Raw genomic sequence first — 71,137 nt, 5'->3', positions numbered from 1 at the left:
TATAAGTACTAATAATAATTTGTAAAGGCCTTTACGCTTGATTGGCGTTGGCTTTGTTCAGCGCTGCCTTGCTGTCGGTTAAATATTTGGCTTTTTGGCAGAAAATTCGAGGCTCTAAGTAGCCCTATTACAAGTAAAATTGCTTACTTGTGAACAGCTGTATTTTGTGGAAATTGAAACCAGAAAAAAACTTAGATGGAAAAAAATAAATAAAATCAATACATATGTTAAGAGCAAAACCGAAAATAAATTTAAGGAAAAGGCATTTACAGACTGCACTTCGTTACACAATTCAGAATATACGTACATACATGCATACAAATTACTTTTTCAAATTTAACTTGATGTGAAATTGGCATGAGAAGATCTCATGAACTATTTAAAATTTTTTTTTTTTAATATTTTCACAAACATTAACACAGGCAGGGGTAATATTTAAAAAACTGCATGGTAGATAAATGCGCGTTCGCAAGTGCTTCAAGTGAGAGTTTTTTCACCGAAAATAACTATTTAATATCAAGATTTTTATTTTAAGATCATTGCAAAATCGATATTTTTTTATTTTTGCGATCAAGATTAATTATGAAATTTGGATTTTAACTTTTTCGGTCAAATTTAATGGTTATTGTGTTATCCTTATTCTGGATTTTTATTTTTTCGATCATTTTTAACGGTTATGAGACCGCGATTTCATGGCCGATTTAAAGCTTTTAGAATCAAAAAATTAAATCTGAAAATAACGGCACAAAATGTATGAAAAAATAATAAAAATCGAAAAATAGCCATTATTCTTGATCGAAAAATGTTTTGAAAAATCTCTGGAAAAAAATTAAGAGAAACAAAATTACTTAGGGATTTTTTTTCACATGTATGACTAATTCAGTTTTTTTTTAAGTACTCGGGCATCATATGCGTCCGACTCGTGCTCGATCCTTATCTCCAGCTTCTGGGACCCGAAAGACCTTGACATGATAAATTTTTAAGCGCCTTAAGTTTTCGGTGAATACACTTTTCGTGGGCGCATTAATTACTCAGTCATTCGAAATGGGTTAAGAAACGCTTTCCAGCAGAAATTAGTGATAATTTGTGATAATATCTGTGTAAGAAACAAAGCTTATAGCATGAAATTCTTTCATCTTGCTTCTTCTTATTTGGTGCTGTAACCGACTAAGCGATTTTGGCCGGAGTCAACAAAGCACGCCAGTCGTATGAAATTATTTACTATATATATTCTTTTTAAAGGGCGACATTCAAACCTCAGCATTTATAAAAAAAAGGTCTTAAAGCACCACCGATTCATTATTTCCAGATTTTCTTCTCTACTTCTCAATGCCTACCACGCCCCCTCTTCACCCACAAATGTTGCACTCATAATGCTTTGCATATCAAGTGTGAACTTTATTTGTGACCTAAAAGACAATTTTGATTTCTCGTGTGAGCTTCGAAGACATCAACGATAGCACTTCAAGGCATTTAACTGTCATAAAAATGAGAAACGTGAGGATATAATCAAAGCTCGACGCCGAAGAAAAGAATGTCAGTAGTCAGATGAACCTATGCATGTAAATGCAAATAAAATATATATATATATATGTAAATGTATTTGCATATATACAAGTACAAAAGGCTAGACATGAACTAGCGCATTTTAAAGCGCTCGACGAATAAAATTGTAGCCAAATTGTCGCTCAACACAGGGTAATAAAATTCAAAGAAAAGGCTGCGCAACTCACAAATTTCCGCAAATTTGTATGTCATATCATATGTATGTATGTATGTATTTAAGTTTTCCTATGTTCAGAAGCGAGTGTTTAACTCTTCGCTCGACTTTTTTATTAACATTTTTTTTTTTATTTATACTGCAATAAGTTAAATCGCTTGATTTGGTTTTGGAGCGAATTTTTTTTTTTTGTTCTTGTTGAATTCATTGTTGCTTCTATTTGGAGAAGGAGTATTCTGTTTTTCCCGTATTTGTACTTATTTATGTTTGTTTATGGTTTCATGGTTACATATTTTGCAAAACTTTCACCATTGCTTTTACTTCCTCATTCTTCTGATGTTTTACTTTTATTTTTGGCTGGTTTGGTACATTCGCTTGACTTGTTTTGCCAAATGTAGCATTTCTTTCAGCTAGTTTTTTCTTCTTGGCAATTGGAACTGTCAAGAGCAGGCAGTAATTTGTCGACTTCTATTGTTTGGATGCTCGCCCTTATTTTGCTTCTACGAGCTTATAGATGCATTGACTTATTAGGAATCAAGGCTGATGTTTTATTAATACGAATTATTGCTGTAGTTGTAACGGCATATAAATTCCCCATAGAGTTTTCTCACAAGAAGGAGCCTATTCTCTTATTAAATGTCTGGTACTTTACTTAATTTAATTTGTTGCATAGTGATTTTATTAGAAATTTCTGTAAGCGCATAGCTCATAGATAAATAAGTAGCCCTTAACTGAAATGAAAGCAATACATTTATCATAACTTGAACACACTTTTGAATTCACAACTTAAAATAATTTGCCTAGTTAATGAAGATTTTACGCCAGTGCACTTGTAATGCGCGCAGAAATTCAAATTATATTCATATTATTTAAATAGGCAGCTAGTTGAACCATTTATTTCATAAAATTCAATTGATTGAGCTTAATATTTAGCAGGAAAAGCATCCATTGCGTGATTATAAATAGATGAATGTAGATTAAATAAATACATATTTATAGATTTATTTATAGGCATGCATTAAGAGGACTCTTCACTGGCACTCAGCACATCAGCCGTTTAGAAAAACATTCAATACCATGAATTATTTACCACCCAACGAATAAAACATTAGCGCCCTTTGCTTATGCAACGTTTTTTTTTTGGGAATTGACAACACTTGTATGTGATCATTTGTACGCGTGTAAGTGCAACGAAATTTCATGCTCAGTAAACATTAAAGCGATTTAAAAGCAATTTTTGTTAAGCAGCGTGGATACAGTCTCGTGCAACTGGATAAGTACAGTGGATAAAACGAATGAATTTGTAAATTAAAAGGTGGACTTGAACAACTGAATATACGTAAAAAAACAGCCATACTAGAATTTAGATTTATTAATATTTTATATTTAAAAAAAAAATTTAACACATCAAAAATAAAATTTAACAGAATACCGCCTAATTTTATTTGTTTTTATGAGAAATAGTATTGCCTATTTTTATAGATTTTTTAAAGGTCATCTAGAGGTCGCGATCTGTCGATTTAGCTCAGAAAATACGATTTTGTAGATTTATGAGTTTTTAAATGACTACTGTAAATGGTATATAATAATCTATTTTCGCACTTGGCTTGCTGGCATTTTTTATCGGGTAAAATAAAAAACCCATATTTCTCTTAATTTTTTAACTTTTGATCATCGACAATTTCCACAATTTCAAAGTATGTAGTACTATCTAAAATTAAATCAATTTTTAAATAAACTGATAGCTCATTTAATGAAATCGCATCAAAATTTTTCTTAAATATGGTCTTGAATTTATATTGTCTGTATGTACCAGNTTAATAATTTCAAATTAAATCAATTTTTAAATAAACTGATAGCTCATTTAATGAAATCGCATAAAAATTTTTCTTAAATATGGTCTTGAATTTATATTGTCTGTATGTACCAGACTTATAGATTTTTTGAGCAGTGTAGCTAAGGTATTCATCATTATTTATTCAAAATTGATATTTTCAATCGCTCTTTAGCAAAGAAGTGGTTTTCAAGAAATTTTAGGAAAATAGGGGTGGCACCGCCCATTTATATAATATATGCGTATCTCAAAATGCGACCTCTAAATGACCTTTAAANAGGGGTGGCACCACCCACTTATATAATATATGCGTATCTCAAAATGCGACCTCTAAATGACCTTTAAAAAATCTATCAAAATAGGCAATAATATTTCCCATAAAAACGAATAAAATTATGGGGCAAGGTCTTGAAATTTCCAAAAAACACTTTTGATGGGCACCCTAATGTACATAGACATAAAAGAACAACTGGTGACATGCTCCGACCAGATACGTAGGTAATGAGAGCTACATATGTGGGAACGCTATCGGGAGTTGAAAAGGAAAGCGGTACGTATTTTTTGCGCGTAGCATAAGAGGCTGAGAGAGAGAAAACGATGGAGAACTCTATTCCAAAATAAGTTGACTTACGTATGGTTTAAAGAATGCAGTAAATTCTTGTAAAATCAAGGGAGCCTGCCAAGTGAACGATGTTCACAATAATTTATGGTAGCAGCACTTATCGACTACTATGAAGGGAACTTTCTATTGGATAGACCAAGTGAATAAGTACATATTTCTAATTAACTTTTTGGACTCAACCAAAAATCGGCTGAACGGTTATATCGTCAATTGAGAAGTAGATAGTATACAGGCAGGTTCTACAATTTGCTTTCGGGTGAACTTCAACCCTTGCCAATTTAAATTCAAAGCGAATTTGATTGAAATTCATTCGGAAGTGAATTGCAGAACCTGCGTGATTGTCTTACGAATTCCTAGCTAGAGATCAGAGTCGAAGCCTTGAAACCAATAATTTATTATACGTATATATTCTTTGCATACTATTTTGCTGTGAACGAATAACTAAAGTTCTTATGAATTAGANCCAAAGCGATTTTGATTGAAATTCATTTGGAAGTGAATTGCAGAACCTGCCTGATTGTCTTACGAATTCCTAGCTAGAGATCAGAGTCGAAGCCTTGAAACCAATAATTTATTATACGTACATATATTCATTGCATACTATTTTGCTGTGAACGAATAACTAAAGTTCTTATGAATTAGAGCCGAGTGTTCGAGAAATTAACAGAACATAATAAATTTTTCTTATCCACAGGATCTAGCAGATTGAGCATAGTGTATATCCTAAGTTGCAGGAAACTGTGTATTTACTATTTATATAAATAAATATTTGCGTTGAAATGTGTGCAATGCAATCTGCGCTGCGGTAACAAATATTTATCTAGATTCACCATACACATCCATATGAAGACAAGTTCCCCACATAAGTACTTACATACATACATATGTATGTACATACTTCGATCAAAACATGTACTCAATCAAAGCAACACTTTAAAGCAACCAGGCGGCATATGACCACATAAAGTTGGTCTGGGGTGAGCATCAGTGAGCCGACATACTACCTACATATATACATACTACATACTTACATATATGTATGCATGGCATGTATTGCCTNGTAAAGTTGGTCTGGGTTGAGCATCAGTGAGCCGACATACTACCTATATACATACTACATACTTACATATATGTATGCATGGCATGTATTGCCTTTACACCCAGCACAAATTTTTGCAGCGCATCTAAAGGCATTTAGAGCTAAAACGCGTTGCCTTGAAATGAAGAGGTATTCTTTGGCTCCTTTAGTTCATTGTTCGAAAGGCAGAGAGAAATATCTATGCGCGTTTTCTTCTCAACAGAAAAATGGCAAGACATTACCGTCAATGAAATGTCTATGTTAAATCAATACATACTACATAGAAATAATAGCGGAGCGATTGATATCCTTTTTCACGATTCCATTTGCCCTTCTGCGATTACGCAGTTTTTTTCCTGGGGATATGTGTATGTACATACATATATGACAGCAGCTATAATTTATGTGTAAGTATTTGAGATTTTACATGATTGGCTCAATGTCAGTAGCAAACTCGCACCACACGCCCACCTACGCCAGCCATATGTCTTTGGCGGTTGTGTGCGACCGCCAGTGTTTGTCATGTCAATCATAATACAAATACTTATGTGCATATGTATGTATGTATATTCTACGCCTACGCACTATGTGTGCTTGAGGCCTTTGTTTAATATAATATAATCAGTCAATAAAATGCAAAGTGTTATAATAAATATTCGCAACACTGCGTCGGATAATCACGCTGCATATTGGTGTTACAAAATTAGAGCGCAGATGAAAATTAAATAAGTAATGAGACAATTTGGCGTATTTTGTTCAATGCTTTGATGGTTATAAACCATGATCTTTTAATAACACTGGATCACAATTTTTTTTTGTTTTTTTTCTTTTTGTTCATCGGATGCCACTATCCAATTCCTACGTAGAATTCCTCGGTGATTCTGAAAATCAAGTTAATTTTTTTTCCTATGAGCAAGTTTTCGATATACATACATATTTGCAATTTACCGTTATTCAGTTAAAAGAAAAGTAAGACGTATATCTTACGAACCAATTTAAGAATTTAAATATGAAATACGGCAAATAGAAGCTAACAAAATTCTCCATAAACCGTATACACATAGATACATCACCTTTCGATAGACCTGATAGTTTCTGGGAAATTATTTAATAATTCCAGATTTTTTGTTTTTTATTTTTATAAAAAAAAATCCAAACTAATAGAGAAATAAAAACTTAACGATTTTTTCTTATTTTGTATGAAAGCCTGCAGAAAGTCGATGGATAAATAAGAAAGGAGAAATGGTTAAATGACGATGCGTAAGGATTTTTTTTATGAAATATGAGTAGTAGTGTTACTCAGGTGTACATGGCGTATGGGGTACATTCTTCCCTGCATATTTTCCATACAAACCCAGTGGGAAAATGTAATGTATAGTAATCGAAAAAATAATCAGTAAAACAACCCTTTTCACATTTGCAAATGCATTTTTTTCCCCAGTGGGGCATTCAATTTTGCATTACCTAGTATCGAGAAATGGATGTATTTTAATATGAAATTTTTGGAACTTTTTGCATACATTAAAATGCTGATTACATAGTTAGCAGTAATATTATGAGAACTCATAAGAAATACATTATATTATTTATCACGAATGTAATGTATTACTACTTTTCCGACTGGGAACAATCTTTGCGCATTTTCATTTGACCACTAATTTCTTCTTTATTTGTTCATCGATTTCCTTTATTACCTTGATTTTTTTGTAACCAAACAGGCTTTTACATAAATGCAAACTTTTTTAAGCTGTATAACGGAAAATCGAAAATGTCTCGAAAGCTTATCAAAAGAAAAAATAAATTAACTCGATTTTCGGATTCGCCAAGCAATTCTAAATAGAACTTGGATAGTGGCATCCATAAAACATTTTTACTGTAAACCAGTGTAGATAATAATTTAAACTCAGTTTTCAAGGCTGCCCAGTTATGCGGAATTTTTGATGGTCAGAAGGAATGGCTTGGTGTTGTTGAAAGTTAAACCTCTTTAGTTTTTTTTTTCGAATTTTGAAAATAGTTAACACAGAGCTTTGAGCTTTAAAATAGTTAAGAAAAAAATATCCAAACTTTAGTCATGCTTTTTTAAGCCATAAGTAAAGCCGAACTTTCTAAAAAATCTTTAAAAAAAAAACACAAAAAATTTTGAAAAAACAAAAAAAAACAGTTTTTAAAAATCTTTGAAAATAAAAAATTCGAAATTTAAAGACATACCAAAAATATTCATAGTTACTTCAGTACCATGGCCAAAAACGGTGAAGTAATAAAACAGATTTCTCGCTTTAAGTTCTGTCATTCGGTTATCTTATACAAAATTTTAAAGGCTAATTCTCAAATACGATAGTATCAAAATCACTGGTACTGGTGACCGCGATGAAGAAGTCTGATGAGCAGATGTGGTTATCTCCGAAATAGCAGCTAAACTATTGTTGTTTTTTCCGCAATAATTTTTCAACTAAACGGCCTCAAGCTCAAAAAAATTATAATCTTTTAAGAAAATACATTAAAGAAAACAATGTTCAAAATCTTTACCATCAAGTAAAATATTTCAGTGAAAAAATTGCAAATAAAAAAAAAATACGATTTAAAATTTTTTCGCTAAAATGTGTACTGTTTTATTTCTGAACTGCAAACTGCCTCTGTACTACGAAGTTCCTAAGTTTCACTGTCACATTCAAATTGGGTACACTTGCACTTAAATTGTCAAGGTTTTTTATGTAGTAGTAATATAGACCTGTTTTGTTGCCTTGGCGCAAAACCAGATAAAAGGTCGCCCACGAAATTGCTCGCATTCCAGGGACAAAACGATTTAGCACTCAAATTAGCAACAAGAAGACAATAAAACAAAGGTCTGCCCAGGTAAAGAATGCTTAAAGGCATGATGATAATTGCAGTAATATGGTAATATAAATGATAAAAATACACGCATACATACGTATAAAATATGTTTATAAATGCGAGCACATGCAACATACGTAAATATGTATATCTACCTATGTTGCCCTACAATAACTAACCGATGCAACTAGCGTGCCAAATCTGCAACATAGCCGCGTGCAACATTTACCAGCAACATGTTGTGGAGATTGTGATGTTAAGCGCAATGAGTCGCATGAAGTTTTAGTTAAAAACATTTGTGATTTGGCTTTAAAAATTAATAAAAAAAAAAATAAAATAGAAAAAAGGACACAAGAAAGTATCTACATATATATTTAAAAATATAAACGTTTTCCTTGCAAATTTTGAAAGGAATCAGAAGCAATTGATGGTATATATATATATGTAAATAAATACACCCAGTTGTGCCGCATATTAGTTAAGTAGTACGCCTTTCCTCGACAGATTAAAGCAATGCCCCAGTAAAAAACAAAGTCAAATCAAAACAAAGATTTTGCAAAGAAATCTATGAATGTAAAGCTCTTCCGTTTGAATTATAATACAACGTAAGTATGCAAAGCACAATATGTGTGTACTTATGCATGTACATTAGACTGCATCACCAAAAAAAGTTTTTCCGCTAGGATTACAAAATGTATAATTTTTTAAGACGTCCGCCAAAATATTTCGGAAAAATATTAAGATTTAAGTGAGCTGGACCGATTTGAAAATACCTCCAAAAATAGAGTTTTTTATGAATAAAAATAGTTTCTTAAAGAACTTTTTGAAAAAAAGTCCTCTCAGATGACAAAACAGATTAAGCTTAAAAAATCTGCGTAAAAATATTTAAAAATCTTTTCAACGGAATCGCAAGAATGAGATTTTTGATGCTGTTTTTTTAACTTTTTTCAAAGATTGATTTACAAAAAACTTGAATAACTGGGCCAAAACTATTCTTATTTAGACTTATGGAATCTCGATTGAAAGGTATTTTCACACTGTTTTTATTTCTGTCCAAAAGAAAAGTCATTAGTGTCCCTTTTTTTTTTCAAATACCAACACATCTTAATTCAACTTTGAATGACGTTCGTTCATCCTACCTTTCTCTTTTATCCTTTTAATGAGTTTATTATCAAAGAAATAAAAAGGGTGAGAAAATATCTTTCCAATGACACCTCTTAAGTCTAAATCGGAAGAGCTTAGGTTCAGTTACTCAAGTTTTTCTTATACCAATCTTTTAAAAAAGTTAAAAAAACAGCATCAAAAATCTCAACATTACGATTCCGTTTAAATTTTTTTTTTTTAGTATTTGCATGCAAATTTTTTAAGCTTAAACCGTTTTGTCATTTGAGGGGATTTTTTCAAAAAAAAATCTTTAAGAAACTATTTTTATTCATGAAAAACTCCATTTTTGGAGTTATTTTCAAATCGGTCCAGCTCACTTAAATCTTAATATTTTTCGGAAATATTTTGGTGGACGTCTTAAAATATATTAGATTTTATAATTCTAATGAAAAAATAGTACCGATTTTTCTTTGTATGGGGAGCGATGCAGTCTAATGTACATTCATATGTTTAAAATAAAAAATAGTACGCATGAATTAACTGAACTCTGCATCCGTACCACCAGCAGCAGTTGCCACTTTTCATTGCATAGTTTTAGGGTTAGGCCTACATATGGTAGATACCGGATGTGCGCGAATTCAAAGGCATTCATCAGGGAAAGTATGCAGTCGCTAATTTTAGAATTTAGTGTCAACTAGAGTAAGCGCTGGATAAATATTTAAATTGGGGCTGTGAAAAATACGGTAGAAATTGTTTACAGTCTGCAAAAAATGAAAACCTCGCTGATGATATCCTTGAAAATAATCGGGGCGGTATCTGAATGCTGCGTTCTAAAACGCATATTCAAAACTGCAGATGTGCATAAACATATTTATCAAGCTTATTTAGGATCTCTAAAATTATATTAGAAGCCACATTATACTCGTTAGGGTTTCTCAACCAACACAAATAAGGGAAGTCTCTTTTGGCCACCTATGGTCTGCTGAGTCGGTGCAGTGAGCATTCAACAGTAATTTTGGCTTAGAATGCAGTTAAAATTCTTTTGACCCCTAAAGCAGATATCGATATCGATAACGATATCAATAGGAACTAGCATAGATACCAATATCGTTAACATGCACACATTTTATTTTTGAACTCTTCTCGCCATGCCTTAAAACGTTCTTGAAGCCTTTGATTAATTTGTAAATGCTTGTTCAATTAAGCGATTAATTTCGTACTCCCGTTTGTAATAATATTAATAAGTATGTATGAATGCGAGTATTCATGTAGTATACATAAATATACAAACATATACGTAAATGCCTGAAAAGAAGCTGGTCAACTGCAGTCTGCAGCATTAAAAGCCATCACTAATTGAGTGAGCGCTTAAGTAGTTGTTCGACTCTCATTACTCACAGCTCTCTTTCAATTAAAGATCAACGCACGCAACAGTTGCTGCCCTAGCGAAGAAGATGAGGCAAATTAAATTAATACGAAAAGTGTAAAAAAAGAAGTTAAACATAAGGCAATAATGTGGAGGGGAAGATTTTCAGTGACTATGCGGCACGCTTATTCTCACTCTCATCAACCAACTACGATAGAGAGCAGCGAGCAACCTAAAGATTTTATACACTTGGCTTAATGCCTTACCAGTCTCAGTCTATGTCGGCGTCGCCACCGCCGCCCCACACCCACCAACCAACCGCTGTACAACAAAAGCAGGGTTGCCACTTTGGTAAATTGTTTCCAAAATTTGTTGAAAATAGGGCTGGTAAAAAGGTATTTTTTTTTTGTCATTTTGGTAAATTTTTATTAAAGTATTTTGTTGGTAAAACAAATAGAACTTTCCGTCCCCGTTTTATTTTTTGTAGTTATCTTTATAGCGAGCCCTAACCGCCAAGACGATGTAAGCGACATTTTTATTTTTTTAATTTTTTTTTTTTATGCAGAAATGTTCCTGTAACATTTATATATAAACATATGTATATACATACATATCAATTTAGGGCGAGCATATCGTGCTCCATTCAAAACTCATTTTACTGGAATCCTCAGGAGTTTTTAATGGCCTAAATATTTTAAACGATTCTTTAAATGAAAAGAAAAAATGAACAGGTATGTAACTATACATACATTGTGATTGTACGCAAAAAAAAATTAAAACTCAACAGGAATTTGTAGCTACACATTTTTGGGTATACTAAAATTCTATGGGCATACCCAAAAATGTTCTACAAATTCAGAGTAAAATGTTCGATATTTAGATGAACATTTTTTTAATTTTCTATACTTATACGCTTGGTTAAGCAAAAAAAATTTACTTGAAAAACATTTGGGTGGTTCACAAGGTGTCGTACTTGTCGTATTGTTGTATGTTGTAAAGTTTTTAACGGCTAAATAAATGTTTAGAGGACTTGAAATCAGCACCAACTATTTTCTTATTGTGTGAAATTTCATAATAAAACTTGTATGTTAGCTTGAGATTTCCTTAAATATAGTTTTAGCCGTTTAAAGTTTATGACATACAACAGTACGACAGTATACACCACCTTGTGAACTCCCTAATTGTGAATATAAAAAAAAAAACACTATATTATTGAAGTTTCGTTGTTGTCTTTTGTTTCATCACTTTAAAAAGTGCATTAAAAAAAAATTATTTTTTATTGAAATAACTAAAAAAAAGATATAACAAAACTATGTATAGTTTTTATTAAAATAACTAAAACAGTGATTGGTAGATATTTTCCAGGTTTGGTAGATTTTTTTCAAGGATCGTAAGTATTTTTTTTTCGTCAGTGGCAACCCTGTCCAAAAGCCTAGATACGACCGACGCTATAGAAGGGGGAGCAGCCGATATAGCGAGCGCACCGAGTAAAGGTAAGAAATTACTAAAAAAAAAGCAAATGTATTGAAATTGAATTGAATTGTATTGAAATGAAATGAATTGTGCGCGCTGAGTAGTCAGTTTGACTGGAGCGCTTGGGCGAGTAAGTGGTGGGTATTTGTGTAACGGTAGTGCACTAGTGGGAGGGATTTCTTAGTGATGGTGTTGTGTGACAAATTATGCAGGCAGAATTTATTAAGAGCAAACGAGAAGAAGAAAAAGCAGCAAAAGAAGCGAAGTGAAAAAAGCAAACAAAACGCGGAAAAAATAACAAAATTTAAACCAATTGAGTTTAATTAAATAAAGATATAAAAAGTTATTTGCCATTAGTGTTGCTGCTGCTATTGCTGTTGTTGTTGATGTTGCAGTGGTTAAAAGAACGTTTAGGAGTAAAATTTCGAATTGTGGACGAAATAAATTCAAGTGAAATGTGTGAATAAACAGAGAAAAATATATTTACCTAAATTCAAAATCTTGAATTAGATATAAAAAATCTTCGCTACGAAAATGTACACAACAGAATTATAAAAATGTACTAAAAATAGCCACTGACGTGTAGTGGGCCTTAAAAAGGGCAAAAACATATTGAAACAAAAACATGATATTACAAAACTTTGGGTATACATAAATTTGTATATTCGGTGCATAGAAAAACACACACCAAGCATGCTTCAAAGCATAATTCCAAAAATAGCGCGCGCATAGCGTGAACTCGCCGAAATTCATACGTATTCATATGTACATATGTAAATGCTGCCACCTACCGAAAGTGAAAATTCCGAAATTTTGTGTCTACACCAACAACGAAATTTCCATATAATAAAATAATCTTGCGACCCGCAGCTAAAGAAATGCATTTATATATACATAGATACATATAAACGAGTGTCCGTGTGCATTCGCTTTCGATCGTGTCAAATTGTGCTCCCTGCCGCCTAGTTAGCCACTCGTTAATCAGGCTGGCTGACTGACTACCTTCCTGCTGTTTACTTACTTACTATTGCTGCCATTTCCATCAACGCTAGCCAACCGCAGCCAGGCAGATGAGTCACAGCACTAATGAAATAACCAAAAAAACAAAAACAGAAAAAAGTTAAAATAAAATCGAATACTAAAATACTGAAAATGCGCCCAGTACACATTTTTATCGCCCGCATAGGCTACATACAAAGAAACAAACATAAGTAGATATTCAGTACGGTTCCCTGTAATCCCTGTAAGAAATTTAGTAACACCGAACCGGTGAATCTAGAACTACATAAAAGTAATGAACTCAAGGAATCTTACGCATAGATATCTTAGAAAGCTGCACCCCTTTTTCGGCAGTTGAAAACTACTAGGCTCTGTATCGCTTTGTTTTGCTAACGCTAATGAAGTAGATCGATCTCTAGCGCATCATTTTTGAGATATTCGCTTCGAATTTTCGGCATAACTAGGAAGTAATTTTTCAACAGATATCTTTCCTTAAATTTTTTTACTTTCTAAAATTTTGTAATTTTACACAGCAACACATGCAAATCAAAATTACCACCCCAGCTGATCATACGACGCTACAGAATTCTAAATATCTGCAGTTGTTTAACATAAAAAATATACTAATTCAATTAATTTAGTCATGAAAGCTATGTTTTAGGTTAGAAATAACAAATGTGCTAATTTTTAGTACTGACTTCTGATTCAGCCTTCAAATCTTACACTACTCAAAAGTTGGCTAAATTATTTTCTGATCCAACAAAACTAACTGCTTCGGCTAATTTTTTTAGAGCATTTCATACTAGAATTCAGCGACCTAGAGCCATTAAGGGTTGTGTTTCCAAAACCCCTTTTTTTTGTCCGACGAAGTAGATTGGCCAATCTAACTTGGCCAAATGTATTTTTGTTTCATACCAACCTCAAAAAGAACTGATAAACTGTACCAATATATTTAATTTTTTGAGTTAGGAACAAAAAATTTGCCAAATTTTGAATACTGACTTTAAATTCGGCCTTGGCGAGCCAAGATTTGAATTGAAAATTGATAAGAATTGAACAATCTCGTCTCGATAAAAAAAAAAATAAATATGTTTACGACAAAAAAGACTAGTCAACACTTAAATGCTTTGGGTCACTTTATCCAAAACTAAAGTCAGAACTCGAAAGTTGGATATTTTTTTCCAACCTCAAAAAAAAACACTATTATTTTTATACATATGTATAAAGAAAAAGGTTTGAGGCTAGCGAAAAAACAAGTTCACTTGTGAACTCTTACTTAAGATTCGGTGTCAGAGAGCCAAAAATTATAAAAATATACAAGTCTTTTTTATTAAGACGAGGTGTTTACGTTTTTTTGTCCTTAAAACCATATTTCGTAGGCTTGAAATCTAGAGTGATTCGAATTTTTCAATGTCGTACTAATTCTAAACCAGAAATTTGTTCCACTAGTTTATGGGTCGCTTACTCAATGTCTGGTTAACACTAACTGCAGGTTAAACATCGTTATCGTCTGCCTGTTAAATGCATGTGACCAGTCAAGGCAAACGGCCATAAAATTTAGTTCAGATTTTTCCTGCTGAGTTGCATTTAAGAACACTGTATGTGCTTCGCACTCACACTCACATGATCTGGTCTTCTGTGGGTATTATTTAGCTCTCGCATTACTCTTGCGCCACTCCCGGCTTATCTTTAATTTGGTTTGTTAAACTTTTGGCGCACACTCTCCCTTTATCTCTCTCTCACTTGCTCCCCATTTTTTTTCATGCAATTTCTTTGTAGATGGAATTGTTTTAATTTTCGTTTGCTGCTTTTGTTTGCGCCATTATTCGACTACTGCTGGCTTTGTATGTATGTATATAGGGGGTAAGTGAGGAGTGGTATGCAGATCGCGGCGTTGGGGTTTTGCATAAGCGCCCAACGAAAGATGATCGAGTTGTGTGAAATCTTTGGTTTGACAAACTTTAACAATAGCAGTATTTGAGTATACAAAAAAGATTAAGAAACGCACAGAAAGTTTAAGGTGAAAGTTGTAGGTTGGCTTTTGAGCAACAATAGATGTAGAGGTGAAGAAATTTAGAGTCATCTCTTAATTTTTACTTATCTGGCAAAACAATTGAATGCAGCTGTAATACATACATAGTTTCGCTTACTATTTTGGAATTTGTGTACATGAGTATGTATGTGTGTACATACAAGTCTCTAATTTAACAAGAAATGTGAAAACTGGTTGTGACTGGTTGAGTTCCTCCAATTTTTGAAACTCGCCATGCCTATACTTCCCATTTCTTGTTGAAGTGAACTTCATTTGGGCCCTGCACTAAAATAACTTTGATATAAAATAAACAACTGATGCCTGAAATAATACATATTCACACTAATAATAACAACATATTTCCTCTGCTACAACAAAACAAAGCCCACGACTTATTTCCATGTTTACAATAATTTTTTTATCTGCTGTTGTTGGACATTTGCCACACAAAATGCACACAGTTAATGTACAGCGATAAAATCTTGAGCAACACAATTATTACATTTACAACAGGCCACTAAATAAACTTGCTCACTTCTTGTAAGAGTGTACATATTGCACACCGTCTTCAAAAGAGGCACAACTCAAAATTTGGCAAATTTGAAATTATGCGCCAAAAATGTGCACATAGCTTTTATTTACCTTTCAGCAAAAGCTGGAGCAAATTTTTGTTATAATCTGTTAAAAACCTAAGGACTTTACATTATATGATTATCATGCGCTAAGAATAATTTTTCGCATTTTCTAACAAACGAGTAATTTTGAGCTGTGCCCCTTTTGAAGACGGTGTGCGATATGTAAACAATGAATAAGTATGAATATATATATTTTTATCACAAAATAAAAAAAAAACAAACACCGCAGTACATATTTCCAAGCAGCTTAGTCATCTGTCACTTTAGCAAAGCTACCAAGTGTTTTAGGCAGTTGACAGTTGCGATTATTAAAAACAAATAAAAAAATGTATATGCATAAAAAATAAGCAAGCCACACAAAACATAAGCTACTAGTAGAAAAAAATAATAATAAGGAAAACCCAATGTCTAAGCGAAATGTCAACAAANGGCAAGCCACACAAAACATAAGCTACTAGCAAAAAAAAAATAATAATAAGGAAAACCCAATGTCTAAGCGAAATGTCAACAAATGACAGCATCGCCGCTACAGCGTTTACCAATGTCACTGGGACTGGGTGTTATTGGGCGACAATGTAGTGAAAAGAGAGGTGATTGAAGTATTAGCAGGNATCACAAAATAAAAAAAAACAAACACCGCAGTACATATTTCCAAGCAGATTAGTCATCTGTCACTTTAGCAAAGCTACCAAGTGTTTTAGGCAGTTGACAGTTGCGATTATTAAAAACAAATAAAAAAATGTATATGCATAAAAAATAAGCAAGCCACACAAAACATAAGCTACTAGTAGAAAAAAATAATAATAAGGAAAACCCAATGTCTAAGCGAAATGTCAACAAATGACAGCATCGCCGCTACAGCGTTTACCAATGTCACTGGGACTGGGTGTTATTGGGCGACAATGTAGTGAAAAGAGAGGTGATTGAAGTATTAGCAGGTAAATGAGTAGTACTTTTGTACAGCATGCGAGATTCAAAGGTCAGGTTTTTCAAGATGCATAGCGGGCCCTAACCGCCAAAATAACGTAAGCGACTTTTTTTTCAAAATTTTAATTTTGATGCAGAAATGCATATAGATGTTCTAGGAATATTTCTGCTTCAAAAGTAAAATTTTGAAAAAAATTTCTCTTAGGTTATTTTGGCGGTTAGGGCTCGATAGGTACGAATTATTCTTTTAAGCTTAGTAAAAGCAAATAATAGTCATAAAACTGCACACATAAAATTCACATGTTTTTTTAGGCATCACTGGTGATGGAAATTCCAGCTATAAGTATTATTGAAAATTTTATATACATGCCTATTAGGATGGGTCAAATTGTTCGGACGAAATTTTTCGACAAATCGTATGGTATTTTCGGTGTCTATAGATAGTTTTAAGAGCAAATGTGGAAGAAACTATAACTCAGAAATGAGTTTCTAGCCTGCGCATTTTTAAAAGAAAAAATCAAATTTTCTCAAAATTATAAACGTACCGCATATTGACAAGTTTTAAAATTAGTTTTTGTTTGTTACGTATTTAATTTTATTTATTTTTGTTTGTAAAGATATTGTTGACTCTTTAACAAAAATCACATAAATTCAAATATCAAACTTTCTATAACATAAAAGAATCAACACACTTTCGCGCAATTAGCTTAGGACTTACGGTTGATTTTTACCAATTTATTTGCTGACGATGTTGGGCCTTTTTTTGTATTTGCAACAATATTTATGGATAAATAAAAAATTAAGTAAATGTAAGAAATTAAAATACAGTCATTTTATATGCAAAAGTTTTAAGAAAATGTGAAAAATTAAATATCGTGAAAAGATAATTTTTTCATTTAAAAATGCGCAGGCTCGAAACTCATTTCCGCCCATGGTTTCTTCTACACTTTCTCTTAGAGTTATCTGCAGAATCAGAAAATACCATAAATTTAGTAAAACAAATATGATCCATACTAATACATATATATAAAAAATTGTTTCAGCAGACTGCAAAATAAAATTTGCTTAAAAATATTAAAAAATTTATAAGAAAACAAAAATTTAACAAGAAACAAGTTTTATGATAATCATAAATTTTCATAGGTTAACCACTAAAATATAAAAAAGAAAATTTATTTTTGAGAAGTTTAAATTAAAATTTAAAATTTATCAAACAAATTCCAAAACATTTTTGGTTATTAAATCGACTTCTACCTTCATTTTTCAGCACAAAATCCTTATCTACATTAATTTCAATTACATACTTTCTACCTTTTTTGCCGGCTAACTGCCCACTGTATTCATAACACTGTCATCGCAGCTCTTTCATATGCAAAATTTGTATGCCATAATTTATTGCTTTGTATGAGTTTCTCATTTCTGTTTTTTTTTTGTTTTGCATTTTAATATAAAACACACCTCCATATATGGCTTCCCCATTCAATATTTTGATTTGTGGGTCTCGATATCTGCTTAAATGGCAAACGCACGTACATCCATAGGTACATATGTATGTATGTAAATATATATTCAAACGTAAGTTATTTACATTCATTTCTATGCGAAAAAAATGCGCAAACAGCTGCCGCAAAGCTGTCAGTCAGCGGTGATAGACATTGCGGCATGACCGCAAAAATTTTATATAGAATAATAAAGAATTCAATACCAGTGGCTATAGAATAGTTTAATGCTACGTAAAAGATAGCGAGGGAGTAGGTGAGCCCACTGTGGATATATGTATGTAGATACAATCAAATGCTACGTAACATTTTCCGGGTAAATTTTCACTTTCGTTGTTGTATTTTTTTTTTCTAACTCTGCTACCTAAATTGTTTGGAATTGGCGCCGAGTATGGTGTTGCACTTCGACACATATCCGCTCTGCTGGTAGTAGATAGAATTATAAACAAAAGCTGCGCCTATTTTTGCTTTCGCTTTCGATTTCATNATTTTTTTTTTTCTAACTCTGCTACCTAAATTGTTTGGAATTGGCGCCGAGTATGGTGTTGCACTTCGACACATATCCGCTCTGCTGGTAGTAGATAGAATTATAAACAAAAGCTGCGCCTATTTTTGCTTTCGCTTTCGATTTCATGCAGCGCACAGGAAGATAAACACACATGCACACCCACTATACATACATACAAATATAGCCAAAAATTTAGCGCATTTGTACCTTGTGTGTGTCTGTGTATTGCGAGCCATCTGAATACTTTTATTTTTATTAATTGTAATGTCGTTCTAATCACTTAATAGAATCAAATATTTTGCGTTGAAGCTATGACTACACATCGACCGCTTCGATTTTTGTCTCAAAATGACGTCACGTGACACGTCATTGCTCTGTGAAATCACAGCACCCTTGGTGTTTATGTTGACTATGCAGTCTACAAGAAAATTCAAAACAAAGGCAGACGCTGCATAGTTTGTGGGAAGAATTCAGGCAGGAGGTTATAGGTTTGACGGAGCGGAAGTATTAGTAGTGGGCGCTGTTTTGGCTAGTGAATTGGTCTGATTCTGCTGATTCATCGGTGCATTCGGTGAAAGCAATCACGCTATGACCGAACGATAGACAGACGGCGCTGAGTAATTGTAGTGAGTAGTGCAAAGAATGCAGACCGGAAAGTGAGCTCGAAAATTAGCGAGACAAAAATTTAAATAATTGACTAATAAAGGTATGAAAAATATACATACTTATGTATAAAGTAAAATTTAAAAATAAAATAAACAAATTTTAAATAAAAGAATTAAAAAATAATAAAAAATATCTAAAAAATAAGAAATATTAAAACTAAAAAAATTTTAATAGAAGAATATTAAAAGTAAAAATGTTGCAACTTAAAAAAAAACATGAAAAAATAAAAATTAAGAAAAAATAATGAATAATAAAATATCTATGAAATAAATTAAGAAAGAAAACGAAATCAAAAATGCTTTTAGAATTGAATAAAAAATATATAAAGGAAAAAATTGTACGAAAAATAAAAAATTAAATAAAAGTAAAACGAAAAAAGCCGGAGAAAAGCATATTCAAAATTCAAACGATTAAAGCTAAAAATCTACAGAAATCAAAACAAATTTTTATCCATCACAAGTCCCCAAAATTTCCTTTGCAAACTTTGCTTCAAGGCGAATTTATATAAGGTGGTGTTGTTTCATCAGCTGTGAGTAGCGTTTGATTGTCAAAATTTTGAATTTCGTTAGTGAGTGAGTGAAAACGGGAGAGGGTTTGCATTTTCTGTCGCCCTTTTTCATTCGGGGAAGAATAGCTGAAATTTGACAATGGCCCGCTAAAAGCAAAAAACAAATACAAGTAATTGTTGTATTTGTTCAATCGATACCACCTTATATATTCGCCTTGCTTTGCTTGTTTATTTAATTTTTTTTCACAATCTGAATCTCTGGCTCTTCGCTCATTCAGCAATAATTCTTAAATATGTACGTGTATCTACTAACAACAGCCAGCATTCGATTGCATGACATAATATTCGGAAATAAAAAGGAATAACATTTTTTTGGCAAAAATTTAGAAACAATACTCGTATAACTAAATGTTCTGTTGTGCGGAGGCAGACAGGTGGCAGTCAGTGATGCACGAAAAACAAGCAGATGGTGGAGTACAGTAACAAAAAAATGTTTATGAATAAAATTAAATTTCAACGAGTAATAAAATTAACGAACGTACGGGAAGCAAACAAGCATAAAACTTAAAATAGAAATGCACATTTTAAGTAACTATGGCAATAACAACTAAATTGAAGCGATACAAGTGCACATTATGAAATGTAAATATTCGATTCAAAAGTAGAATAAATTTAAATTGAAAGATTTTGTGAAATTGGTCGAAAAAATCGAACACTTACTAATTAAAAAAACAAAATACTAGCGCAAATTTATGTGCTGCCTCGCCCACCTTTAGCTTTAATATACAGTAAAAAAAAACACCAAGAAAAACTTACAAATACGCCAACGCTTCTAATTCATTCTGACCTAAAACTGAAAACAAAAGTCTATAAATTTTGTGAAGCAGTAGCAAAAATAGCACGCAGCATTTAAAACAGCAGAAATTATCATAAAAAATTCGAAATGAAAATCATTGATAAAAAAATAAAAGTTTTAAATTTTGATAAACTCGAATTGAAAAGACACGTTTTTATACAAATAAAGTTAAAAGAATTATGAAAAAAAAAATTCAATTTTATTTATAACTATTGTTTTTTGTCAATTTATTCATTTTAGCACATCGCATGTCAACAACGCAAAGCAAAAATATTCAAAAAGAAATAAAGTNAAAAATTCGAAATGAAAATCATTGGTAAAAAAATAAAAGTTTTAAATTTTGATAAACTCGAATTGAAAAGGCACGTTTTTATACAAATAAAGTTAAAAGAATTATGAAAAAAAAAATTCAATTTTATTTATAACTATTGTTTTTTGTCAATTTATTCATTTTAGCACATCGCATGTCAACAACGCAAAGCAAAAATATTCAAAAAGAAATAAAGTGAAATAGTTTAAAATTTATTGTAAAGAAAATTTCGGAAGCTCTTTTTTAAAAAACGTATTTGAATTATCATTACTGAACAAAACACAAGCTACATTTCAGTTTCATTTTGTGGAGTGAAACAAAATTAAAACAAAAAATGCCCGTTTTTCATACAAAAACCATCGAGAGCATTTTAGATCCTGTCGCTCAACAGGTGAGTAGGAAAAAAATTTAATATTTTTTTACTTCATATTTTTGCCGTATTGTTTTAATTTTTAGTTTTTTAAAAACAAAATTATTTTTGATGAAAAAATATATACTGTACATACATACGTACGTAGGTATGCATGCAAATAAATTTACTTTTTAATATGTTTTTAAACTTTAATTTTTGTTTTTGATTTTTTTTTTTTGTCAATAATGTTTTTTAAGCGTGTGACCCATGGCCGAAATAATAAAGACACGACATTTTGACCAGTTTAGACTATTTTTCTTTTGTCTCAAGTAGGTTTTAAAATGTATCTGCCCATCAAACACATTTTTATAGAACAAAATTTATGTCTAAACCTACTTTTTTATAAAAGTATGGCTCAATATCTAGTTAAAACCATAAGAGTCCAAATTTTAAACTTTGTGGAAAAATTTGGAAAATTTTAAGAAAGTTTCATCAAAATATCAAACTTTCTAATCAGAATATTTTAGTAAATTTTAGTATAATAAAGTAAAGTAAGCAAGTATGAACTTGATGTTACGCATTTTCTTTCAAACAATGACAACATATGACATCGATAGCAATTGCTCGCACGTTATCGATAAATATGCGACATAAATAATATCGCAAATAAATCGATTAAAATGTATACATACATATGTATCGATAACTATAGAGGTACCTATACCACTCCGTAGGACCTGGGTTCGATCCATGGTCCGGGCAGCATCTAAATTAGAAGAAGTTTCTTTCTAACACCGGTCACCGCCGGGCGGGCACTGGCAAGCCTCCGAGTGTATTTCTGCTTGGAAAAAGTTGCTCATAAAATTCAATTGCCGTTCGGAGGCGGAGTAGGTCCCTCTATTTTTTGTAAGAACATTAAGGCGCACACCACAAATTGGAGAAGCTCGGCCAAACACTTGTTATGTACCGGTGGCTATACTAATAACAATAAATATATCACGCTAACTTCCATATTTATATAGATAACTATATCACAAAGAAATCGATATATACATATGTATCGATAACTACACTAATATCGATACATATGTCAAACCAACTTCTATTAACCCAAACAATTCGATTAATGTATATGAAAATCGATAAATTTATCGAAAATAATATCGATAATTCCGTCAATCAATAGGAAACCTGTTTCACGTCCAAGCCTCCAGAGACCACATTTCTAAACTTTTTTTAAATTAATTTTTGTTTCTAATACACTTCAGCGCTCTTCGGCGATGCAGTAGCTACAAGTAACATTTATGTATTTATTTTACTCACGCATATTAGATAACGCAGCCGGTCACATGAGAATTTCCAGCTAAAAATTGAGTTGTTGTAGAGGAAGGAGCATTGAATTGAATTAAATTTTCAACAACAAGCATGTAATTTATGCAGGCAACATTTTTTCTATTTATTTTCAAAGTACATATTTATTTCTTTATAAAGCGAATATTATTTGACAATTCAATGGAAAAATGTGCGCTTGGTTACCTTTTTTGGCTGACACTCTAATTGGCGTATATATATGTATATTTTTTAAACTTCACATGAAACTCAGCGATGAATATTTCATTGAAGGCTAATCGGAATACATAGTCATGTACTTGTGTTGCATACTTTTTTCCTAGAATACTAAGCAATTTAGAATTTTAACGCGAGACACTTGTTTATGGGGCACTTGAGAGTGGAGGCAAGCAGAACTCCGAACCGATTTGTTTACAATTTTTTGCAAGAAGAACCAGTAGAAATTAATACACAAAAAGGGAACAAGAAAAAACGGTTGCTGATTATTTCAACATTTGTAGATACATTCATGTTTTCATGACACATACATATGTATGTATATTAGGGCGGGTCAAATTTATTGCATCAAAAGCACATCGCGATTATGGTTATTTGGGTAATTTCAGCAATTTTCGCCAAGAAACCATAGGTCTAAAATGAATTTCGAGCCAGCGATTTTTTCTATCTAGGTTTTTTTTCAAAAAGTGGCTCACCTGTTGAAACAGTTGTATTGAAAACTAGCCAAAATGTGTATCTGGGGGTTTTTGGATTTGAGGAATCCATTTCTGGCAGTAATTTTTTGCTTCTGAGGGCCGCCAGAGGGCGCTTCCGTACTTTTTTTTTTAATTTTAACGCCTTTTTTCCGAAAATCGAGAACATTGTTGCGAAAATCTACGAAATTTTACTTTCTCAAATGCTTGAAATGACCAAAATAATCATAATCGCGATGTGCCTCTGTTAATTTTTTTCGGCCCCTACAAATCGACCCGCCCTAATGTATATGTATGTGTTATACTATTTTTATATGCTTGCGCAAAGCGTCATTGAAGCAAAGAGTAATATCCAACCACAAGGGCTGCAGAAGCTGAGAAATATTAGACGACTAGAGCATATGGTGAAACTTTAACCAGATGTGTGCCAGTTGATACAGTCAACAGCCGCCAGTCAGAAGCCAGCAGCCAGCGGCCAGAAGCCAACAGCCAGCAACAAGTAGCGCGTAGCTCATAATTTGTGGTAATTATTTTTTTAGCTGTTGCTGCCGATGATTATTATTTTTGGCTGCTTGGCGCTTTTGTCAAAGCGTAAAATAATCGAAAACCTGCAAAAGTCAATATCAGTATGTCACAAATTTACATTTGTGGTTTGACAGTAAACATATGTCATGTCATCTGTCTCATTAAGCCGCAAATCCATTACAATTTTAATTTTTTCTTTGAATTATTTTTCTTAGTTCTTTTAGTTTCTTATGTTTTCTTTTTCTTTTCAAATGCCAACTACTGCCACCTACACAAGCTGCCATAAACTACTGATTGCAAAACTGTAAATCAGAAAATAAAAAAATTTAAAAATTCATATTAAAAAATTTATATATTGCTTTTTTAATTTGTAATTTTTAATTTTTTCATTTTAAAATTTGAAATTTTCCAAATGTTTTTTTCAGAGCCTTTAAATGTTTATTTTTTCAACAGTCTTATTGAAAAATGTTTGTGGAAAGCAAAAAAGATTTACAAGGAAAAAATTTAATATTAAAAGAAAAAAACGGAATAAATATTAAATTTCTGTCTGATTTTTTCTTTTTCATAAAAAAATCAAAGAAAATGTAAAAAAGCAAATATTAGTCAAAAGTAGAAAAATAAATTTTAAATTTTGTATACTTTCATTATTTAAATGTTTTTAGTTTTTATGTATGTATGTATTTTCAATCCGACGGTTTCTTATTATTCATAAGTTTTAATTTGTAATTTTGAAAAGCATAAAATGTAAATAAAACTATAAATAAATGCAAATGTAAATGTAATGTAAAATAAAGTTAAAGCATAAAATCTTAATTTTTCTCATTAATGAAAATTAAACTTTTTTCCCAAACAAATAAAAATCAAAAGAGCAACAAAAAACTAATATTAAGTAAACAAATTTTTAATTTGAATGAAAAAGTCAATTCAACAGTAGAAAAAAATATAAATTTAAAAATGTGAAATTGGTCGAAAAAATCGAAAATTTACGAACACAGAAAAACAGTATTGTATGTTTTATTTATGGCCGCCTACTGATTTTATCTTTAACATACAGTATTAAAAAAATAACAAAACGCTTTCAAAAATCGCCAACGTTCAAATTCAAAATGAATGAATATCAAGTAAATTTTTTGCTTTCACTTTTTTTATTAGTTTTAATGCTTGATTATGGTTGTCTAAACAACAAAAAACGAATTCAACTAAAAAATTATATGAAAATTGAATTATATTAAAAATGTGAACCATATTTAAGCTTTTTCTTAAATTTTCCCTCCTCTAACGATTGCCGTTTGAAATGTCAACAACTGGCGCCTACGCATTGCGTCATATAAACTATTGAGCAATAAACTGTACAACAACAAAAACAAATAAATAAAAACATAACAATAAGTTCAAACATGTGTTAGTATAAAATAGCAACGCACTCACTCCATAAATGTCAGCCAAAACAAAAACCTGTGCCGCATTCATTTAATTCCATTCATTCAATTTTTATCGTTTTCACGCCCCGTAAGAGACGCCCGCACACCTTCGTAAAAGTGGCAAATAGCTGAGTTTACATACATATGTACCCCGTTTGCCCCTATAACACTGGCTCATACTATTTCAATTTTCGATTTTAAGGTGGCAAAATATGAAAACATGCGCGTAGGTCAAGTGGCTGTGACCGCCAAATGTGGCCGGCAATTCGGTCGGCCAAACGGTTGAGCGGTGCGGCAAGCATTCACACCTGATCTGTGTGGTAGAGTTCATATTATAAATAGTCAGCTTATGACACTCACACAGTGGTAGTGATTTCCGCGATTTTTACCAATTATGGTTAGGTGTATTGTAATTAACCGGTTTTTATTCGCTTCTGCTATATTTTGATAGCTAACACTTTGGAAATTTCTGAATTCTTAAACGCGTAAAAATCGGTTTTTATTGCCATTTAGGGATGCTCAAATGTAGCGCGTTATTAGCGCCAACCGTTTGGGCGAGAGAAAGAAATTTAAAAATAAAATACAAATAATAACGAAATTAACCAAGTGTATTTCTTTATTCTCAACAGCGTTGTTAATTTAGTAACTGTTTCACGATTCTACTGAAATTTTCGAAAACGACATTAGATTAATCCTTAACATCCGGTTTCAGCAGCAATTTAAATGGAAAATTATTTTTTTATTTTCTGTCAATTTCCATATGAAATACAAAAAATTAAAATAATTTTTCACTTAAATTGCTTTCATGAAATTGGCTGTAAATCTATAACTCCTATTAAATAGTTGATTTTTTGAAATCTGTAGTACATAGTGTTAGAGAATTTTTTCAAAAATTTTAATTTTTTTTAATTTTGTCTATAAAAATGTTCCAGAATTCCATATTTTCACATTTTTTATTTTTAGTATTTTTTTATGCATATTTTTTTTAAATTTTAATAATTTTTATAACTTATGATAGTCGTTGAAGTGAAGCTGTGTGTTTTTAGTCACAATTCAAAGTTCATATTTTCCAGCTATTTAAGTCTTCTAGTATTTGTTCAAATTTGGTGTGTAACCACCAAATTGAACAAATTATAATTTAAATATAAATAATTTTCAATTTTCGTCTNAGTTTCTAGTATTTGTTCAAATTTGGTGTGTAACCACGCCATGGTTCCCTCAAATTGAACAAATTATAATTTAAATATAAATAATTTTCAATTTTCGTCTTTAGCAATACGAAATTAGCTTAAAAAAAATATTCCTAGTTCGAGTTTTACAGATAAGCTTCTAAACAAAATATTTTTTTAAAAATGCTAAAATATAAAAACGTAAAAAAATCTCGCCAGTGCATCGTAAACTATAGCTCTGTGAATATAGAAGATATCGGCCTCAAAATGAGATGAAGAAAAAATTTAATAACCGAGTGTGCAATGCCTGAAAAAATAGCATCTCAAGAAAAAAAGAAGAAACATCAAAACATTTTCCGTTTGACGGTCATTTACTCAAAGGCCTATGCTTAACTGATTCTAGCCTTATTTTAATGAAATTTGCTGCAAACGAAAGCGAGTAGCATATATGTAGATTAATAAGTTTTATATTTTTTTCACTCCAAGTTTACAAACAAAAATGTACATAAAATAATGAAAACTTAAAAAATGCTCCTCAACTATCAAAGCTATAGCACTGGAAATTTTTGAAATGTTAGTCCGGTTCTCAAATAAAACGAAGAAAAAAATATGATGTCTGATTTGACAAATTCGAAATTTTTGATATGTCAGAAAAAAATTAAATTTTGAAATTTTCATTAGCATGAAAAAATCATTTAAAATGGCTTACAAGAATGGAAAAGACATTTTTTCTATGAAAATTTCTTATATCAGTTTGAAGCTCTCAAGAAAAAATTACTTGTATATTTATTTCTTCAAGAAAATTTGCAGCAAAAGCAAAGTGCTTTTTCAATCAACAGGAATAATGAAAAATATTTCTTGTGATTTTTCTTGAGAGCTGGATTCTAAGCTTTAAGGACCAAAATTCAAAAAATCTAGCCCAAACAAAAATTATAAATAAATTTGAAGCTATTTCATAAAAACACTCCGTGACCACAATTATAAGCGCAGCACATATTGACCAGTTTTACTGATTGGAGTTTTTTTTTTGTTGATGATGTTGCTCATTTTCTCCATATATCTAATCTTTCTAAGAAATCTAATTAAAAAGCTCGAAATTTTTAAAAAAGTTTGTTGAATTTTTTTTCAAATAATTGCACATGGTTTGAAACTTGGATTTATTCGGTTTTTGTTAGAGAATAAACTATATTTTTATAAAAAAAATAAAAATAAATTTAAACAACAAGATAAATTGTTAAAACTTTTCAATATGTGGTGCGCTTATAATTATGGCACGAAGTGTATATGTATGGGGAAAAATGTATGTACGTGTAGATAACTTACCGATTTTTGTGGAAGATATGCTTGTTATCAATAGTAAAATCGCCAATTATGTATGCTATTGAAGCTTACTCACTTACACTTACAAATTTTCGTATCATGATTTTATCAATAGACACTGATTTCACTTTCTTTTGCTTTGTATTTAACTTTTTGATATAAACTTTTTTAGTTAAAACATTTTTAATATTTTTTTTTAATATTCTTTATTATTTTATTTTTATTTTTATTTATTTATTTTATTATTTTTGCCATTATCTGGCCTAATAACAAGTAATATTTAAAAATTTTATTGAGCTTGGGGCCGTTTTTCAAAAAAAAAAATTATTGTGGAATACAACAATACTTTACAAGCGCTAGAAGTTTTAACTCCTATTTAGGAGATCACCACGTCTCTTCATGAGACTTCTTCATCCCATAAAACTCGATAAAGAAATCTGAAGAGATGTGGTGATCTCCGATATAGCAGCTATAAATACTAACATTTGTAAGCTATTGTTGTTTTGCACAATAATTTTTCATTTAAACAACCTAAAACCCAATAAAATTGTTGAATATTATTTTTTATTCTTTTTTTTATTTTTTTATTTCTTTATTGGTTTTTACTTTTTTATGTTTAACTTTGGGCCATTCCATTGTAACTGGCGGGACATTTGACCGCAGAATGTGATCAGTTGTGATTTATATTTATTGTAAAATATATATAAATAACTAATGTGTAAAATTCCTTTTAAAAAATATCAAACAATTTCTAAGTTATTTGTAAAAATTATTTGAACGAATGTGACTGGTAGGAACCTGAACAAAGGAGCAATTTTAGCCGAAACACTTAATTTTCAAGCCAGATTTTTTGTGTTATAAACTATACGCTTTCGCTTTCATTAAAAATTTGGCTGATATAATNATTTTAAAAAATATCAAACAATTTCTAAGTTATTTGTAACAATTATTTGAACGAATGTGACTGGTAGGAACCTGAACAAAGGAGCAATTTTAGCCGAAACACTTAATTTTCAAGCCAGATTTTTTGTTATAAACTATACGCTTTCGCTTTCATTAAAAATTTGGCTGATATAATCTTCATAGAAATGTTTAAAAATAACTAAAATTGTGACTGGTAGGACAGGTCATTGTGACTGGTGTAAAATAATTAGGTATTAAGTAAAAGTTTCGAGACAAAAATTAAAGCTTCTTTCTAATTTGTTAATATTTTTCAATAGATGAATGAAATGTAGTTATATAGCAAGCGGTTACTACTGAAATATGGATAAAAGGCATTTCTAAATTTATGACATGGAATGACCCCTTTCACTTTAATTATTTTTATTTGTTTTTTAAATTTTTATGTAATTTTTTACCACAATTTTTTACTCCTGACTTTGCTTTCTTTTAATTATTATACCTAATTTTTTTATATATTTTGCAAATATAGCCTTTTAGCTAATCATAGAGATAAACAACTTTCATAATACATACTTATGTACACACACAAACACTGATACAGACACTAATGAGTTCTTGTTGTAAATATTGTTTGTCATCAAAAAGTTAAACATACATACATGTGTATGTTCAAATGGAAAGCGTTTGCTTGCATTAACGATGTCAATATTGCTGTGGCCATATAACAAAGCTGAAAACAGAAAAAAAAAAACAAATTAAGAAAACAATTTTAACAAAGCAATTGAAAAACATTAATTAAATTGATATTATGGCATTAGAAGTAAAAAATAAAAAATAAAAATAAGATTTGAAAAAAATAAAAACTTAAACTCTATTAAAACATGGACAACGAGGAATATTTTAAAATAAATTAATTAATNCAAATTAAGAAAACAATTTTAACAAAGCAATTGAAAAACATTAATTAAATTGATATTATGGCATTAGAAGTAAAAAATAAAAATAAGATTTGAAAAAAATAAAAACTTAAGCTCTATTAAAACATGGACAACGAGGAATATTTTAAAATAAATTAATTAATTTAATAAAATAGTAATAGCCAGTTTCACGAAAGCAATTTGAGTTAAAAATTATTTTTTATTCGATTTTAATATGGAAACTGACAGATAAAAAATATTTTTTTACTTAAATTGCTTTCGTGAAACCGGCAGTAAGTAAATAAAATTTAAAGTGGCAAAATATTTTCCCAACCTGAAAAATCAAAAACCTAAATATTATTTTTTTTTATATTTTCACTTATATATGTATGTACATACAGTGGTCTAAAAAATAAAGCCGCACCAAATTTTGACAAGTTTTAAGACATTATTTTTTTGTTATTCAATTTTGGTTATTTCTTTATAAAAATATAGTTGATAACAAAAAAAAACGTGTAAATGATCCAAATTTCAAACTTTGCGCAATATTAAAAAAATTAACAAGCTTTCTTAAAAATTTCGAGATTTTTTGATCAGATTTCCTAGAAAGATTTACAGTTTTGTAGCCCATTGAATTTTAGTTTCAAATGGCTATATGGTTATTCTGTTAATTTTTCAGATTTTTTCTACCATTTGCTTCCATATAACGAATAAGCAAAAATTTATTTTTATATAGAAAAAAACCGTAACATCTTCGACAAAAAATATCCTAAAGAGTCAACGGTAATTTTTAGCAATTTAAAATGTGTACTTTATTGTACTAGAATTCAAACTGCATACTCAGGAACTTTCTAGGAAATTTAATTAAAATAGATAGAAAAGTGTACGAAAGTTTGTTGAATTTTTTTAAACATGCATAAATACTTGTGTTAAATTAAAATTTTGGAAATTTTAGTGTATAGTAATTATTTTCCATTTTGGTGGAAAATTTAATATTTTAAAGTATTATTGATAATGAGGCAATTCTTGTTTTCGTACGAATCGAAAATTTTAAATTTTTGTATAGAAAATGACAGGAAAATTTCGTGATTTTTGATGCGTACGAAAACAAGAATATGCCCAAAGATTTATACAGTGACTCTAACAAATGATCACGTGTTGATTTTTTTAAATATTCGCAATGTTTTTCGAGCAAAATTTTTTTCGCTATATTTCTATAAACGGTGGACGGTGTGTCCAAACCCAAAGCGATTTTTGAGCCCTTTCAAAATTGCACTTCATTATACTAAAATTGTATCTAAAGATTCATATCAAAGTGAAAATGAAATTTTGAAACTGTGATTTATGTATATGATTTTGGTTAAAGCTTGGACGATATTTTTATAGAAAAATAAATAAAACTTAGGTCGAATATTCAAAAAAAAAAAAAAAATCAACAAGTGGTCATTTGTTTGAGGCACTGTATATACTTTAATTTATTTTTTAAAAACCTTTACTTTCTATTTGTTTCACTCTATCTTTCAGATTTCTTTTTAACTTTTTATTTATTGATTGTTGTTGGCATAAAGTTTTTTATTGAATGCTATTTTTATTTTAGGATCTGAAAGTTTCTCCTTTTTGTAAATTAACATAGTCCATGATAGTGCGCTAAATTGTGTGAAATGGAATTTTGGAATGGAACACTTCATTAAAACAGTTTTCTTCTGTTAAAGTCTTTTTATATATATTTTTAATTTTTTTCTTTAAAAATGATTTGTTATTAAAATTTGTAATTTTTCTTTTCATTTTTCAAAAATTATCTTTACTACATTACTGATTTGTAGATTTTAAACATTTGTTCCAATAAAATTTAATTTAAAGATAAAAACTAAAATTAATTGAAATAAAATAAAGTAAATAGAAAACACTTTTTAGCAATAGTTATATGCAATTTTATGATTTTAAAATACATTTTTTAATTAATGCAAACATCCTTTCAAACACTCCCACATTTTTCACGCCACTCCTTCCACCCCACTTTTCAACCAGACAAATTTCGCTACACACCTTTATGGCAAGTATTTATGTATGTTAGCGTGTTGGTGTGTAGTGTAGTGTGGATACGTGTTTTTAATAAATCAATTTGGCATTGAAATACACAGATCTCTACAATCAATTAAGCGCTTTCCGCGCGCAAAAAAACAAAACCTTGGAACTACATATTTTCATTTCAAAATTGAAATGTTTATATTACAATATCGAGCAAAGCACATTAACCTATTTACGAGTGCGGTGTATGAACGTACATACACATGTACATATGTATGTATGCATGTGTACTTTTGTATGTAGCTATGTGGTTACATCGTTAAATTTTATTAAAGCAAAAATTGTAAACACACGCAAGCAAGTGCCAAGAAGAATATTGGCGGGCTGAGGGCAAGACGAATTTGTTGCAAAAAAAAAAACAAAAAGGAAACAAAAAACAAACAAAAAAAAAATTTAAATTGCAGCCGAAATAAACTCAAATTATAAGTACATATTTATTTAATGTGCTGATGAATGATGAATGTGGAATATGGGAATGTTTTGTTGACAAAAATTGCCTCATCTAACACATTGTGGTTGTTTCTACTTTTTCTAAAGCCATTTTTTTTTTATTGGTATTGCAAATTAATGAATGTCGTAAATTATTTAATTTCATTTTTGTTATTTTAATTTTCAGCATTATTTTTTTTATTTGTTTAGCTTTAAGTTTTTTTTTTTATGCCAAATCGGTTTAGGTTTTTTTTATATTTTGCTTCACATGATTTCATTATCCAGTTTTCCTTGGGTCTTTTAACCCCATTGATGACTAATACGAAAAATAGCAATAAATCTTTGCTGATACTTTCTCGCTGACGCCCACCTTTCCACCTAGCTACGCTTTAGTCGCTAGCAAATAACATACTATATTAAATTCTATATAAAAACACATTCAACCGAGGAAGAAAAAAATATAAAAAAAACACTCATTTACCAGACATTTTCCGCTCGGCGTTCGGCATTTTGCCAATTTTTCATCAAGTTATACGATTTTCTTACGTATTACAACCTGTAGACTTGTGGTTATGGTTCACAAAAGGACTCGAGGACTTTTTTTTTAAATAATGCCAAAAACCTAAATTCATACATATGTATGCAGCTCCGAAGAAGTACGAAAAATTCATATAAAGCAGCGCACAAGTAATGGAAAAGAAATTTTATTTTATCAAAATTTCTTAAGAAATCAGTACGCAGCTCTCATGAAAAAATGCTCCTATACTTTTACATACATATGTATATCTTCAAGAAAATTTACAGCAATCGCAAAGTACTTTTTCAAGCAACAGAAATATGTAATGAAGAATATTTCAACTGATTTTTCTTGAGAACTGCAAACGGCCCTTTAACTTCGAAAATTTATTTTTCCGAAAAGTAATCATATTAATTTTATTTTAACTGTTATTGAGCTTTGTACCACGATTTTTTTTTTTTTGGGAAAATTGCAAAAAGCAAACAAAGTTTAGCAGCAGCAGTTACAGCTGCTATTTCGGAGATCACCACATCTCCTCATCAGACTTCTGTTTCTAGAACTCAGCAGGAATCGAAGCGGCATCATCGATGTGCAAAGTCCGCAGCGCTAAACTCTTGTTGCTTATCCATTTGCATATTCAACCTACTACAATCAAGTGCAGCCGATTTGCCGCTGTTTCAACTTTTTAATCAAATCAATTGTCATTTCGAAATTCGAAATTTGAGATTCGCAACCCCGAAAACCCCAAAATACCGTTTTGATAAGGTTTGCTGATTTCTTCAATTTTGTGTTCGCCATAGTGGATCCGCCATTTTGAATTTTTGAAATCTCACTTCAGATTCGTGCTCAGCGACCTCAAAAGTATATAGCAACAAAATGGCCACAAATTGTGTCAAAGCGCCTTTGAGCAAATCGTTTTATCCACCTAGATTTGGATTTCAGACCACTGTGCGCCGTATTAAAATTTTATTTTAAAAATACTTTAATTTTGGAATTTTCTCTATTTGAATGTTTTTTTTTTTGAAATGTATGCTTTATTTTTTGAAAATATACATATTGATTTTATTTAATATTTTGAGAATTGTTCTTATCTATGTATATATTTTTTAAGCTTCAACTAAAATAAAGTAAAATTTTATATTTTTAAACTTTACTTTTTATGTTTTTCGAGTTTTTGGTTTTTGTAAATCCCAAATGTTTAGGCAATTTTTCGTTTATGGGGAGATTTTTGTTTCCGAAATTTAAATTCTAAGTTTATTTTAAATTTGAGTGTTAAAATGTTTTCGTTTTGTTTAAATTTTAGTCATTTTATTGTGAAATATTAAAACTTTTTTCAACTTTTTCCTATTGGGCCATTATTTAAAAACGTTTTTAATTTATTTTTGAAACAAGTTTTGAAAGCTTTTATTTATTAGGGTATTTATTTCTTTTGAAACTCTCTGTTCATTTTTATTATTGGAGATTTTTTAATTTTTCAAAAAGTTTCAATTTAAATATTATGGATTTTGTGGGAAAATATATGTTTCGAAAATTTTTATTTTAAGTTTTCTTAAAATTGTAAAATGTTAAAGTTTGCTTAGTTTGGATCTTATAACCTATAAACCTTAATTCATTACTTTAAAGTAGATATATTTTCCGTTTTGACTTTTTGACCACAAAAGTAATAATTATTATTTTTTTTCCTTCTATCTTCTCCCCCCACTCAGGTCTCTCGGCTCGTCATCCTCCATGAAGAAGCCGAAGATGGCAACGCCATGCCCGATCTCAGTCGCCCCGTACAGGTGGTGTCGGCAGCTGTGGCCAATCTCGTCAAAGTCGGCCGCGAGACCATCAACAGTTCGGACGATAAGATCCTGAAGCAGGAGATGCCCGCATCACTGCAGCGCGTCGAGACTGCCTCGCAGTTGCTGGAGGAGGCTTCCGATATGTTACGAGCCGATCCCTACTCGGGACCTGCGCGTAAGAAACTAATTGAAGGAAGCCGCGGTATACTGCAAGGCACCTCCTCGCTGCTGCTCTGCTTCGACGAGTCCGAGGTACGCAAAATCATTCAGGAGTGCAAAAGGGTGCTCGACTATTTGGCCATTGCCGAAGTGATAAATACCATGGAAGATTTGGTGCAATTCCTCAAGGACCTCTCGCCGTGCCTGAGCAAGGTGGCGCGCGAGGTGGGCGCGCGTGAGAAGGAGCTGACACATCAGGTGCACAGCGAAATTTTGGTGCGCTGCTTGGAGCAAGTGAAAATATTGGCACCGATACTCATCTGCAGCATGAAAGTCTACATACACATCGTCGAGCAGCAGGGCAAGGGTGCGGAGGAGGCGGCCGAGAACCGCAACTACTTGGCGTCGCGCATGAGCGATGAGATACAGGAAATTATACGCGTGCTACAGCTGACTACCTACGACGAGGACACGAGCGAATTGGACAATTTAACCGTGCTGAAGAAGCTCAGCAATGCCATCAACAACAAGTCTGAGCTGGCTAACGACTGGCTTTCCAATCCGTATGCGCTGAAGGGCGGCGTTGGAGAGAAGGCGCTGCGCCAGATAATCGACAATGCCCACGAAATCTCGGAACGCTGTCTGCCGCAGGATGCATACCCCATTCGGCGCTTGGCGGACGAAATCGCCGCCATGACGAATAGCTTATGCGAGCTGCGCCAGGACGGCAAGGGCACTTCACCGCAGGCCGAATCTTTGGCGCGCGCCATACGCGGCAAGCTCGGCGACCTGCAATCCCTGGTACGCAACGCCGTCGTCGGCGTGGACAAGGCAGGCCTGCAGCAAACCGCGCACACCATCCAAGGCCGTCTGGAGCAGGCCGTCAAATGGCTCCAGCATCCCGAAATCAACGACGGGGGCTTAGGTGAGCGCGCCGTCAACCTGATTGTGGAGGAGGGGCGCAAGGTTGCCGAGGGCTGCCCGGGTCATCAGAAGGCGGAAATCAATCAACTCTGCGACGAGGTTGAGCGTCTCAAGCGCCAAGCGGCGGGCAACACACCAGCTGCCAAAGAGGCCGCTAAGCAGCTGACGCACAAGCTGCACGAACTGAAGGCCGCCATACAGAACGCGCTGGTCAACCGCATCGTGCAGGACTTCATGGACGTCAGCACACCGCTGAAACAGTTTACCGAGGCGGTTATGCTGCCCGAGGGCACGCCTGGCCGCGAGCAGAACTTCAATCAGAAATCGAACAATCTACAGGCATTTAGCGATCGCGCCTCCAAGACCTCGCGCATGGTGGCCGCGGGTGGCGCTTGTGGCAACAAGAAGATCGCCGAGATTTTACTTTCCTCGGCGTCGCAGGTGGACTCACTGACGCCACAGCTCATCAATGCCGGTCGCATACGCATGAACTATCCGGCCAGCAAGGCAGCCGACGAGCACTTGCAGAACTTGAAACAGCAGTATGCCGACACCGTGCTGCGCATGCGCACACTCTGCGATCAGGCCACCGATCCAAGCGAGTTCATCAAGACATCCGAGGAGCACATGCAAATGTACGCGAAGCTGTGCGAGGACGCCATCGTGGCTAAGCAGCCGCAGAAGATGGTCGATAATACATCGAATATAGCGCGCCTGATCAACCGCGTGCTGCTGGTGGCCAAGCAGGAGGCGGACAACTCTGAGGATCCGGTATTCACGCAGAAGTTGAATGCGGCGGCGAACAGGCTGGAGAGCTCGCTTCCCGCAATGGTGGGCGAGGCGAAGCGCGTAGCGACAAATATCAACGATCCAGCCGCGGCGCAGGCATGGAAATCGGCATTCCAGCGGGTGAGTGTGCGAAAAATATGGCATTCGTATATATTTGTGTAACGAGAATTCTTGTTTGCAGCTGCTGGGCGATGTACGCGATGTACGTGCCGCCATTGCGCCAACACCGCCACCACTGCCCACTTCACTGCCACCACCGATACCAGAGCTCAGCGCGCTGCACATCTCCAATCAAAATGGTGCGTCTGAGAGTATAAATGCGAAATTTATATAAATTAATTCAGCTTTGTTTTTTTCTTATTTTATCGCACAACAGCCGAACGCGCGCCACCGCGTCCGCCCTTGCCACGCGAAGGCCTAGTGCCTGCGCGCCCACCACCGCCAGAGACGGACGACGAGGACGAAGGCGTCTTCCGCACAATGCCACATGCCAACCAGCCAATTTTGGTAAATACTGCGCGCTGTCGCTTACAGTTGTGCTAGCTATAAACATACTATCTTTCTTTGTCCACAGATTGCCGCTCGCGGCCTCCACCAAGAGGTACGCCAATGGTCGTCGAAGGACAATGAAATCATTGCCGCCGCCAAACGCATGGCCATTCTGATGGCGCGCCTCAGTGAGCTGGTGCTCTCCGATTCGCGCGGCAGCAAGCGTGAGTTGATCGCCACCGCCAAGAAGATTGCCGAAGCGTCGGAAGATGTGACGCGCTTGGCGAAGGAGCTGGCGCGCCAGTGTACAGATCGTCGCATACGCACCAACTTGTTGCAAGTGTGCGAGCGTATACCCACCATTGGCACGCAGCTGAAGATTCTATCCACTGTCAAGGCGACTATGTTGGGCGCGCAAGGCTCTGATGAGGATCGTGAGGCCACCGAGATGTTGGTGGGCAATGCGCAAAATCTGATGCAGAGCGTAAGTGAAGTAGAAGTATGTGGGTTCGCTTTCGGAACTAATTTTTTTTCTCAATTCTTTTCCGCAGGTCAAGGAGACAGTGCGCGCGGCCGAAGGCGCCAGCATTAAAATTCGCTCAGATCAGACGAGTAATCGCCTGCAATGGGTGCGTCGCCAGCCGTGGTATCAGTACTAGGCGATTTATGGATTTTTTTTTAATGCCTCAAAGTGCCCACAATTTATTAACATTTATCGAATGCCACCTTTTTTTAAAGTGTAGTAGTTAAAAAATATTATTTTAAAATTATAACTTAAATTTTTTTAATTTATGTATGTATCAAAATTACAACGAAGAAACGATTTTGTTATAACCATCTTTTGCGACTTGTTTCCTAAGCTTTTAGTGTGCTAACCGAGTTTATTGGAATTATTGAGAATTTAAAGAAACGTAATAAAGCAATAATTTCTACTAAATACATAGATTTAAAAAAATATAAATATAAAAACAAAATAAAATAAAAAATTTAGAAGTTTGTGGAACCCCTATTTTAAATTCAGAATAAACAAAAATGCGTAAGTAGTTTGTTCTAAATCGTACGTCACGTCCAAAAATAGGCAATCATTTGCTGGCATTTTGCCATCAAATTTTTTAATTAAACAGTTTTTAACATTGTTTCATTTATTTTATTTTAATTACCTTTTATATTTTGTTTTTATTTTTTTAATTATTTTTGCTTCAAATTTTTTATTTTTATTTTTCCTACATATTTTATTTTTTTATACATTTTGTATTCCGTCATATACTCATATTTTATTTAATTTCAATTAATTTTTTACTTTCCCTATCAAATAGATGTTTGCAGTCTGCCCACAAATTCCAATTTATTTCGCTAATTTGTTGCATGTCAAATTTCATAGTTCGATACATTCCTATGCATTTTTAAGGCCACACATGCACACGTTTGTATGTATGTATGTATGTATGTATGTACGAGTATAATCAAATATTCAGATGTGTGCCGACAAAATACACTTTTCCGCCATTTTTTCATGTTACAAAAATAAAAATAAAAAAATATTAGTCAACCGCATATTTGTATTGCAATTCGTTTCACGCAGGCGAAACAAAGAGCCTGTAGGAAATGGAAGAGACGAAATCAGCCTTATCGCCATCTCCATGTGAATAAATCGTTCCCATGACATATTGTTTTTGTCTTGTTTTATAATTTTAGTGAAAATTTGTTCATATGGAATTGGCGATAAGGCCGAATAAAATAAAAATAGTTGGGTATAACTTTTCTATTAAAAATTGAAGCAAGAGCGTTATGTTGGGAAACGCACAAAACTAGTAAAAACTTGTAACTTACGCGATTTTTGACACTTCCCGACGGGAAAATTTCCCATCGTCATAAAATTCAAAAAAAAAAATCTATATTCACGACGAAGTCTAGAGGTTCATAAAGCAACCTCTGGACCCGACAGCATACCGACAAGCCTTGAACGGCATTCACAGGGTGTCCAATCAGTTCCGAGTTATAGACTCTCGACCTGTGAATGCCGTTTCGGGCACACAACCACCAAACATGGACGAGACAGAGTTTCGTCTGCCTCGGTAGACTCGGACCACACTAGCCCAACTTCGCTCTGTTTTGTTATTATACACACCCAAAAAATCTCCGTTGCGCCTAAAACTATGCTNTTTCGTCTGCCTCGGTAGACTCGGACCACACTAGCCCAACTTCGCTCTGGCTACTCGTACCTAAGCAGAGTAGATGCAGATGTGCCAAACGAGTGCCCGGCATGCGGGGAGACACCCCATGACTCAAGACATCTCTTCGCATGTCCACTGAACCTCACTCTACTAACGCCTCTGTCCTTATGGACAGACCCTATCGAAGCTGCACGTTTATTGGGTGTCCCGTTAATAGAGCTTGACGACAACGATTTGTAGCCACTACAACAACGATTGAGGGAGGGACTAACCAATCTGGGCGGGGTTGTTGTAGCCGCTACAACAACAACAACAACAGCCAGTAGGAAGAATACACTTTTTCAGTAAATTTTGCAAGTTCCATTAGAAATTGGTACTGACTATTTGTTATTATACACACCCAAAAAATCTCCGTTGCGCCTAAAACTATGCTTGCCTTGTAGTTCATCCAATTAGTCTTTAAATGCCACACACTTTGACTGTCACTGGATTGATGACATTTTCATGACATTTTAGAAATTCGCGCAAAATTTTATAAATTGATTTTCATTAATTACGAAAAAGCGCCTGCTAAATGGAGCATTGAAAAATATTTAAAGGCGGAAAAGCCAAACATCATTCCACAAACAAAAGAATGCGGAATTTCATACAATAAAAATGTATGTACATACTCATGTATGGGCAGTTGGCCAAAACAAAAATATATGTATGTACATATCGCACACCTAGATCTAAAGTGAGCTAAGTCAAAATTCAGAGGGAAATTTCTACATATGTAGGTGTGCGATATGTACATTCATTTCCGCTCTAGGAGAAAACGCCGATTGTAATCAGTTTATCTTATCTAGCGATTTTAAAGTCCAACGCTCACTTCCCTCCCCAGAGTTATCCACTTCAATTTCAGAAGATTAGCAACACGAAATACAGCGTCAGCTGACCTTCAAAGGGACAGATACAACGTACAAAAATAAACGTAATAAAAATAAGCATACAAAATAAAATAGCTAAAGAAAAGAAGTACCTAAAAGGCTAGAACGCCATACATAAGATAAGATACACAAAAATTAAAAATTAAATTAAAGGAAAGCAGAAAAAATCAATTTTTATAAACAACCACATAGTATGCTTTTTCTCGTGATATGGTTATTTCCAGCATAAATTTCCAAGCACTTGAGGAGCAAACACAAACTCTTTTGGGAAGCAATTCGTTGCATTGCAACAATTCAAGCAATCGACGAATTTATTAAAACATTTTTTGACTGCATAAATCTTTACTTTTTTCTTCCCTTTTAAAGCAATGTTTTAAATTTTCTGCATAATAGTAATATTTTTAATACGTACAAATGCTAGTAAAAGGATAAACGCAATTTTATGTTGGTGTTTATATACGCCCTAAAGTTAATTTACTGATTTTGGTGTTTATTTTTATATAGTAAACTTGTTATTGTTTAAGTACGAGATAAAATAGTTAACTGCTTTATGGTAATTGGTCTATAATATGGCAGGAGTAACATGAACTTCCACACTACCTCGCTTATTCATAACTCCAAACTGTTTATATTTAACTGATTTCCGACGCATTTAATTCATTAATTAAAAATTTACCTCAAAATTTCTGCAATGATTTTCTTTGCTCAGCAGCTGCACTGACTTTTAATTTTATGCTTATTTTAGTTATGATTTAGTAATTCTGCTTTCGACAATTAAACTACATTTTTCACTTCACGCGGTATACGATTGGATAGGCAATTCGCTGGCATATAGCCACTCTCGCCCAAATGCTTTATGCAAACATTGCCCGAGGGGCTGATGGTGAGCCAAGTAATTGAACCATGATTGATATTCATGCGCAGCCACGCCTCAGGCGGTATCTGTAATGCCCGGCATACAAAATAGCGTATGACATTCGCATGTGCAATTATAAGCGTGTAAGAGTCATGCTCTTGTTCTGGATAGGCCCGATGAAAGTAACGTCTAAAGGCCGCCTCTATGCGTGCACCATCCCGGAAGAACTGCTGCAAGTAAACAAATGTGTTACGAAAACAATTATAAATTTATTTATTTACACTCCCTTCCGCCCTCAACTCACAGACTTCTCGGGCCGCCAGTGTCCCACAGGCGGTTGCGGTGCTATCGGAGCACCTTCTCGCAAATAGTGACAGTGCTTCACTTTTTCCAGATCATAGTCGATTTCTTTGAGTATCATCTCAGATGTCTCCTGCGCGCGCGTCATTGTCGACACTATAATCTTGTCCCATTTAATGCCCAACTCATGCAAGCGTTGGCCTGTATATTTTGCCTGCAATCGACCCAATTCGGTCAAATGATGATCCTTATCGTGCACGCCCACATCCAAGTATTGCCCATGGCGCACGAGCACGATATGGCGAGTAGCTTTTACGCGCATTTTCTCTAACTCGCTATTGAAGCGATTTTGTTCTTGTGGTGTGTCATTCTTAAGTGGATGCACACAACTTTTCGGATCACGACAATCCCAATCCGGATCCCAGATTGCTGCTTCACTAACTGGCTTATCGGAGTTTGTCCACGAGTTCTGCACCAGGTTGCTGGGCTCGCGCAAACGCTGGTAGTAATAAACAGCCAGGCCGGCGCCGGTACCGACGGCAATGCTACTTAATTTGCGTAAATTATTCCACGCGACCATAATCAAACGTTTTAGTAATGATTTGCGAGAATTTTATAATTTTTATGCGGAGCGAATTTGCAATTAACCTACTGACAGCGCGGTAAACTGTAAACAACGCTGATTGGCATTTGAGGTTAGAGATGTACACATGCATTATCACTTATAAAAGTATCGATAAAATTATCGTGTAAAGTTATCAAAACGGAAGGAAACACGAACAAGCAGGCTTTCCAAGCTTCCAGAAAATTTTAATCATACCTACCAAATTTTTAATAAACTATTTTTTTACGCAAGCGACAAATCCCGCGTTTTTATTTCTGTGTATTTCTTAGTAAACAGAATTATATTTAGAAAATAGTGATTTTTCGATTACAGATAAGAATTGTTATTTATATTTTCAAAAAAAAAAAACAAATATTTCAATCATTTTTACATGTTTCTTACATTACCAACTATCGAAAAAATACACTACATCTCCTATTCTTCCTCCGCCTCTTCATCATCTTCGTTTGACGCTTGCCGCACAAATGCGAAGCTGCCATTTAATCCTGCAGAGGCAACTTGCAAACGTTGCTCTTTCTTTTGCTTCTTCAGTTTGCGTAACGCTTTATCATTGATTTTCTTTCGCTTTTTCTGTGCACCATTCCCCCCATCGTTTTCCACTGCCTCCAACGTATCATTTCCCACATGACCACCGTGTTCCCTCTTTGCAGTCGCTGCCGCCTCTCCTACTGCTTGCTTGCCATTCATCTTTTGCTTGCCCTTGCCATTGCCACGCTCCACCAGCAGCTTGTAGGCGGCACAATATCGTTGATAAACCTGCGTTGAATCGGCACGCATGCTTTGAATAGCTTGTTTAATGTCCACGTCGGCCAGAGCCGATTTCACTTGCAGCCGATGGTGTGTCTTCTGTGCCTGCATCAGCAATTGCAGTAACACGGTATACTCCTTCGGCGATATTTCAGTCCCAGTGCCCGCGGCTAGCGCTTTGATGTGGCTACAGAGCGCGCTTTCTATCTGCTTTAATTGAGTTTTTGCGGTGGACACATCCAGCCGCTGAAGTTCATGATTTTTGTAAAGCACATCGAGTAGTTCGTAGATTTGTATGCGGCGGAAAGCACGCGTTTCCAAGTTCAGACCTTTGCGCGACAGCGACACCGCCAGTTGCCAAACGCCACTCCAGCGCAGCCGGAAAATGTCGGACAGTAAAGTGATATTCACGCTTGGATTACGCGATTGTAGGAACTCCTGGAGATATTCTTCGTATAGCGCTAGCACTTTTTTGCAGTCATCGCTTTTCTCTGCAGCAATCTTAATCGCGCTATTCACCAGGAATATAATGCATTTGTTACGCAGCTTATTCATTGCCTCAAAAGCTGCTGCTGGCGATTTCTGTTCGACAATTAGGCGTATAAAGGCCACCACCTCATCCTCCTGGACATCGGCGACATCGTATTTCAATGCCGTCAATTTTTGCAACACCTTTTCCACTTTGATTTGCAGCGGTTTCAGCTCGTCTCCTACACAGTGTGGCAGCATATTGTACAAAGCAAGCATAACTTCAATGGCGATCAGCAAAAGAGGCTGCTGTTGCAAGTAGATTTCGAGCAGATCGAGGACACGTATGCGGAAATGCATAACCGTGGTAATTTTGACACGATAGCTCTTTGACTTCTTAGCAGCTGCACCACCACCGCCTGTCTTGCGCATGGCCTTAAAAGCTTCAGCTAGTGCTTCGTCAAGCTTGTGCCCTTCCTCCTCAGTCATGTCATTCAAATCGATTGAGGCCATATCATCGTCATCGTCGCCCGCGGTAGGCATGCCACCATGTGCCATAAGCGCTTGTGAGACGGCATTACGAAGCCTGTCGGCAGCTGTCGCTTCATCTTCCTCGGCATCATCGTCGTCGTCATCGTCATCCTCGTCTTCTTCATCATCGTCATCATCATCATCATTACCATCTTCATCCTCATCGTCGTTATCATCACCACTACCTTCGGCATCATTATCAGCCTTACCATTTACTAGTTTCGGTGGTGATTTTTTATTTTTACCACCTTGTGTTTCATCATCGTCATCATCAGTATCTTCTTCATCCTCATCCTCACTTTCGTCGCCATGTGCACTTAGAGGATTATGGCCATCCTTCATGTCCAATACAGCTAATATTTGGTGTACAGCGGTCAGGTTCAGGCTCCCGCACAAGTGTGGGAACAGCGCATTGACAATATTCCGCAGCGCCGTGGCGTTTTGTGAAAGTAAATGAAGGAATAAATCCACAACGACCTCAATCCATTCGGGTTCTTCGTCCTGAAAAAATAAACTTTTTTTTTTATATGTATGCATATAAAAAAATGTTATTTGCACAAAACCGTACGCAACCTACCTCCGTTTCGGAATTCTTGACACTTTCCTTGGTCTTTTGCTTTTTCTTATGTTTCTCCTTCACCCGCTGCATACACTTGAGCAGGTCTTCTATGGCCGGTCCCGCCATTTCCGGTTCGCGGAACAGCTGCAAGCCCATATTGAGTAGCAAAATTTGGAAAACCAATTCCAGTTTATCATCGCTTACTGTCGCTTTCGTCGACTTTGACTTGTCCTTTTTCTTCCCACTGGTTTCACTTCCACCCAAGGCTGTGTGCATTTGCTGCCAATATTTATGCAACGTGTCGTCGTATTGCTTAATACGGAAATATTTCAAGGCATGTTTATGCCCCATACGCTCATTGCAGTGCTGTACCAGCTTCAAGAGCAATTGCTTTTCCTGCTGCAAGTCGACCAAACGACTCTGCATGCTTGTGAAGAACATATTTTTGCATTGTTCGCCAAAGTCATTGCTGAAAGTGGACGCACTCTCCTTTTTGCATATATCCGCCGACTCGTTGACATAAAATATGCCACAGGTGAGCAGAAAGCGCAGTTGCTGCTCTCGCCAATCATATTCTTGGCGCATCGACTTGTGCGCGAGCAAATGCTGCAGCACATAACCAGCATTCATACGTTCGAAATTCAGCCATTCTTCGCTTGCGTTACTCGGATTCTTCGGCTGTAAGCCTAGGAAAATGTTATGATGAAGTGTGTATACTTTCTTAACACCTGTAGTGCCCAGCGCATTGATTAACTGATGTACCACGCGCGTGCTAGTATATTTCTCTATTCCAAATTGGCCGGGAGGCAATATAAGTCGGCGTATTACGGCTACCAGTTGTTTATCATCCGCGAGTTTGGTGCAACAACTCACCAAGGCTTCGAAAAAGTCGTCGTAAAAAGCTTTGAGTGTTTCATCTTTCTTTTGTTTTTGATTTTTTAGCCCTTCAACCAGTAAATGCATAAAGTTTGGGCTTAACAAATCTGCAACAGCCACATGCTTCTTTTCCGTTTCCTGTGACTGCTGCCAATTGTTAAAGACATCTGTGGCAATTTTCAAAGTAATTAATTCGCGTAACTTATTGCTGCTTTCCAAACCAGCATCTACCTGTTCTAACCAGAATTTGTTCAGGTTATCACTTTTAGCTATATAAGAGCCAAAGGCCTCAAAAGCAGGATGTGTCAATAATTGCATATTATTGTGTTCCCAGAATAGGCGATACAGATGAGCATAGCTCTCAGGCTGTAAAAGATCGGCGTGGCCAAAGTGCGCCTTCATGAATTTGGCATTCGCGATTTTAGGAAAACGAAGCTGCGTGGCTATTAGGCAATGCACAGTTTGCAGTGTTTGCTTTGACCATGAACGCTGCAGTTCATTCTGCAATGAAGGCCAAACGACGGTGCTGAATTGCTTTGGAGACAACTGTTTGAAAATGAAGTAAAATTTAGCCAACAAAAATATTTTAGCTGGAGGTTAGTTTTTTAATAAATAAAAAATTGTTTGAATTACAAACAAGCTCTGCATACACACTGGCCGATGCCCTATATAAGCAACTGCATTTTCCAATTACCAATACCTTTTCGACAAGTTCTACGAGTAGTGCATAACCAAGGGATGCATGATAACTGCGTTGTTTTGTAGCCTGTATCAGAGTGTTTGTAATACGTTCCAAATACTCATTGTGCTCGATGTTATCCAAGCGTCCCGCCTGCTGCAACGCACCACAAACCAATATTTTACCAACAACCGCATCAGCATCATCCTGAGCAAAAGGAGTGTTAAATAATCCACTATTTTATGGCCAATGTATGCGCTTACCTTGTTTCCCACGGTCGCGCCTACATGCAGCTCTTTTTGCATCGTATCAAAAATGTGTTCGAGCGTTATTTCCTGCTCGTCGAAAGCTTTAAGAAACGCTACTAAACCTGTGTAAAATCCTGCCCGTGACGTATTAGTCGCAGCGCCACAGCCACGCACTAAACGCTTTAGCGCGTACGTCAGCTCTTTTTGACGCTATTGATGTAAAAATGTTTAAAAAACGTGTACTTATTATATTCATATTAACAACAATCCAACAAACCTTATCGGCCTCCTTGGTTTTGCTCAATTGTTGGAGCAATTGCAATGCCGCTTTCATGCGTTTATCTTCGTCATCGTTGGTTAGTTCCTTAAAATGCTGGAATATGGAAACATTCACTGAACCTCCTGACTTTTCTGCGGGGGGCTTCTCAACTGCTTGCTCCTCAACTTCCCCATTAATACCATTTAAAAACTTTGCCTTCTTTGGCGACTTTGCGGGTGGCGCGCTACTAATATCAGATTCTCCATCATCCTTTGCAGGCAAATCCCGTTTCGCTGCTTTTTTCGCCGATTTAATTTTCATTCCTGTAGAATTCACCTAATCCTGCTGCTATTTCTGCCAAAAAACAATCCACGATCAACAAAGCACATGTGTATGGAAGACTGCCAGATTTGACAGCGCTATGCTAAGAAGAAGAAGAGTTTAGGGGTTGCCAAGTCAATACACAAAAGGACAGCAAACATTTTCTCCAAAAATATTTTTATAACACAATTTTTTTTAAATTTTCACTAAAACGCATGTTAGAATACCTCTTTTTCGTTATTTAAAACCATTAAATGAAATGCTTGTTTTTAACCAAAAATGTAGAATATTCAAATATTGAAATCAGCAGTTTGGATGCCAAACGTTTTCCTCTGTTGAAGTTTTAATGGCACTGTTTTTACTGACAGCAGCAGCACTGTGTGTGTGTTTTCTCCTTGCCCAGCATTTTTCCGCGATTCCAGCTAAAAATCAGGAAAATAACTTAAAGGAGCCATATTAGGCAAAATTAAAGCCGCCTGTTAAGTTCAAGCGCAAGAACAATGAAGAAAGTATTGATGGTTGCGGAGAAGCCGTCGCTGGCTGGCTCACTCGCCTCAATCCTATCCAATGGGCGAAGCACGACGAAAAAAGGTTTGTATCCACCCCGCTTTAGCGTATCGAGCTGCTAAATAGAGAAATATAAAATTTACTACAATTTATCCCCTTTGCAGCATCCAGTAATTCCTGCTCAACTCATGAATGGGTTGGTCCATTCCGCGATGAACGCAGCGTATTGTTTCGCATGACGTCAGTCTGCGGTCACGTCATGTCGCTCGATTTTGTTGGCAAATACAACTCTTGGGATCGCGTGGATCCGGCAGAGCTATTCGGCTGTCCCACTGAAAAGAAAGAAGCCAATCCCAAGCAGCATATGCGTTCATTTCTGGCGAATGAAGCGAAAGGCTGCGATTATTTAGTACTATGGCTCGATTGTGATAAAGAGGGCGAGAATATTTGTTACGAAGTTATGGATGCGGTATCGCGTGTAATACCAAATGTATACAGCCGGAATGTAACATATCGCGCTCACTTTTCTGCCATTACCGAGAAGGATATCAAAGGCGCTATGGAAACGCTTGGTTATCCCAACGAAAACGAATCAAAATCTGTGGATGCGCGGCAAGAGCTGGACTTACGCATTGGTTGTGCGTTTACACGCTTTCAAACGAAATTTTTCCAAGGACGTTATGGCGATTTGGACTCATCGCTGATATCATATGGACCTTGTCAAACGCCTACGCTGGGATTTTGTGTGAAGCGGCATGATGATATACAAACGTTTAAACCTGAGAGTTTTTGGTATCTGCAATTACTGGCTGGTCAGCCAGAAGTCACGCTGGAATGGTCGCGTGTACGAGTATTCAAAAAAGAGATTGCCATGATGCTGATGCAGCGCGTGAAGGAGCAAAAGGAAGCGCTGTATGTGTGATTTTATTTACTTGAATAGCTATATTTAATTTTGCAGTGCATACTTTTAGGGTTGAGAGTGTGACTACTAAAGAACAGTTCAAGGGACGTCCACAAGCGTTGAACACAGTAGAATTGATGCGTATTGCAAGTTCAGGATTAGGTATAGGACCCTTTCAAGCCATGCAAATCGCCGAGCGATTATACACGCAGGGCTATATCAGTTATCCGCGTACAGAAACCAATCAGTATCCCGAAAATTTCGATTTGCAGTTAGTTAACATGCGATTTTAAATAGCTAGGAGCCCCATGATTATTTATTGTACAATTGCAGCGCCGTTTTGCGTCTGTTGCAACCCTCCTCCGAATTTGGCGACGAGGCACGCAGCATATTGGGCGATTTCAATTCGCCACGCAAAGGTAAAGACGCTGGCGACCATCCACCGATCACGCCCATGAAGCTGGCCAGTCGTGGCGATTTCGATAAGGACACCTGGCGTGTATACGACTTCATTTGCCGTCATTTTCTTGGCACCGTGTCACGCGACTTGAAGTACCGCACCACCACCGCTAAATTGCGCGTTGGCATGGAGACCTTCACCTTCACCGCGAACGTATTAATCGACCCGGGTTATACTAAAGTGATGACTTGGCAGGCATTCGGACGCGATGAGGCTTTACCACCCTTTGTGGAGGGTGAAAAAGTTGCTATTAACGATGTACGTATGGCTGAATCTCAGACAGGCCCACCGGATTACCTCACCGAGGCTGAGTTGATTACACTCATGGAACAGCATGGCATTGGTACAGATGCCTCCATACCAGTGCACATCAACAACATTTCGCAGCGAAATTATGTGCGCATTGAGACGGGACGTAAACTCATACCCACAACTCTGGGTATAGTGCTGGTGCATGGATATCAAAAGGTAAATGTCGCATGCTCTAATATGTAGTGAACGCTTGAACGTAACCTCTTGCATTTTAGATCGATCCTGAGCTCGTCTTGCCCACTATGCGCTCCGAAGTGGAACGTATGCTGAATTTGATTTCCAAGGGTTCAGCGGATTTCCATGCTGTGCTGCGACATGCCATTGAAATTTTCCGCTTGAAGTTTTTGTATTTCGTTAAAAATATTGCCAGCATGGACAGCCTGTTCGAGGTGTCCTTCTCGCCATTGGCCGAAACGGGCAAAGCGCATTCGCGTTGCGGCAAATGTCGACGTTACATGAAATACATACAAGTAGGTCACTAAAAATAAAAAATTACTATAGTCGATAGTTTGCAAAATTTCTAATCTCTGTTTTAGACAAAACCTGCACGCCTGCATTGCTCGCAGTGCGACGAAACCTACTCGCTGCCGAATGGCGGCAATGTCAAAGTTTATCGCGAGTTCAAATGTCCGCTAGACGATTTCGAGTTACTGGCTTTTACAACAGGCGCAAAAGGACGTTCATACCCATTCTGTCCATACTGCTTTAACCATCCGCCATTCAGGGATATGCCCAAAAATGGTGGCTGCAATTCCTGCACGCATCCAACCTGCCCGCATTCGCTCAATACGCTGGGTATTTCCAGTTGCGTGGAGTGTGAACATGGCATACTTGTACTGGATTGCACCTTAGCGCCTAGTTGGAAATTAGGCTGCAATCGCTGCGATGTCATTATCAATTGTTTCAAGGGCGCCACCAAAGTGACGGTGGAAGGTAAGTCGTTACTTAAAATTTTAATGAATGTATACTTGATATTTTGGCGCTTCCACTTTTTTGCTCTCTTTCAGAACAAAAGTGCACGGAATGTGGCGCACAGCTAGTCAATGTGGTCTACAAGTCGGATAAAACGAAATTCAAAGATAGTAGCGAAGAAAAAAGTGGCTGCGTTTTTTGCTCGGCCGACTTTGCGCATTTGGTGGAGAAACATCGTGCGGTGGCATCGCGGCCAGTAAACGTGCGCGGTGGTGGACGTGGCGGTGGGCGTGGTGGTGTCAAAGTTGGACGTGGTGGTGCTGGCGGCGGAAGAGGCGGACGCGGTGCAAGACAACCAAGGGATAAAATGGCACAGTTAGCAGCATATTTCGTTTAAGTATTAATTGTGTGTTCTTTACAAGCAATGTGGAAAAGCATTATACAAAAATCAGTAGCTAATGAATTGTACAATTTCATCGTATGACTTTTTATATATGTACATATATTCCTACAAATATAAAAGTTGTGTACATACATGTATCCTTGAAAGTGGATGTATGTAAGTTTAATGTGTACGTACTTTTAATTGCATTTATTAAAAATGAAACAAAAAATTTATTTAAATAACATTAGTAAATGTATGTGAAAATACGTAAAAAGCACTAAGAAAAGCATTTAATTATCGAGAATTGTGCATCAAAAAACTGCAAGCCATAGAAAAATTAAAGAACCGATTATGAAGAACGAAAATAAAATGTCTTATTATTGGGGAAGTTTTTATGTTTTCAGTAGTAGTTTTGTGAACTTATTAAGAAATGTTTTTTTTTTTAATATAAAAAAATATATAAATAAAAGTAAAAACTAAAAAAAAAAACATTGGGCCGTATGAGTAAAAATAAGCAATTGCTTTTTCTTAAAATNATATAAAAAAATATATAAATAAAAGTAAAAACTAAAAACAAAACATTGGGCCGTATGAGTAAAAATAAGCAATTGCTTTTTCTTAAAATTTCAGACCTTTTACTCCATTCATTCAAACAAAACTCAAGTAAAAGGTATGGAATTTTAAGAAAAAGCAATTACTTAGTTTTTATTCATACGGCCCATTAGAAAGTATCACTTTATAGTTTTTCATTCATTAAGAACTTGTAGTTTTTATCGTTTGAGTTTTTAATTAAATTAACAAATTTCTTTCAAAAGTTTTTTCTCATTAATTAATACATATTTATTTTCAACTTTTTCATGTCCCTGTATTAACCACAAATTGTTTCAATCAACTCACATTCCAGTGAATCGCCTTACAAAAATAATTGCAAATCTCTCGTCTACACATAAGTCACAAATTGACACCCGCTCCAACCCCAAAATATGAACTTTACAAACAAATTAAAGTAAGTAATTTAAAATTACATACCTGCTGACGTACATAGGTATGTACATATATACGCTCTGTTGATGGCCAGCTCGCAGTGGCCTTGCTTTCGAGTCAGCGAAGCGACCGCAAAACTTTCCAGCGGCTGCTGAATTACACACAAAATATATAACAGACAGCATCGTATAGTTCTATATTCATACGTATGGAAGCTTGTATGTATATATGTATGTACGTATTTGTGTGTCTGTAAACAACACACGAGCTAATGGGTGGGAGTTTTAAAGATTGCAACCTTACAGGCGGTGCATACGAATGTCAGGTACAATGCAACCATTTTTTAGGAATATCCATTCATACAGATGTAACTGTCATGTTTACCCTTTTGCGCATGTGTAGCGTTGAACTTGTAACTGAAATTGAAAATTTTCAAAATTAACAAAACAAAAGAAAAACTTGACAAGAATTTGCTAGTACATAGTTATTTAGTTACTTCCCACAATTAGTTCTTCTAATGTCAAAGTTATGGAAACAAATGGAAAAAGCGGCAAGCAGCCTTGTAATATGTTGCATGTGCAAGCTTACATATGCATGTATGTATGTATGTACTTATATAAGAACAGTACGTATGTACATACATAGTATGTACATAGGTAGGTATTTACGTGTGAGCTGCACGTCACAATAAACACACGTGCATACATACACATGTACTAGAGATGGGCGCGGACTAAATATTCAATCCCGATGCAACCCATTCCGGCTTACAATTTTGAGGTCCCGATCGTTTTTCAGAATTGAAGCGTGGGTCCCGATATCAATCACTTATCGAAATTCTCATGGCTTTCAATCTAACTGAAAAAACATATTCACCCTCATTGCGAGAGTCGTGTCGAATGCAAGTCGGTTTTTCGATAGTCGAATCGTATAGAAAATCTCACGTCATTGCCTAAAATTTCCACTCGACTAGTGTATTAAAACGGAAAAACTTGGCAGCACTGTATAGTTTTCGACGATTTTCGTCGCTTACTTATTTCAGCACGACAGTAGACAATGCCAATGTTGTCGAGTCGTACAATTTAGCCTAATTTACGACTTACGCAATGAGGCTGAATAACTATATTGAAATAATATGGCAATAACCAGATCAAAAATCAATCCTTTGGAATATGTAGAAAGTATTTGGTGCCGCCCACTGTAGACGAATGGTTTGAGGAGCGCATTACCCTGAAAAAGTCTTCAAATTAAAACAATTTGCCGTTCGGCGGCGTGGTCCCTACTTTTGTATGCCAACATAAAGACGGACTAAATGGAGGAGCAGTAGTTATTCTGTTTTGACTTTGCCGTACGTTTTCTTCCCAATATAACGTTAAAGATGCGAATTTCATACAACGTTTTTAAAGTTTTTTGTCAAGTCCCGTCCGCTAACTTTTAAGGGTATGTATTTCCGATACCGGCTATACCGATATCCCAGGCCCATCTCTAATATGTATGTACATTATTTGGTTTCATTGTTGGCATTTCTTTGGTTTAATTTACGATGTATTGTTTACTTTTATTTATGTTGCACTAACAACATTTATGCTGCCATTAATGACGTCAAATTGGCTTCCGTTAAGCATTTTCTTTGTCTCAAGATATTCGTGGATGATTAGATTGAATATATATTTATATATATATATATATTTATTGATGCTTTGTACACAATTTTCTTTCAAAAAAAAAATCGTAAAAGCACGTTATCTTTATTGTTGGTGCGAAAAAGTAGATTAGTGACAATCCATGGCAAAAATAATCTGGCATCTTTTCATCAAATTTGAAGGTATCTGGGTAAAATTTTGCCTTATAGTGGTAGGTAATCCTTCTTATGCCCGTTGGACCGCGATAATGCGGATACTCTTACGCGTGTACAAGCTCGAACTATGTTCTTGTTTATTCTCGCACCCAAATAGTTTTCCATCGTTTGCACTGTTTTTTTATATTAGTAGTGCAATGAATTCATGCGTTTTGCAAGCTTCTGTGACAGCTACTATAACCTAACCTCGCCTTTGCAGCATTTGCATTAACTTCTCTATACACAACCGCAAATATCTGGCAAAAGCATGAAAAATTTTGGCATTTCAGCTTTATTTTATACTTACAAGCGCTTATTTTCGTTTTCGCGGCATATTCGCATAATTCAACCCAACCAATTTCCTATTCTTCAAATAGNCTTTTGGCATTTCAGCTTTATTTTATACTTACAAGCGCTTATTTTCGTTTTTGCGGCATATTCGCATAATTCAACCCAACCAATTTCCTATTCTTCAAATAGCAGTTGAATGAGATTTTGCTTTCAAAAGACTCTCGTTGCGAACTTTCCTATAGAAATGTTCAACGTGGCGTATGAATTACGCGTACTTTTTTGGGCTATACAATAGAGCTGGAAAACTATCGGATGGCACTATCCTAATTCCTTTTAATATGGGAAATAATTTAAAAAGCAAATTTAATATTTCGGTTAAATGTAGTGGAATTATAAACCTTATTTGTAGCAGTTCCCGTTAAGTACACAATAAAAAGCATTTACACTAACTTCGATGATTTTACGTTTGTATCAACAAATTTCGAATAAACTAGTATAATTTTGTTAAGACTAGTTAATTTGTTCGCTCTCTTTATTGTTTTTCTAATTTAATGTGCTTAGACAAATTTGTATTTAAAAAATTACGTGATTAAGCGCTATAAATCGATTTTATCAGTCTCTGCTCGTGTCATACGAGTTACATACATACAAACATGTGTATGAATACGAAGCTGTGTCCAAATTGTAGTCTTTATTCTATTTTTTACACTTAATTATATAGCGTTTTATCACTTCAGTTAAAAGCGTATAAAAAAATAGAGGTTATGCTTTACTTGCGGCAAATTTCTAGGATTTTTCTGCTTTGAAATTTTAATTGGCAAAAGTTAAAGCACTTGTTCAGCTACCGATTTTACGCTTAATAGAAACATGCATATCCAAATATATAAAAAATATTATAAAATAAAATTGATCTTTTCAACTCATTTATGTTTGTTTAAATAACAATTTTTGCCACTAAAACGAAAGGTATTGTATTTTGTAATAAGAGTTTTGCTTAGCTTGAATTGAGCATATTCCTCCATAAATTAATAAATTCTATAAAAAATAATAGTTATTAAATCATTATTGTTAAATATTTTAGCTTTTAAGCATACATACATATGTACATACATATATTTATTTTCCGAATTGGATATGCGCTGACTCATAAACTTAAGCCAAAAAACATTGCCTTATCCGTACAAATGTGTTTTCTTTTCTCTTAGGCAAAATACAAACATATGTACATACGTACACTAGCAGAAATTTAGTATGTCACATTTGTGTACTTTCCATTGGCCCGCACAATTACTATTTGTTTATACATTTAACATAAAAACGACATTTGTTGCTTCCATTCATAAACAATAGAATTTATTGTACATACGCATGTAAAAAAAAAAAAAAATTGCGATTACTAAGCAAATACGCACAACTTAAGGTTTCTTAAATTGATTTGTTAAAATACACTCTTCCTCTGTAACTAGCAAAAAAAAAAGCCTATTTGCCTGCTGTGTCGCAATTTTGATATTTACTCAACGCAAAATTTGCTCAAGTCTTTTGTATCATCTCATGGGAACTAAACAAAAAAAAAAAAAATGACGAGGAAATTCACAAAAAATCAAAACTTGCAAATTTTTACATTGAAGCGCAAAGAAAGCGTTTGATTGTGAGCGAATAATAGTTAAATACAGCACAAAGAAATTCTTGCCGCCATCATAAAGTAGGCTGACAAAATGTAAATGACCGCTGAGGTGCAATAAAAACTGCAAAAATAGAAAGAAAAAACAAGTGTGCTTACCCTGCCCGTCAGAGGTCGCAATCGGTTGGCGGTCAACTAAAACTACTTCACGCATCAAACTTGTATTACTTTTGGATACCTATAAGCAAATACTAAACACCAAAATTATTTACTTANCTTGCAAATTTTTACATTTAAGCGCAAAGAAAGCGTTTGATTGTGAGCGAATAATAGTTAAATACAGCACAAAGAAATTCTTGCCGCCATCATAAAGTAGGCTGAGAAATGTAAATGACCGCTGAGGTGCAATAAAAACTGCAAAAATAGAAAGAAAAAACAAGTGTGCTTACCCTGCCCGTCAGAGGTCGCAATCGGTTGGCGGTCAACTAAAACTACTTCACGCATCAAACTTGTATTACTTTTGGATACCTATAAGCAAATACTAAACACCAAAATTATTTACTTACTCGCCACATTTCAAAATCAACCACAAATTGACACTTTTTTCTATGTCACACAAAAATTTCAGTCATTTGTGGCATTGGCATGTGTGTATGCGGGAATTGGGAGGGACGCTTGCGACATTTGGTGGGTGGCTGGCAGCGATGCGGCATAGGATAAAGAGAAGCATTGTTGTTTTTTTTTTATTATTATTTTGTAGGCGGCAGAAGCGCGCACGTACGGCCATGAGCGGGTGTAAACTGACTGATATATGGTATGTATGTATGTATGTATGTACATACATATGAATGCAGAGCTACAGTGGTGGCCAGTTCGGCCATTTTCCATTGTTTATTTGATGTTTAATATATTTTTTTATAAAAGTCCCGCGCATAAATTCACATTTAAAACTTTGTGCAAAAATTATAAAAATTCAGCAAATTTTTTCCAAGGTACCCAAAAATTTCAAACTTTTTATTAAGAATTTTTGGAAAACTGTAGGTATGCAGTTTTATAGCCCATTAGTAGGATAAATTAGGATAGGAATCAAGGCGCTTACTATTTTTTCCAAGGTACCCAAAAATTTCAAACTTTTTATTAAGAATTTTTGGAAAACTGTAGGTATGCAGTTTTATAGCCCATTAGTAGGATAAATTAGGATAGGAATCAAGGCGCTTACTATANTATTATTATTTTGTAGGCGGCAGAAGCGCGCACGTACGGCCATGAGCGGGTGTAAACTGACTGATATATGTATGTATGTACATACACATGAATGCAGAGCTACAGTGGTGGAAAAAATAATGAATGTTGACTAGTTTCGGACATTTTCCTTTGTTTATTTGATGTTTAATATTTTATTTTTATAAAAGTCCACATTTAAAACTTTGTGCAAAAATTATAAAAATTCAGCAAATTTTCTCTAAAGTACCCAAAAATTTCAAATTTTTTATGAAGAATTGTTGGAAAAACTGTAGGTATGCAGTTTTATAGCCCATTTGTAGGATAAATTAGGATAAAGTGTAAGTTTCACGACGCCTACTATAGCTTCCTATCTAAAAAAAAAAACATGTAAATGAAAATTTAAACGCTCCACGTTTATAAAATTTCGGTGAATTTTAACAAGTTTTCATCAAAATTTGAAACTTTTTAATCAGATTGTTTTTGATTTTTTTTTTTAGTATGCAATTTTGTAGCCCATTAAAATTTAGTATTTATGACTTACCATTGATTTTTGGCAATTTTTTGCTTACGCTTTTTCTTGTATACAAAGTATTTATGTTCGAAAAAATTTTTTGTGATGAAAATGTGCAACGCCTTCCACAAAAANAGCTTCCTATCTAAAAAAAAAAACATGTAAATGAAAGTTTAAACGCTCCACGTTTATAAAATTTCGGTGAATTTTAACAAGTTTTCATCAAAATTTGAAACTTTTTAATCAGATTGTTTTTGATTTTTTTTTTTAGTATGCAATTTTGTAGCCCATTAAAATTTAGTATTTATGACTTACCATTGATTTTTGGCAATTTTTTGCTTACGCTTTTTCTTGTATACAAAGTATTTATGTTCGAAAAAATTTTTTGTGATGAAAATGTGCAACGCCTTCCACAAAAAAAAATTAACGGTAAGTCCTAGCTAGTTCAAACTTGCACTTTATTTTACTAAAACTTATTGGCATGCAGGCCGCATACTCAAAATATTTCTAAGGCGGATTCATCGTTCTATTTCTACCTTTAAGTTGAAGTAGAGTGAACATCTCAGAAGCGTTCAAAGCTTTTTTCAGTTGCTCGCCCAGAGACAGTAACACTACAACAACCACATGGAAGAAAACTTGAATCCGATTTAAGAAGTGCAATTAAAAATCTCAAAATTTTGATGTAACTTTGTCGAATTTTCCTAATTTTTGTATAAAGTTTGACTTACATGATTTTTGTTAAATAACGAGCTAAACAATAAACATTAAATACGCGCACGGGAAATATCCAAAGAATGGTAAAATGTCTCTTCCCTATTTACAATTTCGCCACTGTATATACATGTTTTAGTATATATTTGTAGGTACTTTTTTAACACAAAATCTACAAAGCTAAGAAAATTTAACAAAGTGTAAATAAAAGTTGTAAAATACATACTATGTAGATTTTAGTCAAAAAATGTACAAGTGTATTTATTCGCACATACATATGTACACACTTAAGTACATGCCTGCCTGTGGTTCTATGCGCAAGCGTATGCGTGATTTTGTAGAAAATTCTCACGCGAAGTCAAACACATGAAAATGCTAAATAAACATTAATAAAAATACAAATAAACGTTTTTTTTTAGTTTTGTGGCTGAGAAGTTTGAAGTTGACAATTTGGAACCGGCAATCATCAGCGCCAAATACACAAAGTACGCATACATACAGTGACTCAAACAAATGACCACGTATTAATTTTCTTCAAATATTCGTAATGATTTTCGAGCTAAATTTTTTTGTCATTTTTCTATAAAAATATCGTGCTCTAAAGACTCACATTAAAAAGTTGAAATTTTGATAAAATTTTGTGGAATTTACCACATTTTTTTTATTTATTTATTTATTTATTTATTTAAAAAAACACGTGGTCATTGGTGTGAGTCACTGTATACCTCTCTAATAGCTTATTTACGTGACCGTAACTNTCCACATTTTTTTTATTTATTTATTTATTTATTTAAAAAAAACACGTGGTCATTTGTGTGAGTCACTGTATACCTCTCTAATAGCTTATTTACGTGACCGTAACTGCGATTCGAAATCATTAAGTTTTCAAATTAGGGCAATATATGTACATATCGCATACGATCATCAAAGGTGACACAACTCAAAATGACAAATTCGTCAGAAAATGCGAAAAACTATTTCTTAGCACCTGCTAATCATTAGGTTTTTTCAACAAATCATAACAAAAGTATGCTCCAGCTTTTGCTGAAATCTAAAAAAAATCTCTGTGCACATTTTTAATGCATAATTTTAAAAATGCTAAATTTTGAGTTGTGTAACTTTTGAAGATCGTGTGCGATGTGTAAATTCTCTTATGACTCTAATGATATCTCTCAATTTACTTTCAAGTATTTTCGTCTTATCTAGATCCACGCACTGTTTGCTTACAGATCTGCTAGGAGGCATTTAAAGCCTAACCTCCCACTAGTCTTTACTTGATACGTCCTATTCAAAATGGGTGGTTTTATCTGGCTTATCTCGCAGCGCATACTGCTGCCGTAGTAGCGAAATACCACCACCACCTGTTCACGCGTGAATAAGAAAGTCAAAAATGTCCGCTATGAGTCTAGGGCTAACGGTGGACGGGGAACCGCCTTCAAAAGTAGTGTTTCAGAAGAATGTCTCTTCCTTTAACTTTCTGGCAAACGATGCTGAATAGTATCGATCAATCTAAAATCAAAAACTCACTTATCGATAAATATTGATTAATCGATAACATACTTTACTACCGTTAAATAAAACTCGATTTATCGTTAATAGTCGATTGGTCGATAAATATCTATAAAGTTATGAATAATTCAATATTGTACGACCGACTTATCGATCAAAATCTAAAAATTCAATCAATTTATCAAAGTCGTTAGAAAAATAAAAAATTTATTTACCGATAAATAGTAATGCTTCAATAAAGTAATTACAAACATCATCGCAAATATCGATACTTGATGAACAGATAAACTTTTATGCTGAAAAAATTGATGAATTAAGCATAAGCGTCGATACTTACGATAAGACATAATATTTCAATGTCAAAAAATCGAATTATCGATAAATAGTTCATAGGGGAAAGCTTTATCGACAAATAATATTTATTTATCGCGTTTTTTTCGGTGAATTCATCTTATTTATTTACATTGATTTTTATTTATCTATAGATACGTACAATACCAAATCGATATCGATAATCGTAACGGCAAATAATTCCATTTTCATTGATGATTTACCGATATCGGTAATGAAGCTATGATTCGGGCCCGATTCAGTCATTCGACCCTTTCCGGTCTTCACACAAATCGTTGCCTAATACCACCGACCCAAAATAACCGTTAAATATGCAGATCTTTGTTTTTCCATCATTGCTAAATCTTTATTTTTTTATTTTTATTTTTCGATCAAGAATAATCATTAAATTTGAATTATTTTCCGTCAAATGTATTCGTTATATTTTCTCAAGGTGTATTAAACACGTGTTAAATACGCCTTGTATTTTCTTTTCTATTTTTTTCGATCAAAAATAAGCGGTATTTTTAATTTTTATTTTTTAAGGATTATTTAGATCGAAATAATAAAAATCATAAAATAACGGTTAAATCTTATCAGAAAACTATAAGCCCAATTTTAACTCCTACTTAAATTATGATTTTTATTATAAAAACCATAACCGCTAATGTCCCTGCTTAATACGGATCCTTTCGCGGAATGACTTTTAACAACTTAGCGCAATATTCACTAAGTATAAGTTAGTAAGAGTAGTGGTCAATTGCAAATTATTTAGTTACTAAGTAAGTAAGCCTCTAAACCTTACATCCACTAAGGGAAAAACAAATTTTGCCTAAACAATTCACGCCTCGGCGTTGTAAATTAAAAACAGTAGCAACAAATACGAAGAACAACTACAAATCTGTAAAAAAAGGCAACATCCACACAGCGACTAAACATACTAATGTGCACAGCGGCAAGTTTGAAAGTCTGAGAAGCGCCGCCGCCGCAACAAATGGACGCACAACAATAGCGCGGTTTTCTCCAGATATAAAAGCCGTTAAGCATCTGGTAAACGACATTCAGTCAATCGAATTCGAAGTTAAAGGTAGATAGTAGACGGAAAGCGTTACATTTTTCGTGTGTGTGTGTGCGATAGAAACGTTCAAGTAAATAGAAGCGAAATGAAGTGTGCTGTAAGTGAAAAAAGGATCCCATTGTGATTTCTAAAAAAGGACTAAATTTGAAATGCTGTTCTCAGCAAATGCTTTGTGAATTTACTAAACAAAAATGCTAAATATTTAACTGTTTTTGTGTTTTCTTTCTTCTCGGTGGATTCGCCGTACGCGCTATTGTGTGTGTCTGATCTCCCCGACACGAAACAGGCCCTAATCACCGCCATCGTGCTCGCAACCCTCTGCGCTGCCACAACAACAACCTACGCGGAATCCGTGCTGGATAACGCGGCGATCGCAGCGTCCACGAACGATGAGCAGCTGGATGCGGCAGCCAGCAGCTTAAATCCCTTGGAGGATACACATAAGCAGGAGAAACGTTATGTTGGTGGCACATGGGATCCGTACTCGTCGCGACTAGGACTCGGTTTGGGTAGGCAACGGCGCATAAAACGCGATAAAAAAACAAATTAATAAATTCTTTTTTTCGCATTCCAAAGAGGGCAGCTCGCTGTATAATTCCGGCTATGGTGGTTATGGCAACTACGCTGGCTACAGCGGCCTTGGTGGACTCGGCACCGCCGGATATGGTGGTTACGGCGCTTACGGCGGCTATGGGAATAACGCAGGCTACGGTTCTGCCGCCGGCTATGGTCCCTATGGCGGCTATGGCAGCCCTTACTCCTACTATAATGCACGTTTTGGTGGCGGTTATCCCTACTCGCGTTTGGGTTACAATTATCCCTCCAGTTACTACAGTGGCTACTCCAATAGCGTGGTGGGCGGTGGACTGGGCGCTCTTGGCGCTGGGGTAGTACCACCTGTGGCTGGCGTCGGTGGCGCAGGAGGCTATCAGTATGGGCCGGGCATCTCTGGCACAGTGTACTAGAGGGTCGATGAAGCGAACGGACAAAATAGTGAGAGCGCAAACTCAGACAAGGCTGCTAAGTTTGTTGAGGAAGGCTGCCAATTAATTTCGACTTTGTAATGCAAACTGATTAATAGAATAAACTCGAAGTATAAATATTTTTTAAAAAAATAAAAAAAAAACATTTTTTTTTTCAAATTGTTAAGGGCCATTACTTTCGACCTTGAATGTAAAAGAGCAAAAAGTAAGAAATTAACCTTGCCGATCACCCCATGTTAAAATTCTTGCAAACTTACCAGTTTAAAAACATTTCGGTGTAGTTAGAAATCCTTTACATAAAAAAAATATTAAGCATAAGATTTTAAAATGGTTAACACGTCTTGTCAATCCCCTAATTATATTCAGCCTCATTGCGTGAGTCGTAAATTATGCTAAATTGTACGACTCGACATCATTGGCATTGTCTACTGTCGTGCAGAAATAAGTAAACGACGAAAATCGTCGAAAAATATGCAGTGCTGCCAAGTTTTTCCGTATTAATACACTAGTCGAGTGGAAATTTCAGGCAATGACGTGAAGTTTTCGATACGATTCGACTCTCGAATAACGACTTGCATTCGGCACGACTCTCGCAATGAGGGTGATTGATTATTATTACATCAATATTTTTAAGGTACAATTAAATGTCTACATACCAGCGTGGATTTCAGGACACAATTTTTATTTTTATTTTATATACATATATTTAATTAATCAAGCGCATAAAATAAAAGTGTTATGTGTGATCATAAGGGTTAAATTAAATTATATCGACGAACTTAGCACAGAAAAGCAATTCTTGAGCAAATGAGAGTATCTTTTTAATCAATTAAAGTTAAAATCTAACGTCACCATCGTCCTTGCGGCTAAAAGCAGTCAGTTTTACAGCCAATTTTTAATTTTGTGGTTTTGATATTTTTATGATTTTTTTTTCTTTTCACTCCTGAATCTGCGTTCACATTTCACTATAGGCCACGTGTTTATCTTTGATTATCCAGAATGAATCGACGATTTCGCCATTTTTATCATCAGAAACTTGTTCGAAATAGAGATGAGTGCGATTGTAAGCCTTCATGCGGGTATAGCCGTAGTCCTGGCGAGGAAAAAAAATTAATTCAATATTAACAATTAAAAAATAAATTGAATCTCCAAAAAAAAATTACTCGAAGCCTTTTTCATGACACTTACATTGCTGTGGAAAGCGTTCCACTCTGGCAAAGTTTCGGAAAACGGTTCACGTTCCTCCTTGCAGCCAGCTGAGCCAGTTATAATCTGTATCGGCGCCTTGGCATTGGTGTAGGGTGCTTCTGCAGAGCCATTGTATACCTTGAAATCATAGATGGGCCAGAGCCGCGTGTAAAAATGTTCATGTGCGAAAATCTCAACATCCACGAAGTATTTATAAAACAAATCCTCCAAGCCGAACAATTTTCCCAGCGGCAAACCCTGTCGTATGAATGTCTCGAGTTTGTCGTTGCAATCGTACTCTTTGTTGTCGCTGCAATACATCGGCCGATGACCATAGGTGATGACCCATGGACGTTGCGCACGGTTCTCTGGCTTGTTGGCCTCGCGTAAATCATTCTCCAGCCACTCGAACTGTTTGGTAAGCAACTTGAGCCCATAATCCAAAAAGTAGTATACCTCGGTGGAGAAGGATACAAAATGTATGGGTCCTAAATCGAAGCTATACCAAAGGCTATCACCCTCGCCGGGCATATTGAAGCGTGTTTTGTAATTTGAAAAGTTGCTACACGCAAAAATTATTATTATTCATACAGACTGAGTTATTCAAAACTATTCACACTCACTATTTCTCCTCATGATTACCAGGGCATACCATGTACGGCACATAGGCGGCAATGGTTTCCACTTGTCGCATGAATTCATCACCCACGCGCGCATTCTGGGTATCCATGTCGTAAGCAAAGTCGCCGACGTGTATGATTGCATCGTACATGCCTTGTTGAGTGTCCTGCTGAAGGCGCGCCAAGGATTGTGCATTCTCGTTGCCCATGTCGCCGTAAATGGCCAAACGTGGTTGCCAGTCGCTGCCAGCGGGTGGTGTGGTGAACGTGAAGCGTGCTGACCAACCAAAATCGCTGCCACAAGAATATTCATAGCGCGTTTGCGGCTTCAAGTCACGCAATGTCACCTTGTGTATGTATTGGGAGTGCGCCTTGGGTCCGCCATCGACAAAATGCCGCGAGTCGCCAGTAATGTTGATTAAACGTTTGGTATCGGCATAGTTTTCGCTATACACCACCACTGATTGGTTGGTGGCGTCGCGGGTGGACCAAGTGACTGAGATTTCGTTGTTATTTGCTTTTGAGAAATAGAAGAAAGTTTGATAAAAGTCAGTTATGTGAGGTCACATTTAGCAAACAAACACTAGGATCAATTATCACATATCAGCCACATAGCACATTGCACCAAATCAAATCAAAGGAATTGAGAGACATAAGGCAAAAAGTGCATCAAATCAATTCCAAACCGATCACATCAAGCCAAGTCAATCATTTTGATTTATATTTATTTATTTATTTTAGTTAAACCAAGTCAATTCATACAGAGGCTACATCAAGTCGTCGAGTCAGATCGATCACATCAAGTCAAGAGAAATCAAATTTCATTACATCAATCAAATGATGTGGTATCAAATCAAGACATGAAGCAAAGTCAACCACCACTACATCAAGTCAGTTCAAATAACAGCAACAACCCAGCAAACACAGTTTTAAACGTTTGAGAAAAATGTATTTCTCAATGTGATTTCAAATTTTTTTCTCAAATGATTCTCAAATTGATTAATTTTACATTTGAAATTCATTTGAGGTTGATTTGAAGAAAGATGTCAAGTATCAAACGATATAAAAATGCGCAGTTAAATCAAAAATTGTAAGAATAAAATTAAGATCAATAGAAAAAAAAACAATGAATAGAAAAAAAATTCAAAGAGAAAGCCCACAAATAGTGGATTTGATGTTTTCGCGATTGAAAAAGCTGCAGCCCTTCAAGACGAATTTATTATAAATTACTTTATCTTAATTGTTTCTTTTATTATGTACATTCATATGTACATCGCGAAGAAAAAACAAATATGAAATATACATTTCCTATGATAAATTTTATTTCCACACATGATAAAAACATAGCAAGGTAGAACCGTTCTCTCAATTTGTCGGCCATGATTTTTTTTTTGAAGTTTGCCAACATTTTAAAATCATATAAAAGTGAAAATAAAAAATTGAAATTGTTCGAAACTGTTGTTGCTTGAGATTGAAAATGAAAGTGTGTGTGTGAGTTTGTGAGTAAATTTAAAAATTAAATTGTTTGGAAACGTCAAGAATTTCAAAAGTGAATCTCAGCGGTTCTACCTTACTATATTTTTATCATGTTTCCACATTTGAAGTACATTTGATAAATAACCTTTGAAATTGATTTGAGAGTTAACCATATTCTCAAATGGAGATCAAACTCCCCTTTTTATTGAGAAAGCTGTAATTTTCAAATCAATATCAAATCATTTTCAAACGTTTGAAATTTGAGAAAGGCTTTGATTTCAAATCATTCTTAAATGTATATCAAACCTAACTGTTTGCTGGGAAGCCAAGGCAAATCACATCACATCCTTTCAAATTCAGCAATAAAATACGAATATGCAGGGATATCTATCATTCAAATCACAACTAGTCAAATCAAATCGAGTAATTTAAAATCACATCAAACCCAAGTCAGAGAAGATGAAATCCATTTCAGTGATGTCAAACAAATCAGGTATATTTGGTGTGATTAAATAGCGTTATATTTATAATTATAACATATTTATATATGTAAAAATACATTTGGTAGGTAATCAGAGTCGAGTTGGCTGAACTGCATTAAATTTTTGTATTTAATTTTTACAAACACTTGCTTGAATATTTAAAAAAAAATCTATGTGCATCAATTTTTCTCCAATAAAAAATATGTTAAGATTTTATACGATTTGTTTCAAATATACGGGCATGTGCGGCAAATCGTATGATTTGCAAACCTTACTTTAGAGATTTATTTACAAAGAAGCAAAATTTCGCACTGAATCGATGGATATGGATGGATGGATATTTATTACTTTTCATAAAAATATACAAAAATAGTACGATTTGCAGCACATGCCCGATAGTCAATTTATTTTAGATCAATTAAAAAATTTTGAATTACAATAAATATTGCACAGCCTTATATTTTCTTAAAAATTGTATGTATACATATGTAAAAGTAGCATACATATTTATTGATTGCATCATTAAAATAGTATAAAGGTAAATGTGTTAGGCATTCATGCATGTACATATGTATAATTTTGTACTTAAGCGATTAGAAATAAAATACGCAATTTATTGCGTTAATCGTATATATATATGTAAATAAAATATTAGATATAAGGCGTCATTTGGCGATTTCACAGCCTGCCACGTGATTAAATGTATGTAAAGTTTGCCTAACTTCTTCTAAAATGTTCAGCACCGACCTCAAACTTCCATATAACTGCCGTGTTTGTCCTTCACCACCCAGAATGCATCTATTATTTGACCGTCTTTGTCATCTGACACCTGCTCGAAATATAAATGTGTGCCATTGTGCGCCTTCAAGCGTGTATAGCCGAAATCCTACAAAGTAAAAATGAAAATAAGTATAATCAAATACTTTCCCGCCAATTCCAACTTCACATCCATTTCATGCTCACACACCTGACTATGAAAGGCGCTCCACTTTGGCATCACTTTGAAAAAGGGTTCACGTCCCTCTTTATTACCCGCCGAACCCGTTATAATATGCACGGGTGCACGCGGATTATGATAGGGCGCCTGCAAAGAGCCATTAAACACTTGATAATCGTAAAGTGGCCACATTCGCTCATAGCAATGTTCATGGGCCCATATCGCCACATCAACACCGTGCTCATAGAAAACTTTCTCTAGTCCAAACATGTGCATCAATGGCAGCCCAGCGCGCACCACCGTTTCATGCTTCGAGCAGTCATTGCCATTATCATTACTACAATACATTGGACGATGGGCAAATGTGATGATCCAGGGACGTTGCTTGCGATTCTCTGGTTGATTGGCCTCCTTCAAATCGCGCATCAGCCACTCGTATTGAAAGATTAAACTCTTCAAGCCATAGTGGAGAAAGTAGTACAGCTCAGTGGAGAAGGTAACAAAGTGAATGGGACCTAAATCGAAGCTATAAAAGAGGTTTTCCGTGCCTCCAGGCATGCTAAAGCGTGCGCGATAGTTGGAAAAGTTACTAGCAATTGCAAAAATTACATTATAAACTAAATTTTCATTCCACAACCACCCATACACTACTCACTATGTTTGCTCATGATTACCAGCGCACACCATATACGGCACATAAGCGGCTATAGCCTCTATTTGGCGCATAAATTCATCGCCGACAGCGGCATTCTCCGAATGCATGTCGTATGCAAAATCGCCCACATGTAAAATCGCATCGTACATGTCACGCTGGGTGTCCTGCTGCAAGCGCGGCAACGACTGCGCATTCTCATTGCCCAAGTCACCGTATATGGCTAGCGTGGGTGACCAATGCGCATGCCCAGGCGGTGTGCGGAACCAATATTGTGGTGACCAGCCCAGCGGACTGCCACAATGATAAATGTAACGCTGCTCCGGTTGCAAGTTGGTCAAAGTTACCTGCAGTGTGGAAGAGAAGTGTTTAAGGTGGGAAAAAGGAAATGCCAGAGCAAGCTAACTTACCCGATGCATGTACTGTGTGCTATGCGTTTGGCCACCATCTATAAACTTTTGTGGTGGCTGAGTGGAATTTTGCACGAACTCAAATTTTTCAAGCCCGTATTGACAGATTGACGTTTTGGTGTCGTCGCGCGTCGACCAAGTGACAACATAGTCGCGGGTGGACTCTTTAAAATAATTTTTGAAATTTATAAAAAATATGTGTGTATTGGTGATATACAAACAGAAATAAAGGAGTAATTAAAATGTAGTTTAAAATAAAGTGGGGTGTTGAAAAATTGCAAAAAAGGATTTAGATATTTACAAAAGACACTGGTACATTGAAACAAATTCTTGGTTTAACAAAATATTTTTTTTTTTTCACCGTCAAATAAATATTTATTTACATAGATTTAAATTGTATAGGCCACAAAATTAAAAACAAAATCAGACACTTAAAAAGTTAAGGTTATGTACTTCACCAATACATAGGATTTCACTAACAATTTAAAGAAACAGCTTAAAACTAAACAAATGCGTCTAATGCTTGCTCAATTTCACAAGCAATTCATTAGATATGTATGTATGTATATATATATACCAATAAGTATAGTAAGTAGCTTAGGTTTCACAAAAAAGATAAAATACGCTTGAGATTCGCTGCTAGGTACACGAGCTGCGCTTTTCGGTTAATACTGTCATGAGCCAATTTATCTTTTCTAAATGGAATGTCAATATATTAAAATTTATGCCATATCTTAAAACTATGCCGTAAATTTTTGTGTGGTAAATAGCATTTACTATTTGTAATTTGTCGTATTGTGCTAAACATAACCAATGCCTTTCCAGTTTCTGTCGATTCCCAAACCGCTCTCGTTACACTTCTTATGGGCTATAACTGCCATGTTTGTCTTTGATTATCCAGAACGCGTCGATTATATCACCATTTTTATCATCGGAAACCTGCTCGAAATACAAATGCGTGCGATTGTAGGCTTTCATACGCGTGTAGCCATAATCCTAGGGAAGCAAATAGATTGCAACACATATTTAATCATTTACTTTTGCTACTCCCTTTGCCTCAATCGAAACTCACCTGACTGTGAAATGCACTCCACTCGGGCGTATCTCTTTCGAATGGCTCACGCCCCTCCTTGCACCCCGCCGAGCCTGTTATCAAGTGCACCGGCGCGCGTGGATTGCGATATGGCTCTTCCAGCGAACCATTCAATACTGTGTAGTTGTAAATAGGCCATAAACGCTCATAAGAATGCTCATGCGCCCATATTTCCACATCCACGCCATGCTCATAAAAGAGATCTTCCAATCCGAACATATGAAAAAAAGGCCAGCCAACGCGTGTTAGCGTTTCCGAATGCGTACAATCATCACCGTTTCCATTGCTGCAGTACATTGGACGGTGTCCATAGACAATGATCCAGGGACGAAGCGCACGATTATCTGGTTCATTAGCGGACTCTAAGTCGCGTAAAAGCCATTCGTATTGAAAGACGAGCATCTTCAGGCCATAGTTGAGGAAGTAATACAATTCCGTTGAGATACCAATAAAGTGCACTGGGCCCAAATTGAAGCTGTAGAAGAGATTCTCCGTGCCGCCAGGCATGTTGAAACGTGCACGATAATTCGAAAAGTTGCTGCAGCCACAAATGTTTCAAGATAAATTTAATTTTCGTACATTTTCTTCTTTTAACAAATTTCTCAACTCACTACTTCTCCTCGTGATTGCCCGGCACCACCATGTATGGCACATAGGCAGCAATCGTTTCCACTTGTCGCATAAATTCATCACCCACGCGCGCATTCTCCGTATTCATGTCGTAGGCGAAATCACCAACGTGTATGATCGCATCATACATGCCACGCTGCGTGTCCTGTTGCAGGCGCGCCAGCGATTGTGCATTTTCATTGCCCATATCGCCGTAGAGTGCCACAGTTGGCGCCCAATCAACGCCAGCAGGCACTGTGCGAAATTCAAAGCGCGGTGACCAACCCAATTGACCGCCACAATGATACAAGTAAGTGCGGTTGGGCAAGAGATTAGATATCGAGACCTATTTGTGTATATTTGAAATCAGAGTGCGAGGAAAAAGAAACAAAAAGGGAATCAAACGCAGCTCAAGAAAACAATAATAATGCATTATACAGTAAATGAGTAAATCGTACAGGCTTTTTTTACAAAGTCAAGCCGTCATGGGCTACTCGTTTACTGGTACAGCAAAGTGTCTTGGTAACTTTACCCTATGTATGTATTGTGATATTTTCTTATCGCCGCCATCAACAAACTTCTGGGACGTCCCATAGGCGCGCTGTGTTAAACTATCAAAACCGTACTCAACAATGGATTCAATGGCATCATCACGCGTGGACCATGTCACCACAACTTCATTGGATTGTTCTGTAAATACAGAAGTAGCAAACAGAGAAGACATGATTGCTGGTGTGCCAATGAAATATTGCATTCTAAAAAGCTAGCTTCATACATTTTAATTTTTCTGATTTCATAGTAATAATTTAACGATTTTAGATTTAAAAAAAAAAAATCAGAAGGTCCTCTCAATCAACAAAGAAAAATATGCATATGATTCTAAAGTGCTTTTGCGTAGCATTGAGTAAAAAATAAGTTTCAAATTTTTTTTATTTTTAATATCGGTCATTGTTATTGTTTTCTTATCTTTGTTTGCCATTTTCTGCTAGACTAGCAGCCCACCACAATAAGTTCGACGAGCTGGCTTATCAGCGCACTCCAATGAGCGTAAATAATAGGCGTCAAATGTAATCCAGGGTTTGAAAAAAAACTGGGCTATGAAAACAATACATTTTTTTGAGCTTAATTATAGAAATATTGCGATTAGTATGAACATATACACTTACTTGAAGAACACAGATTCCACGTACATAAAATCGTATTTATTCATTTTATAAATGCCTCATTAATGTTTGCAATATTTTCCATAAGTAAATACAGTGTTGGCAAAATGTTAATCTGATTAACGATTAAAAATTCACGATTAAAATGTTAATCGCGATTGACGGGAAAAATTAATTCGTTCCCACGACAGTCGGGTCTACGTAACCGGAACGACCCAGATTTATATTTGGCTAAGGACTGTCACTCCAGCAACACTCCCCAAAACTCTTTGGGGAACTTGTTTGCTGCTACAACAACAACAGTAAAATTAATTAATCGTAATCAACTGTATGATTAATGAATAATTTTTTTTAATCGTTTATCGCTGGCGGCAATTACGATAAATAATTTTAATCATCAATCGTTAGTCCAATTAAAAGCAAAATTTCATTACGTTGTCTACTTTATCCGAATTCGAAACCAAACACCAGTTGTAGTAAATATTTTGTGTTTTACGCTTATAATATAAAATAATAATTATAATTATTATTAGTAATACATAAAGTGAGAACTTATACAACACAGCGCACGTGTGCAGAGGGATATTAAAACCTAGTTGCACACCAAATTTCTTAGATTGATGAGGAAACCCGACTTAGCCATACCCGATTAACTGACTTTGTGTGCACAGGAAAATTTCAGCATTAATTAATTAATCACCAAACTAACTTAATCAAATTAAGAGTTAATGATTCAAAATTAATTTTTTTATCGCAGTTACTAATAACTGTTTAATCAAATTAAAATCAATCATGATTAACTGTAATCGGATTGAATTTAATCGAATCAACTAACTGATTAAAAAATCAATCGATTGGTGCCAGCTTTTAGTAAAGTGTCCCCTTTCGAATGAGGGGGGTTTAGGGGGTTACGTCCCCTCCCCCTGTATTAATTTGACCCTACCGAATTTGTCGTACCTCTTTTGGACTTAGCAAATTTGCTTTTTATTATATACAAACAAGAATTAATTAAAAAAGTTTCCTAATACTTTTGGAAACGATGCATTTTTAGTTACTCTTGCTTCCTTAATCAAAATATGAGATCTGACAAAAATACGACTTAGCAACTTTTCACTCTAAGCTAGCAATATGTATACTGATAACAGAAACTCGTTTTCAAGGCAAACAATCTGAAGCTTAGCCAATATTACATATGTAGGTATGTAACTTGCATGCCCATATGCACTTTTACCACCCACTAATTGTGATGAGGCATTATTTTAGCATATGCACTTTAGTATGCATGTATTTGCAATGTAAATTGGTATGTATGTATGTATATGTTTTTACAAATCCCTACAATTTCTTTCCCCGCACCTTCCAGAATTTTTTCTGGAAAATTTTCATTTCGACACAGCCGCAAAATTGGTACGTATGTACATATTTCAAAGTGGTTAGATGGCTTAAAATAAACTATATTTTTGTCCACTTACCTCCGAAAGCCAAATGTACTTGTTCCGGTTGATAGTGGTATACTTTGTTCACATTGATCTCCTCCAGCTTTTGCGCAGCAACGCTGACCAGTAAAGCAAATGGAAATAAAAAT

General features: G+C 35.0%; 7 protein-coding genes across 19 annotated transcripts in view; 4 read left to right on the top strand and 3 right to left on the bottom strand.

Annotated features, from left to right (window-relative positions):
* Nucleotides 1-12,143: 12,143 nt before the first annotated feature.
* Nucleotides 12,144-37,792, top strand: Vinc (vinculin). Of its 3 annotated transcripts, none has more exons than XM_017619635.1 (7): nt 12,144-12,159; nt 21,116-21,360; nt 34,356-36,425; nt 36,487-36,604; nt 36,682-36,812; nt 36,880-37,278; nt 37,346-37,792. In XM_017619635.1, exons 2-7 carry the CDS (start codon nt 21,304-21,306, stop codon nt 37,451-37,453), a joined length of 2,883 nt encoding a protein of 960 aa, XP_017475124.1. In that variant the 5' UTR covers nt 12,144-12,159; nt 21,116-21,303; the 3' UTR covers nt 37,454-37,792. The 3 variants fall into 3 exon arrangements, with proteins under 3 accessions (XP_017475124.1, XP_017475123.1, XP_017475122.1); XM_017619634.1 differs by having other exon boundaries at nt 12,150-12,166; XM_017619633.1 differs by lacking the exon at nt 12,144-12,159 and adding an exon at nt 20,024-20,445.
* Pgam5 (Phosphoglycerate mutase 5) lies at nt 27,775-41,742 on the bottom strand. 5 transcript variants are annotated; one of them, XR_001847953.1, is made up of 4 exons: nt 41,058-41,742; nt 40,574-40,983; nt 29,272-29,428; nt 27,775-27,958 (listed from the first exon to the last, which is right to left on the bottom strand). XR_001847953.1 is itself a non-coding variant. In XM_017619636.1 (2 exons), exons 1-2 carry the CDS (start codon nt 41,631-41,633, stop codon nt 40,672-40,674), a joined length of 888 nt encoding a protein of 295 aa, XP_017475125.1. In that variant the 5' UTR covers nt 41,634-41,742; the 3' UTR covers nt 38,988-40,671. The 5 variants fall into 5 exon arrangements, 2 of the variants coding, with proteins under 2 accessions (XP_017475125.1, XP_017475126.1); XR_001847954.1 differs by having other exon boundaries at nt 27,775-27,944; XR_001847952.1 differs by lacking the exon at nt 27,775-27,958 and having other exon boundaries at nt 28,771-29,428.
* Nucleotides 41,743-41,923: 181 nt separating this feature from the next.
* Nucleotides 41,924-46,680, bottom strand: LOC108365577 (MYB binding protein 1a). Its single transcript, XM_017619630.1, has 6 exons — nt 46,594-46,680; nt 46,064-46,469; nt 45,802-45,996; nt 45,560-45,745; nt 44,002-45,405; nt 41,924-43,925 (listed from the first exon to the last, which is right to left on the bottom strand). The coding sequence occupies exons 2-6, from the start codon at nt 46,364-46,366 to the stop codon at nt 42,093-42,095; spliced, it is 3,921 nt and encodes a 1,306-aa protein (XP_017475119.1). The 5' UTR covers nt 46,367-46,469; nt 46,594-46,680; the 3' UTR covers nt 41,924-42,092.
* A 40-nt stretch (nt 46,681-46,720) lies between these two features.
* On the top strand, nt 46,721-50,220 carry Top3beta (DNA topoisomerase 3-beta). The gene is made up of 7 exons (XM_017619631.1): nt 46,721-46,957; nt 47,038-47,785; nt 47,845-48,045; nt 48,108-48,702; nt 48,762-49,016; nt 49,083-49,479; nt 49,554-50,220. The coding sequence occupies exons 1-7, from the start codon at nt 46,867-46,869 to the stop codon at nt 49,853-49,855; spliced, it is 2,589 nt and encodes an 862-aa protein (XP_017475120.1). The 5' UTR covers nt 46,721-46,866; the 3' UTR covers nt 49,856-50,220.
* Nucleotides 50,221-59,460: 9,240 nt separating this feature from the next.
* On the top strand, nt 59,461-61,219 carry LOC108365581 (keratin-associated protein 19-2). Its single transcript, XM_017619638.1, has 3 exons — nt 59,461-60,036; nt 60,226-60,448; nt 60,516-61,219. Exons 1-3 carry the CDS (start codon nt 60,025-60,027, stop codon nt 60,902-60,904), a joined length of 624 nt encoding a protein of 207 aa, XP_017475127.1. The 5' UTR covers nt 59,461-60,024; the 3' UTR covers nt 60,905-61,219.
* Nucleotides 61,220-61,658: 439 nt separating this feature from the next.
* LOC108365566 (acid phosphatase type 7) overlaps nt 61,659-71,137 on the bottom strand; it is a 10,237-nt gene continuing 758 nt past the window's right edge. Inside the window, exons 2-6 of one of the 7 annotated variants that reach the window (XM_017619621.1) lie at nt 71,025-71,137; nt 66,688-66,851; nt 66,281-66,624; nt 65,656-66,214; nt 64,705-65,574 (exon numbers count right to left, since the gene is read on the bottom strand). The exon at nt 71,025-71,137 is cut by the window's right edge and continues 18 nt beyond it. In XM_017619621.1, the coding sequence (XP_017475110.1) occupies nt 65,437-65,574; nt 65,656-66,214; nt 66,281-66,624; nt 66,688-66,851; nt 71,025-71,137 (1,318 nt within the window). In that variant the 3' untranslated portion in view covers nt 64,705-65,436. Of the gene's footprint in view, nt 62,016-62,110; nt 62,673-62,733; nt 63,248-64,704; nt 65,575-65,655; nt 66,215-66,280; nt 66,625-66,687; nt 66,852-67,028; nt 67,684-67,759; nt 68,319-68,391; nt 68,736-68,921; nt 69,080-71,024 lie in introns of those variants that run through there. The other 6 variants (XM_017619623.1, XM_017619619.1, XM_017619618.1 and 3 more) reach the window with 6 other exon arrangements.
* The window catches only part of LOC108365572 (40S ribosomal protein S12, mitochondrial-like), a 25,114-nt gene continuing 17,790 nt past the window's right edge, over nt 63,814-71,137 (top strand). The window contains exons 1-2 of the mRNA XM_017619627.1: nt 63,814-63,820; nt 67,272-67,279. The gene's annotated coding sequence lies outside the window, so the exon portion shown is untranslated. The remainder of the gene's footprint in view (nt 63,821-67,271; nt 67,280-71,137) is intronic.

The sequence above is a fragment of the Rhagoletis zephyria genome, unplaced genomic scaffold, assembly GCF_001687245.7.
Source record: "Rhagoletis zephyria isolate East Lansing unplaced genomic scaffold, Rhagoletis_zephyria_1.1 Rzeph_scaffold_01913, whole genome shotgun sequence".
Taxonomy (NCBI): Eukaryota; Metazoa; Arthropoda; class Insecta; order Diptera; family Tephritidae; genus Rhagoletis; species Rhagoletis zephyria.
Note: the sequence above shows the minus strand (reverse complement) of the source record. Positions and strands in the feature narration are given on the sequence as shown.

Bases quoted from the DNA above. Each gene is read 5' to 3' on its own strand.
- Pgam5 (XM_017619636.1), bottom strand. From the start codon at position 41,633: ATGGTCGCGTGGAATAATTTACGCAAATTAAGTAGCATTGCCGTCGGT. The intron at 40,984-41,057 runs GTGAGTTGAGGG...GTTTACTTGCAG, and splicing joins ACTGGCGGCCCGAGAAGTCT to CAGTTCTTCCGGGATGGTGC.
- LOC108365581 (XM_017619638.1), top strand. The intron at 60,449-60,515 runs GTAGGCAACGGC...CGCATTCCAAAG, and splicing joins GCGACTAGGACTCGGTTTGG to AGGGCAGCTCGCTGTATAAT.
- LOC108365577 (XM_017619630.1), bottom strand. From the start codon at position 46,366: ATGAAAATTAAATCGGCGAAAAAAGCAGCGAAACGGGATTTGCCTGCA. The intron at 45,746-45,801 runs GTAAGCGCATAC...CCTTTTGCTCAG, and splicing joins GCGCGACCGTGGGAAACAAG to GATGATGCTGATGCGGTTGT. The intron at 45,406-45,559 runs GTATTGGTAATT...ATTTTCAAACAG, and splicing joins TCGTAGAACTTGTCGAAAAG to TTGTCTCCAAAGCAATTCAG.
- Top3beta (XM_017619631.1), top strand. From the start codon at position 46,867: ATGAAGAAAGTATTGATGGTTGCGGAGAAGCCGTCGCTGGCTGGCTCA. The intron at 48,046-48,107 runs GTTAGTTAACAT...GTACAATTGCAG, and splicing joins CCCGAAAATTTCGATTTGCA to CGCCGTTTTGCGTCTGTTGC. The intron at 49,017-49,082 runs GTAGGTCACTAA...TCTCTGTTTTAG, and splicing joins GTTACATGAAATACATACAA to ACAAAACCTGCACGCCTGCA.
- Vinc (XM_017619635.1), top strand. From the start codon at position 21,304: ATGCCCGTTTTTCATACAAAAACCATCGAGAGCATTTTAGATCCTGTC. The intron at 36,426-36,486 runs GTGAGTGTGCGA...TCTTGTTTGCAG, and splicing joins GGAAATCGGCATTCCAGCGG to CTGCTGGGCGATGTACGCGA. The intron at 36,813-36,879 runs GTAAATACTGCG...CTTTGTCCACAG, and splicing joins ATGCCAACCAGCCAATTTTG to ATTGCCGCTCGCGGCCTCCA.